Source organism: Hordeum vulgare, chromosome 1H, assembly GCF_904849725.1.
Source record: "Hordeum vulgare subsp. vulgare chromosome 1H, MorexV3_pseudomolecules_assembly, whole genome shotgun sequence".
NCBI classification, from domain to species: domain Eukaryota; kingdom Viridiplantae; phylum Streptophyta; class Magnoliopsida; order Poales; family Poaceae; genus Hordeum; species Hordeum vulgare.
The window spans coordinates 478102931-478175019 of NC_058518.1; the positions used below are offsets into that span (position 1 = coordinate 478102931).

The following is a 72089-nucleotide window of genomic DNA, read 5'->3' on the forward strand; positions in this document are numbered from 1 at the left end:
GCTATCACATAAAATATTCTCTTCATGATCCACATGCATAAAAGTCTTATAATCTTTCAAGGTAGTGGGATTAACATTAACCAAAGTCATAACCTCTCCAAACCCACTTTTGTCAAAAAAATCATGAGATAGATAATTCTACAAAATAGTGGGATTATTATTACCTAAAGTTGACACTCTTCCAATCGCACTTTAAATACTATTTCAAACATTATTATCTATACCATATTCATCATGGGGATTAAATAAATTTTCAAGATCATAGGAAGCATAACCCCAATCATGATCATTACAATGAGTCGTGGACATGACAAAATTGCCATCCCCAAGCTTGTGGTTTTGTATATTATTGGCACAATTGACACTAATAGAGTTTATAGTAATGTCATTACGACCATGCTTTTCATTCAAGGACATATCATGAATCACTTGATGAATATCTTCTTTAAACACTTCATCACAATATTCAGATTCACGATTTTCAAGCAAGATTTCACAAAAATAATCAAGAGCACTTGAGTCACTAGCAATTGGTTCAACATAATTAGATCGTTTGAAAAATTAGCAAGTGGATGAGGATCCATATGTATTTACTTTTCCTGTTTATTTTTCTATTTTCGAGTGTTGTCATGAAGGCAATAGAAGCAAGCAAGCAAGAAAAAGGCAAACAAAAAGAAGGCAAATAAGAAGGATTTTTTTTTGTGAAGTGGGGGATAGGAAAACGAGAGGCAAATGGCAAATAATGTAATTGCAAGGAAATGAGATTTGTGTGTAGGAACGTGATAGATCTTGACTTGATCTTCCCTGGCAACGGCGCCAGAAATCTTGACGGTCTTCGGAGGTGCGTTGGTTTCCCTCCAAGCTTAAAGTGTTATGTAGCACAACGACGACAAGTATTTCTCTGAGTTAAGAAACCAAGGTATCAATCCAGTAGGAAGATCCACAAGACTATGTAAGCATCACATGCACACAAATAACAAATCCTTGCACCCCAATGCATAGCGGGGTTGTCAATCCCTCGTGGGTAAAGAAGGATATATTGATAGATGCAAATAAAAGTGACAGCAAATAGAACGCAACGAGGTATTTTTGGGTTTTCTGATAATATAGATCTGAAAACAAAAGGGTAAATAAAGTAGAAACGCAAATAGCAAAGATGAGATTGCAAATAGATGATGTGAAGTAGACCCGAGGGCCATAGGTTTCACTAGTGGCTTCTCTCGAAAATAATTATGGTGATATTCAAGGAAATGATCATGTATATAGGCATCACGTCCAAGATAAGTAGACCGAGTTCTGCCTGCATCTACTTCTATTACTCCACACATCTTCTGCTATCCAACATGCATCTAGTGTATTGAGTTCATGGAGAAATGGATTAATGCCTTAAGAACGATGACATGATGTAGAAAAGATTTATTCATGTAGGAATATACCCCCATCATTTTATCCTTGTTAGCAACAATACATGCGTGTCATGTCTCTTTCTGTCATTGAGATTGAGCACCGCAAGACCGAACCCATCACAAAGCACCTCTTTCCATTGCAAGATAACAGATCAAGTTGGCAAGACAAAAACCAAATATCGGAGAATAAATATGAGGCTATAATAATCAAGCATGAATATGTTTTCATAGATCTTATCATAATCTCAAAATTCATCGGATCCTAACAAACACACCACAAAAGAAAGAGTTACATCATATAGATCTCCAAGAGAGCATTGTATTGAGAAACAAAACGAGGGAGAAAGCCATCGAGCTACTGCCTACGGACCCGTAGGTCTGATATGAACTACTCACGCATCATCGGAGGAGTACCAATGAGGATGGTGAACCTCTCCATGATCATGTTCCTCTATGGAACGGGCTCTAGATTGGATTTCGTGGATCGGGAACTTGCGATGGCTGAAACGGTTTTCGTCGACACCTCTAGGGTTTGATGAATATTGGGGTATTTATCGAGCTGAGAGGCGGTGGAGAAGGTTCCCGAGGGCCTCACTAGACACCAGGTCACGCAAGGGGCCTCTGGCACGCCCTGATGTCTAGTGGGCCCCTCGGCCTCGTCTACTGCTCATTCTTGGTTCCCAAGATTCCTTTTGGTCCAAAATCAATATCCATAAAGTTTTGTGGTTATTGGACCTCATCTCATATGGATTTTCTGCGAAGGAAAAAGCAGTAAAAAATACCAACTGGCACTAGGCACTATGTCAATATGTTAGTCCCAAAAAATGATATAAATTGCTATAAAATGATCACGAAACATCCAAGAATGATAACATAACAACATGAAATAATCAAAAAATATAGATACATTGGAGACGTATCAGTAGTGCAAGGCGATATACTTGGTATGGCTATGGAAGTGCTATAGTAGGTAGGTATGGTGGCTGTTTTGAGGAGATGGGGTATTTTATGTGTAGGAGAACAAGAGGAAGTCCTCCCACGGGGTTGTATGTACCTACGAAGTATGTGCCAACTCTTGTTGTGAGTGTGGGCAATGCACAGTACCGTAGAGGCTAGCAAAATTAGATGAAATGGAAGTGTAAAGGCTTCGAACTCGCATTAGTCATAAAGAACCCAAGCACTACACAAGAGGATCGTGGTGTCATATTGCATAAGACTCAAAAGCTAAGTACCCCGAGGGGATAGTTTGGTAGGGACAACTCCGTTACGTGTCCCGGATCAAACAAAGATGCAAGGTTCATCAGATAAAAGCCTCTACAATCATTCAATCACTACTCCAGTCACCACTAGAGTCCCTAAATCAAGGTATTAGGTGAAAGAAAGGCAACCGTTCAAAGGACTAATTTATTGGTTTTTGGTTAAAAAGAACATGACAATGCATTTAAGAGGGTTGCAATATTTCATCATGCTAGTGTTGGGGAACGTCGCATGGGAAACAAAAAATTTCCTACGCGCACGAAGACCTATCATGGTGATGTCCATCTACGAGAGGGGATGAGTGATCTACGTACCCTTGTAGATCGTACAGCAGAAGCGTTAGAGAACGCGGTTGATGTAGTGGAACGTCCTCACGTCCCTCGATCCGCCCCGCGAACAATCCCGCGATCAGTCCCACGATCTAGTACCGAACGGACGGCACCTCCGCGTTCAGCACACGTACAGCTCGACGATGATCTCGGCCTTCTTGATCCAGCAAGAGAGACGGAGAGGTAGAAGAGTTCTCCGGCAGCGTGACGACGCTCCGGAGGTTGGTGATGACCTTGTATCAGCAGGGCTCCGCCCGAGCTCCGCAGAAACGCGATCTAGAGGAAAAACCGTGGAGGTATGTGGTCGGGCTGCCGTGGAAAAGTCGTCTCAAATCAGCCCCAATACCTCCGTATATATAGGTGGGAGGGAGGGGACCTTGCCTTGGGGCTCAAGGAGCCCCAAGGGGGTCGGCCGAGTCCAAGGGGGGAAGGCTCCCCCCCCCAAACCGAGTTGGACTTGGTTTGGTGGGTGGTAGTCCTTCCCTTCCTTCCCACCTCCATTTTTTTATTTTCTCTTTGATTTTTATCTCTATGGCGCATAGGGCCCTTTTGGGCTGTCCCACCAGCCCACTAAGGGCTGGTGTGCCACCCTCAAGGCCTATGGGCTTCCCCGGGGTGGGTTGCCCCCCCGGTGAACTCCCGGAACCCATTCGTCATTCCCGGTACATTCCCGGTAACTCCGAAAACCTTCTGGTAATCAAATGAGGTCATCCTATATATCAATCTTCGTTTTCGGACTATTCCGGAAACCCTTGTGACGTCCGTGATCTCATCCGGGACTCCGAACAACATTCGGTAACCAACCATATAACTCAAATACGCATAAAACAACGTCGAACCTTAAGTGTGCAGACCCTGCGGGTTCGAGAACTATGTAGACATGACCCGAGAGACTCCTCGGTCAATATCCAATAGCGGGATCTGGATGCCCATATTGGATCCTACATATTCCACGAAGATCTTATCGTTTGAACCTCAGTGCCAAGGATTCATATAATCCCGTATGTCATTCCCTTTGTCCTTCGGTATGTTACTTGCCCGAGATTCGATCGTCAGTATCCGTATACCTATCTCAATCTCGTTTACCGGCAAGTCTCTTTACTCGTTCCGTAATACAAGATCCCGCAACTTACACTAAGTTACATTGCTTGCAAGGCTTGTGTGTGATGTTGTATTACCGAGTGGGCCCCGAGATACCTCTCCGTCACACGGAGTGACAAATCCCAGTCTCGATCCATACTAACTCAACTAACACCTTCGGAGATACCTGTAGAGTATCTTTATAGTCACCCAGTTACGTTGCGACGTTTGATACACACAAAGCATTCCTCCGGCGTCAGTGAGTTATATGATCTCATGGTCATAGGAATAAATACTTGACACGCAGAAAACAGTAGCAACAAAATGACACGATCAACATGCTACGTCTATTAGTTTGGGTCTAGTCCATCACGTGATTCTCCTAATGACGTGATCCAGTTATCAAGCAACAACACCTTGTTCATAATCAGAAGACACTGACTATCGTTGATCAACTGGCTAGCCAACTAGAGGCTTGCTAGGGATGGTGCTTTGTCTATGTATCCACACATGTAAATGAGTCTTCATTCAATACAATTATAGCATGGATAATAAACGATTATCTTGATACAGGAATTATAATAATAACTATATTTATTATTGCCTCTAGGGCATAATTCCAACAGTCTCCCACTTGCACTAGAGTCAATAATATAGCCCTCACATCATCATGTGAATTACATTGTAATAAATCTAACACCCATACAGTCCTGGTGTTGATCATGTTTTGGCCGTGGAAGAGGTTTAGTCAGCGGGTCTGCTACATTCAGATCCGTGTGCACTTTGCATATATTTACGTCCTCTCCCTCGACGTAGTCGCGGATGAGGTTGAAGCGTCGTTTGATGTGTGTGGTCTTCTTGTGAAATCGTGGTTCTTTTGCTAAGGCAATGGCACCCGTGTTATCACAGAACAAGGTTATTGGATTCAGTGCGCTTGGCACTACTCCAAGAGCCGTCATGAACTGCTTCATCCAGACACCCTCCTTAGCCGCCTCCGAGGCAGCCATGTACTCCGCTTCACATGTAGAATCTGCTACGACGCTTTGCTTGGAACTGCACCAGCTTACCGCACCCCCATTAAGAATAAATACGTATCCGGTTTGCGACTTAGAGTCGTCCGGATCTGTGTCAAAGCTTGCATCGACGTAACCTTTTACGGCGAGCTCTTCGTCACCTCCATACACGAGAAACATCTCCTTAGTCCTTTTCAGGTACTTCAGGATATTCTTGACCGCCGTCCAGTGATCCACTCCTGGATTACTCTGGAACCTACCTACCATACTTATGGCCAGGCTAACATCCGGTCTGGTGCACAGCATCGCATACATGATAGAACCTATGGCTGAAGCATAGGGGACGGAGCGCATATGCTCTCTATCTTCATCAGTTGCTGGGCATTGAGTCTTACTCAATCTCGTACCTTGTAGAACTGGCAAGAACCCTTTCTTGGACTGTTCCATTTTGAACCTCTTCAAAACTTTATCAAGGTATGTGCTTTGTGAAAGTCCTATCAGGCGTTTTGATCTATCCCTATAGATCTTAATGCCTAGAATGTAAGCAGCTTCTCCTAGGTCCTTCATAGAGAAACTTTTATTCAAGTAACCTTTTATGCTCTCCAAAAACTCTATGTTGTTTCCAATCAGTAATATGTCATCCACATATAATATTAGAAACGCCACAGAGCTCCCACTTACTTTCTTGTAAATACAAGATTCTCCAACCACTTGTATAAACCCAAATGCTTTGATCACCTCATCAAAGCGTTTGTTCCAACTCCGAGATGCTTGCACCAGTCCATAAATGGATCGCTGGAGCTTGCACACCTCGTTAGCATTCTTAGGATCGACAAAACCTTCGGGTTGTATCATATACAACTCTTCCTTAAGGAAACCGTTAAGGAACGCCGTTTTGACATCCATTTGCCAGATTTCATAATCGAAAAATGCAGCTATTGCTAACATTATTCTGACGGACTTAAGCATCGCTACGGGTGAGAAGGTCTCATCGTAGTCAACTCCTTGAACTTGTGAAAAACCCTTTGCCACAAGTCGAGCTTTATAAACGGTCACATTGCCGTCAGCATCCGTCTTCCTCTTAAAGATCCATTTGTTCTGAATAGCCTTGCGGCCCTCAGGTAGTACCTCCAAAGTCCACACTTTGTTCTCATACATGGATCCTATCTCGGATTTCATGGCTTCTAGCCATTTTTTTCGGAATCTGGGCCCACCATTGCTTCTTCATAATTTGCAGGTTCATTGTTGTCTAACAACATGATTGATAAGACGGGATTACCGTACCACTCTGGAGCAGCACGTGGTCTCGTCGACGTGCGTGGTTCGACAGAAACTTGAACTGGAGTTTCATGATCATCATCATTAACTTCCTCCTCAACCGGCGTCGCAATGACAGAGGTTTCCTCTTGCCCTGCGCCACCATCCAGAGGGATGAGAGGTTCGACAACCTCGTCAAGTTATATCTTCCTCCCACTCAATTCTCTCGAGAGAAACTCCTTCTCGAGAAAAGCTCCGTTTGTAGCAACAAACACTTTGCCCTCGGATTTGAGATAGAAGGTGTACCCAACTGTCTCTTTAGGGTAACCTATGAAGACGCACTTTTCTGCTTTGGGTTCCAGCTTTTCAGGCTGAAGCTTTTTGACATAAGCATCACATCCCCAAACTTTAAGAAACGACAACTTAGGCCTTTTGCCATGCCAGAGTTCGTATGGTGTCGTCTCAACGGATTTTGATGGTGCCCTATTTAAAGTGAATGCAGCTGTTTCTAATGCATAGCCCCAAAACGATAACGGCAAATCAGTAAGAGACATCATAGATCGCACCATCTCCAATAGAGTACGATTACGACGTTCGGACACACCATTACGCTGTGGTGTTCCAGGCGGTGTTAACTGTGAAACAATTCCACATTGTCTTAAGTGAGTACCAAACTCGAAACTCAGATATTCACCCCCACGATCAGACCGTAGGAACTTGATCTTCTTGTTACGATGATTTTCCACTTCACTGTGAAATTGCTTGAACTTTTCAAATGTTTCAGACTTGTGCTTCATCAAGTAGACATAACCATATCTACTTAAATCGTCAGTGAAGGTGAGAAAATAACGATATCCGCCGCGTGCCTCCACGCTCATCGGACCACACACATCGGTATGTATGATTTCCAACAAGTCACTTGCACGCTCCATTGTTCCGGAGAACGGAGTCTTTGTCATCTTGCCCATGAGGCATGGTTCGCACGTGTCAAGTGAATCAAAGTCAAGTGACTCCAAAAGTCCATCAGCATGGAGTTTCTTCATGCGCTTTACACCAATATGACCTAAACGGCAGTGCCACAAAAATATGGCGCTATCATTGTTAACTCGAACTCTTTTGGTCTCAGTGTTATGTATATGCGTATCGCTATCAAGATTCAATATGAACAATCCTCTCACATTCGGTGCATGACCATAAAAGATGTTACTCATAGAAATAGAACAACCATTATTCTCTGACTTAAAGGAGTAACCGTCTCGCAATAAACAAGATCCAGATATAATGTTCATGCTCAACGCAGGCACTAAATAACAATGATTTAAGTTCATCACTAATCCTGACGGTAACTGAAGTGACACTGTGCCGACGGTGATTGCATCAACCTTGGAACCATTTCCTACGCGCATCGTCACTTCATCTTTCGCCAGCCTTCGTCTATTCCGCAGTTCCTGTTTCGAGTTGCAAATATGAGCAACAGAACCGGTATCGAATACCCAGGCACTACTACGAGAGCCGGTTAAGTACACATCAATAACATGTATATCAAATATACCTGATTTTTCTTTAGCCGCCTTCTTATCTGCCAGATACTTGGGGCAATTGCGCTTCTAGTGACCCATACCCTTGCAATAGTAACACTCCGTTTCAGGCTTAGGTCCAGCCTTGGGTTTCTTCGTCGGATTGGCAACAGGCTTGCCGCTCTTCTTCGAATTGCCCTTCTTGCCTTTGCCGTTTCTCTTGAAACTAGTGGTCTTATTCACCATCAACACTTGATGCTCTTTACGGAGTTCAGACTCTGCGACTTTCAGCATCGCAAACAACTCGCCGGGAGACTTGTTCATCCCTTGCATGTTGTAGTTCAACACAAAGCCTTTATAGCTTGGCGGCAGTGATTGAAGGATTCTGTCAGTGATAGCTTCTTGCGGGAGTTCAATCCCCAGCTCAGCTAGACGGTTTGAGTACCTGTTCACTGACAGATGAGTTTTCCTCCATCTTGCAAGCATAGAATTTATCGGAGGTCTCATACCTCTCGATCCGGGTGTTCTTCTGAAAGATAAACTTCAACTCCTGGAACATCTCAAATGCTCCATGACGCTCAAAGCAACGTTGAAGTCCCGGTTCTAAGCCATACAAGACTGCACATTGAACTATCGAGTAGTCCTCCTTACGTGCTAACCAAGCGTTCTTAACATCCTGATCAGCCGTAGCGGATGGTTCATGTCCTAACGCAGCATTAAGGACATAATCCTTCTTCCCAGCTTGTAAGATTAGCTTAAGATTAGGAGCCCAGTCTACAAAGTTGCTTCCATCATCTTTCAACTTAGCTTTCTCTAGGAACGTATTAAAATTTAGGATGACTGTCGCGTGAGCCATGATCTACAACACAAATATATTCAAAGTGGACTTTAGACTATGTTCAAGATAATTAGAGTTTAACTTAATCAAATTATTTGCTAAACTCCCACTCAAAAAGTACATCTCTCTAGTCATTTGAGTGGTTCATGATCCACTTACACTAGCTCAAGTCCGATCATCACGTGAGTTGAGTATAGTTTCAGTGGTAAGCATCCCTATCCTAATCATATCATCTATATGATTCATGATCGACCTTTCGGTCTCATGTGTTCCGAGGCCATGTCTGCACATGCTAGGCTCGTCAAGCTTAACCCGAGTGTTCCGCGTGCGCAACTGTTTTGCACCCGTTGTGTGTGAACGTTGAGTCTATCACACCCGATCATCACGTGGTGTCTCGAAACGACGAACTGTAGCAACGGTGCACAGTCGGGGAGAACACAATTTCGTCTTGAAATTTTAGTGAGAGATCACCTCATAATGCTACCGTCGTTCTAAGCAAAATAAGGTGCATAAAAGGATTAACATCACATGCAATTCATAAGTGACATGATATGGCCATCATCACGTGCTTCTTGATCTTCATCACCAAAGCACCGGCACGATCTTCTTGTCACCGGCGCCACGCCATGATCTCCACCAACGTGTTGCCATCGGGGTTGTCGTGCTACTCATGCTATTACTACTAAAGCTACATCCTAGCAAAATAGTAAACGCATCTGCAAGCACAAACGTTAGTATAAAGACAACCCTATGGCTCCTGCCGGTTGCCGTACCATCGACGTGCAAGTCAATATTTCTATTACAACATGATCATCTCATACATCCAATATATCACATCACATCATTGGCCATATCACATCACAAGCATACCCTGCAAAAACAAGTTAGACGTCCTCTAATTGTTGTTGCATGTTTTACGTGGTGACCATGGGTATCTAGTAGGATCGCATCTTACTTACGCAAACACCACAACGGAGATATATGAATTGCTATTTAACCTCATCCAAGGACCTCCTCGGTCAAATCCGATTCAACTAAAGTTGGAGAAACCGACACTCGCCGGTCATCTTTGAGCAATGGAGTTACTCGTAGCGATGAAACCAGTCTCTCGTAAGCGTACGAGTAATGTCGGTCCGAGCCGCTTCAATCCAACAATACCGCGGAATCAAGAAAAGACTAAGGAGGGCAGCAAAACACACATCACCGCCCACAAAAACTTTTGTGTTCTACTCGAGAAGACATCTACGCATGAACCTAGCTCATGATGCCACTGTTGGGGAACGTCGCATGGGAAACAAAAAATTTCCTACGCGCACGAAGACCTATCATGGTGATGTCCATCTACGAGAGGGGATGAGTGATCTACGTACCCTTGTAGATCGTACAGCAGAAGCGTTAGAGAACGCGGTTGATGTAGTGGAACGTCCTCACGTCCCTCGATCCGCCCCGCGAACAATCCCGCGATCAGTCCCACGATCTAGTACCGAACGGACGGCACCTCCGCGTTCAGCACACGTACAGCTCGACGATGATCTCGGCCTTCTTGATCCAGCAAGAGAGACGGAGAGGTAGAAGAGTTCTACGGCAGCGTGACGGCGCTCCGGAGGTTGGTGATGACCTTGTCTCAACAGGGCTCCGCCCGAGCTCCGCAGAAACGCGATCTAGAGGAAAAACCGTGGAGGTATGTGGTCGGGCTGCCATGGAAAAGTCGTCTCAAATCAGCCCCAATACCTCCGTATATATAGGTGGGAGGGAGGGGACCTTGCCTTGGGGCTCCCCAAGGGGGTCGGCCGAGTCCAAGGGGGGAAGGCTCCCCCGCCCAAACCGAGTTGGACTTGGTTTGGTGGGTGGGAGTCCTTCCCTTCCTTCCCACCTCCCTTTTTTTCTTTTCCTTTGATTTTTATCTCTATGGCGCATAGGGCCCTTTTGGGCTGTCCCACCAGCCCACTAAGGGCTGGTGTGCCACCCTCAAGGCCTATGGGCTTCCCCGGGGTGGGTTGCCCCCTCCGGTGAACTCCCGGAACCCATTCGTCATTCCCGGTACATTCCCGGTAACTCCGAAAACCTTCCGGTAATCAAATGAGGTCGTCCTATATATCAATCTTCGTTTCCGGACTATTCCGGAAACCCTCGTGACGTCCGTGATCTCATCCGGGACTCCGAACAACATTCGGTAACCAACCATATAACTCAAATACGCATAAAACAACGTCGAACCTTAAGTGTGCAGACCCTGCGGGTTCGAGAACTATGTAGACATGACCCGAGAGACTCCTCGGTCAATATCCAATAGCGGGATCTGGATGCCCATATTGGATCCTACATATTCCACGAAGATCTTATCGTTTGAACCTCAGTGCCAAGGATTCATATAATCCCGTATGTCATTCCCTTTGTCCTTCGGTATGTTACTTGCCCGAGATTCGATCGTCAGTATCCGTATACCTATTTCAATCTCGTTTACCGGCAAGTCTCTTTACTCATTCCGTAATAAAAGATCCCGCAACTTACACTAAGTTACATTGCTTGCAAGGCTTGTGTGTGATGTTGTATTACCGAGTGGGCCCCGAGATACCTCTCCGTCACACGGAGTGACAAATCCCAGTCTTGATCCATACTAACTCAACTAACACCTTCGGAGATACCTGTAGAGCATCTTTATAGTCACCCAGTTACGTTGCGACGTTTGATACACACAAAGCATTCCTCCGGTGTCAGTGAGTTATATGATCTCATGGTCATAGGAATAAATACTTGACACGCAGAAAACAGTAGCAACAAAATGACACGATCAACATGCTACGTCTATTAGTTTGGGTCTAGTCCATCATGTGATTCTCCTAATGACGTGATCCATTTTTCAAGCAACAACACCTTGTTCATAATCAGAAGACACTGACTATCGTTGATCAACTGGCTAGCCAACTAGAGGCTTGCTAGGGACGGTGTTTTGTCTATGTATCCACACATGTAAATGAGTCTTCATTCAATACAATTATAGCATGGATAATAAACGATTATCTTGATATAGAAATTATAATAATAACTATATTTATTATTGCCTCTAGGGCATAATTCCAACACCTAGGTGAAACTAAAGCAAAGCAAGCATGTCAAAATAGCGGGATACATGATTGCACAAATACCCTATGATAATGCACACTGAATAAGACCCTACACATGCAAACATAACCTCCCCAAGCTTAGAACTTTGCAAAACTAAACTAGAGAAAAAAATATTAAATAAAAGAAAATTGTATTTTTTAATGGAGAGTGCGAGAATTGGTTACCTCCCCAAGCTTAAGTTAAAGTAAGGGTTAGACACTTTTACCGTTGAGGTTCAAATAACCTCTTCTTTACTAGACATGGACCTTGCTTCTATGATTTCCTTGTTATGGTCTGCTTGTTGCCCTCCAATAGAACCTAGAAAAAACAAAGTAAAACTAAAACAAAGTATTTTGTGCTTTGGGGTTTTAAAAAATATCTAACATAAAGGATTAGCAACACATGGGCTAAAAAGATATGCCTCACATTGATCAATTCATCAACCTAAGCACCTTGCTTAAGTCAACAAACTAAGTCTAGGAGTGGCCTTCACTAGGTTGGAATTAAGTGTATGAGAGATAAAATATGAAAACGAGTGTGCTGCACCTAAGTGCCTAATTTAAAAGAGAGTTCTTGCTTAAGGTGAGATACTTACTAGTAAACAACTTTCATTTGAGCAAGGTTCCAATTGGAAACATTATGGGACACTTGAAGTTGAATATTATTGAATGGAAGTGACCAAGTGGCTTGTGCGGATGTTCATACAGTTGGCACCATATCATACACATCACCGCGTAAGGTTCAAGTCCCTGAGAAAATAACACACAAAATAAAATCATCGATTCGGTATACGAATGAAGTTTGTATACCTAACCAGAAGTAAAAGAAAACATAGGTTGCTAAATATTTATTGGTCAATGAGCTTCACAGGTAATTGAATTAAATTAGAAAGCAAATAATTGGTTTATAATATACCCCACCAGCCTTAGATGTCAAAAATAAATCAAATGGGGTATTATTGCCTTCACACGAACGTACGTACGACCGGCTGCGGTCATTTAATACGCCGTCTTTTGGTGTGGAAGTCCATGCTCAGTATCACCCTCTTATATGAGCGTTGGGAAATTGCGTGGTCATCCTATTGGTTCGATAACCTTGATTCTCACTGAGGAAAATACTTACCTCTACTGTGCTTTATCATCGCCTCCTCTTCGGGGAAAACCCAACGGAGATCACAAGTATCACCTCCCTTGGCAGCGGGGTCCATAAGAAAACTCAATGATATTAAGGCCTCCTTTTAACAGAGAACCGGGACATAGCATTAACACATAGTGAATACATCAACTCCTCAAACTACGGCAATCACCGGAAATAATCCCAATTATTATCACCTTGGGCTATGTGGATAATGACACGTAATAGGCGTATACAACTTGCAAGATAGGATCTAAACACTTTCATATTCAAAGAAAACATAATAGGTTCATATGTGAAATCATGGCACTCAGGCCCTAGTGACAAGCATTAAGCATAGAAAAGTCATAGCAACATCAATCTCACAACATGGTGGATACTAGGGATCAAGCCCTATCAAAATAACTCAATTACATGATCAATCTCATACAATCACATCACGGTCTAGCAAGCCTACAAAGGAATTACTCACTCCCGGTGGTGAGCATAATGATGGTGTTGATGGATAAGGGTTGGTGATGACGATGGCAACGAATCCTCCTCTTCAAAGCCCCAAATGGACTCCAGATCAGCCCTCCTAAGGAAGAACAGTAGGTGGCGGAGGCTCCCTCTTGTAAAACGCGATGAAAACTTCTCTCCTATTTTTTTGTAATTGTGAATTTATAGGACTGGAATTAGGGTTGGAGGAGCCATGAGGTGGCCCCAAGCCATTAGAGCGCGCCAAGGAGGGTGCGCGCGCCCTGATAGCTTGGCACTAACAGGTGACCTCCTCTGGTGGGTCTTGGCTCCATTAATTTTTATATATTCTAGAAAGAATCCACAAAAGGTTTTGTCCAATTCCGAGAAATTTTATTTCTGCAAAAAACAACACCATGGTAGTTGTGCTAAAAAGAGTGTGAGTCTGGGTTTGTTTCATTCGAATCATGCAAATTAGAGTCCAAACCAAGGACAAAAGTGTTTGGAAAAGTAGATACGTTTGAGACATAGCAGTCTATTATCACCATAATGGATGGCAAGCTTCAAGCACGTGATCTCTTTATGATTATTCAATTGAACTTGCACAACGCAACCTTGATGATGATTACCACTTGATGCCATCCTCAATGGGTTATATCATTGTATGAGACCCTATTTTTGATGCAAGCCCATGGAAATATACCTAACCCCACATAGAACTGTCATATAGACCATGGTTAGTACACAAAGTGTAATGTACAATGCTTACCATACCATATGATCACTTGATCCTTCTTGGTACGTCTTCTATGCTTGTGTGTTGATCAACTTGAATCACTATTTGTACTTAGTCTTGATCAACCATGTGTCTTTCCAACCCCCGTCATTAAGATGGTGTCTTGAAGGTAAACATGAATGATCACACAATATTCTTATTCAAGACATGCATGCAATATGCTGAACACTCACATAACAAATCTTTGGATAACTCCTTGAATAACGCCTTGGTCAATACATAATATTCTTCTAATAACCTTGAAACCAACAGATGGTCTTGAAGCAATGCCTATGGACAAACCCTTCAAATATAACTCAAGGCGACCATTAGTCTGTAGGGATTGTCATCAATTACCAAAACCAAACATGAGGGCAGCATGCTCTTTCAGCCGAGGTGTATCCAAAGAGTTCACATGTCGTGCATCCAAGGAGCCACTTTAAGGTCTCGGCCTTTATCATGGCCTTGTTATTTTTATGACACACCTCGAGTTCAATTTTTTTCCAGTGCGGCAATGTCCTCTTGTAGCTGAGCTCCAACATCAGACTGCATCCAAGGTGTCTTTTCATAGTCGAGCTCCAACGCTGGTTTGTATTCGAGTTTCATAGATTACCACGGTCTTGAAAAAGTTGAAGGAGTTCAGCCGAGCTTGATGCCGTACAAGTCCTCTATTGAGCGAGCCAATCACGTTCAAGATTTACGCCACATTGCTTTCTGAGTGGTGCACCACCTCGGCCTTGATTTGATTCTTACTGAATTTTTTCCATTTGGTGCAATTTATTCTCTGACGAGATGTAAATCTAGTAGCCATGAAGGTGTGTGCCTGCCTAAAATACAAGATGCACCTAAAGGATAAGATAAAATCACTGATCCTAGTAGCCCCTGAGACTCATGTTGATTCACGAAATCAGCCTGAGGATCAAGTCCTTGCTCAGCATCGTACTTTAGGAACACAAACACAGTGTACAATAGCCCCCGAGCCTCACGCTGGGTGTGGCCTACGAACCTGAGGATCATAGTCCCCTTGGAAGCCGTATTGCACTTCTTAACTACATGGAATCTTCAATTGCTTGCATGAAATCGTCAATGTAGTAGCCCCAAGACTTGGGTTGGGAAAAATAGCGGACCCTAGGATCGTATCTCCTGGGAGCTAGTTCAACTATCGTGTGCATTTTGCCAGTGCCAAGGTGTAGCTTGGCAGGGAGGATCCCAAACTACGGGTTGGAAAATATTTCCTAAGCAAAATTACCATGTAAGACACCTCGAGCAAAAGTATGTCCTGCGTCATGAAAAAACATAAATTAGGTTAAGAGTGTCATAACCTCGATAAACCAAAAATATTGCAAAACATTTAAAATTAATTCAACTTTTTTCAAACTAAACTAAAATTTCTCTTAATATTTGTTTATGCCTCCATCGTGCTTTAACACGAACATGCAATCTCTAGACTTGAAGTGAGTCAGTATTCGGCTTTAACCTCCTTTTCCCGAAGGCCATGTGCTTCGCACACCAGTTTAGTGAACTAAACTCAAGCGACTTTAGAGAAAAACCAGTCTATCCTTCTATTTTTCCATACACTCAAGTCAAAAAAGGAGTAGGAGGAAAAGACTCGTCAACGACTACAAATAAAATACTTCAAAAATGACACATACAAGTTTATGAACCTCAATTTACTTGGGTAAACTAAGTTGTTTTTAACAAACAACATATTTACCAAACAATGTTTAAAAAACAACATTTTTTAACAAAAATATAATGCTCGGTTGAAATGAAAAAATATTTAAAATTGAGAAAAAAATTAAACATGGTGGTGACTTAGCTGGTTAGTGTGCTCGGTGTTGGTGACGTGCTCCGGGCTTGTAGCGGGAGGAGGTCGTGTATCGGTCTGTGAGAGATGTGGCACGGTGGATAGTCCTCGGCCTGACAGAGATCCAAGCCCATCCCGAGGTGGCCCCATGAGAAGCTCACCATGATGAAGTGGCAACGTAGCACGACCGTTGTGACTAGACGAAGCCCCCGGTCTAGCTGAGGTGACGGAGTAGTTTCACAAGGTGACGCCGAAGTCCCCAGGGTAGGTTGGAGGAGTGATGATGAAGCTCCCGGACTCGCCGAGGTGACGGAGCAGTTCATCCTAGTGGTCGTCGGCTCGATGAGGCGATGGCAAGGCGATACCGACGCATGTCAAAGTTTGTAACGTGGTCGATGTCGGTTGAGGAAATTGATGCAAGCGCGCCCGATCCATGCAATATGTTGGGCGACGATGTGGTCTTTGATATGTCTCCAACGTATCGATAATTTATGAAGTATTCATGCCATGTTTGCCTATGTTTACAATACTTTTATATGTTTTTGCTCCACTTTATATGATTTATCTAGAACTAACGCGAACCGACAATGTTTTTAGCAGAACTGTCATGGTGTTGTTTTTTGTGCAGAAATAGAAGTTCTCGGAATTGGACGAAACTTTTTGATGATTTTTTTGAAGAAAAGAGAAATCTGGCGCAAAGAACCACCAGAGGGGGGCCCTGGTGCGCACTAGACACCAGGGTGCGCGAGCCCCCCTAGCACAGCCTCATATCTAGTGGGTACCTCGTGGCCCATCTTGGCGTGATTCCAACGCCCAAAAATCCTATAAATATAGAAACCTCCAGAAATAACCCTAGACGAGAAGTTCTTCCACCGCAATCCTCTATAGCCACGAAAAACCAATCCAGAGCCCGTTCTGGCACCCTGCCAGAGGGGGAGATTATCTCCGGTGGCCATCTTCATCAACCCGGTGAAGGCCATGACGAGGAGGGAGTAGTCCACCCTCGAGGCTGAGGGTTTATACCTGTAGCTATGTATTTAATCTCTCTCTCTCTCTCTCTCTCTCTCTCTCCCTCCCTCTCTCGTTCTTGAGATTCATGATCTTGGTATATCACGGGCCTTGTTAATATAGTGGGTTCATATGGTGTTTGTCCCATGCTATTGTTGTGATGAATTGAGTCTTTCACTTTAAGATCTCGTTATGTTGCATTGAATACTCAGGTTTGAGAGAACATGATGTATGTATCGCGTGTGGATACCCGTAGTGACATTATGGTATTCAAGTGATTCACTTGATATATGTTGTGGCATTAACTCGCGGATTCCCGAGGTGAATTGGGGTAATCTAGGAATAGGGGCTGATTGCACATTTTCATACTATATTCTCCGATAGAAATCTTGGTGTTCTCCTTGAAGTAATTTGTGTTTGATTGAGTATTATGAATCTGAATTTGTTATGCTATTATTTTAGTACCAATCTTTATAGATCAATGGGAAAGGATATCTTGTTATCTTAGTACAAACTCTTGGAAATACTGATCGAAAAGAATAAGTTTGAGGTGGTTTCGTGCCCTACAAACAATTTCTTCTTATGTTCTCCACTAAATAGGGACTTTGGAGTGATTTTTCATCACACGTTGAGGGATTGTTATGTGATCCAATTATAATATCATTGTTGAGAGACTGCACTAGCGGAAGTACGGACCCTATGCCTCATGTTCAAGCACTACAATACCGTTTATTCTCACTTTTGTTACTTGCTACCTTGCTGTTTTTGTATTTCAGATTACAAATAACTATATCTACTATCATTACTACACTTGTATCACCATCTCTTCGCCAAACTAGTGCACCTATACAAATTACCATTGTATTTGGTGCGTTGGGGACACAAGAGACTTTTTATTATTTGGTTGCAGGGTTTTTTGAGAGATACCATCTACATCCTACACCTGCCACGGATTGATAAATCTAAGGCCATCCACTTGAGGGAAATTTGCTACTGTCCTACAAAACTCTGCGCTTGAAGGCCCAACACGAGTCTACAAGAACAAGTTGTGTAGTAGACATCAGTCTTGATGATGATTTGACCTTCGCGATGCTAAACTCTTTGTCGGCTTACCAATGCGATGATCCTTATGTGTTTATCATCGGCTCGATGGAGCGACGACACGGTCGATGTTTGCTCGGGTGAGCATCCGTGGAGCAACAAGGTCAGACTGGTTTGACATCGGCAAGATGATCAAATTACCTCGAAAAAGACTTCAAATTTGTGGGCATGTGTTCGAGACCAAAACACAATACCCTTCAAAAAATTCCTTCGAAAGGATGTCCTATATCCCATTAATGAAAAAGTTGAACTTGGGTTGGACTTGTTTTTGTGCAGAAAACATATCCGAAGAATACTCCACGGATTTCAACCTGATATATATTTTGACCGAAGCCATTTGAGTTCCCTTTGACTTCATTGAGGATGTTTCACTCTTGGAGGTTGGACATTCCTAGGTGGTTAAAAGGTCTCCAATGAGGAATCAACTTTTGATCTATCCCAGAAAGTTTGGAAGTTCAGAGATAGCCTCAAGGTCTACTAGTAGTGATTTGGAATCACCTTCATAGTGATATCTGATGGAGAATAGCGTGATCATTCGTGGTGTTAGTGTGGCTTTGTGGTAACACCCAACCCTCCAACGGTGATTAGTTTCCCTCCAAGGAAGCGAACATTAGAACACATCCTCATCTCCGTGTCTTCGGTTATCTCTAACCCTAGCCCCTTTACTTGTATTCTACTTTGGTCATTGACCTTGCATTCACCATTCATTATTGGAATCTTTATATTGTTACTGAACCATAGAAATTTCTTAGGCTTACCTTTAATATCCCCGTTACCTAAACTACTAGTAACCAAGTATTTTTATAATGGTACCTATTCACCCCTAGTTCCATCTCGATCTTTTCACTTGATGCCTGGGAGGACAAGGAAGTGTTAGACATCACCAAGAGAGCTACCAAGCAGAGAACCCTTGCATTTCCCTAGATAGGTGCCATTTTGATTGGAGTGGTCTCGTTGTTCCTTTCTTGGTTTATCTTACTCTTGTTGTCACTTATATAGAGGTATGGTCAATTATCCTGGGGTCAATTATTTCCTTCATTTTATTTCATGATCTATTTCTTTCCAAGTACACCATGTGGTAATTATTTCCTCATTAGTTTCTATAATGTATATGCATATTATGTATATTAACTAGTTAGTATCCTGGGTAAAACACATCCCATACCAAAAAGTTTGTATTGTTTAATTAGTTATCCAAATTTCACAATCAAAATTAATAACAAATTAAGTGAGATAAATTTTACATATTAACATGTGTGTATATTTGTTTTCCACGTGAAAACCCTGTATTACTCAATCACAATATTCTTACAGTCTACATGACCTAGCTCACTCACATACGAGGGACCCGAACTAAGCTCGTGCCATAGTCCTTCCCTCTATTATAGCAAAATTAGATAAGAAGTTTCTAATCTTATTCTGAGCACAGTGAACATGAGTAATACAAGTTTCACGAAGACTTCCAAGATATCTTATCTCCCTAACTAGCAAGGAATACTCAAATATATTAATCTCTCAACTCTAAATCAAAGAAACTATGAGGGAATCCATCTTAATGATGATGGGGATACCACTTCTCTCGATATCAAAGGATAGGCGTTGTCTGGATGCACATAACACCACTTCAGGAGCATGACTGCAAGACAAAAATGCCCTGCAGGCCAAGAAAATTATATTCCCTCGTTCATCACGCACTACCATACGTGCACGTGTCAAACCATCTGATGCAAAGGAGTTGTGAGAATTTAGTTTTACACAGACCCATTTAGGTGCACACCAAGCATGAAGAACTCTCATTGCACACTAGACCTTGGTCACTGGATCATACGATATAACCCACTTCCCTTTGCGTGGGTCTATATTTGGGTTAAAATGTATACCAATCAATGAGTCGAGGTAGCTCATGAAGAACCTTCTAAGTACATCATTGAAGGGGTGGGCTTATGATAAACAACTTCATTTCACACATACCAACACCTCCATAAGGCCATGAGCATCATACAATGACCGGTCTCAGGCAATGGTTCCAGCACATGCCATAATCACTCCTTGCCATTAGTAAACACCCTTTTTATTCCTAGGATTTCTCACACTTTGGCCATAGTCCTCCATAGCTAGCAATCTAGGTAACGACAACTAAAACAAATGGAAGTTGTCTTCAATTTCCATGGAACAGATCGGGCACAAACTATAAGCTTTGAGTATGATCCTTTCCTTGTTTTGCCATGTCGGGAGTGTGTTGGTGGCAACACACCAAGAAAAATGTAGCACCTTGGAAGGCATGTCGTAGATCGTATATACATTTCTATGTTCGTCGACCTTCCACTACAAGAAATATGCTCATACATGACATTTTTTAAGACGTCGTTGATGAATTCGTCATAAATCTATGACGATTTCATCTGAGATTGTCGTAAATCGTTTGAGGGGATCAAATCTACATATAAATTACGATGATGTGAGTCAAAAACGTCGTAACCGCATAAGATGAGATCGTCATAACTTTAACGACGATTATAAAAATGTCGTAACATGTTCTAACTATGTTGACATGTCACTCATGGGTCCATTCTATGTCACGCGCCAAACCCGCCTAGTTTGTGAAGCAACCTACTATTCTGTCATTCCAAAAATTCTCGAAAAATTCTCATAAATACTTTGGATCATAGGTTCCTCAAATATGTGAAAACCCTTCCTTCCATAGTTCAGAAATAATTCAGCAATATTCATTTTCCTATTCTGTTCAGAATAGTACTTTGTGAAGGAAGTGCTATTTCCATTTTTTTGATTGCCCTCAAAATTGTTGGGCACTCTTTCCTATCCAAATCATTGCCTCATGAAAACTTTTGTACTCATTTTCCTAGTAAATCTTTCTCAGCAAATTTCCAAAGTTTGTGTTCAGCTAACAGCTTTGTGAAGAAAGTACTAGCTAGGAATATCCTCATGAGTTGAATTTTTTCCACATCTTCTATATGCCAAAACCATAGCTCTCCACAAAATTTCAGCCACATGTAACAATCCATGTGAGCTCAGCATCCAATCTTTGTTTCTAGTAATATTTTTAGTTTGTGAAGCAACTACACTTTATATTGCTTTATAGTTGATGAAATTTTACCACGGAATAAAACTTACCATATAACATAACTCCACCAAATTTTAGCTCATTTAATTTGGCCAGTTTCCGTCAATATTTTTCCCAATATTCTGTTTAGTAGAGAGCATTGTGAAGGAAGTACAATTTTTGTTTATCCAAAATTTATGAAATTAATACAGTGCCTTAATGTGCTCAAGTTATCATCGTCCTCCAAATTTTAGCTCAATTCAATCATGTATGTGAGCCCAGTTTCAATTACCATTTTATGTCTGGATTAACACATTGTGAAGGAAGTGTCACTTTGGCATGTCCAAATGGTATAAAAAAATTACAGTGCCTTCATATGCCTAAATTAGCATCATACACCAAATTTCAGCTCAATACATTCATTCATTTGATCCCAGCTTCAACATCCATATTTCTGCACAGTGTAGTACTTTGCAAAGCAAGTGTCACCTAGGTTCATCCATTTGAGCTAAAAATTTGCCAAGAGAGTGTCCTTAGTAGATGATCATCCTCATCCAAAATTTAGGTCCATTGTCTTTGTGCATTTCCCGCACCGCTAATCAAACACTTGGCTGCTAATTCATGTTTGAGCTTAGTTCGGTCTCCTCGTGAGACTCTTCTATTGTATTCTTCTTCCTAACACCTATCGAGGGATTTTCCAACCCACCACACATGCCTATTGCACCCCGAACGTGTGGCAACACAACGGTCAGGCGGTGACCACGTGGTTGGCATGCAAGTTTACGCGCTCTGGAGTTGGGGCCCTCGACCACCTTCCAAACCTCGACGTCAAGACACCACACCATGATTTATGACTAAATAGATTCTTATGTACCTACAAATGATTTTTGGGGAAAATAAAGATCAAACTATAATGCAACTGTAGTTCAAATTTGACCCGCTTCGAGCTGATTCGATGAAAATTTGACTTTTTGACGAGAGGTGGATAAAAACTTTTAACACCCAATGATTTTGTCCATTGTTAATTAAGGTTTCCTAGTATTTTAGAAAAATGATTTGGTACAATTTTGAAACAAATATATGATAGGTCCTTCACAAAAAAACTCATTTTGAAAACTTGAAAAATGGAAAATGATTTTTACATACAAGAAAAATGAAAACTTCCTTAACCAACGTTGTTTGCCATTCCAATACGCACCCTTGTGCATAATATTAGATCATTTTAACAAACTATGCAATGAATGTGGCCATAAGATTGATCATTTGGCCTGAAAACCGTGAATCTTCACACATGATAGCCCATTTCTCAAAAGACTTCTTAAAAATAATTGCGGTATTACAAGTTTATTATTTTCCCTGGTAAATTTGTCAATTATATAATGACACAATGCAAAGGTTTTCCATTTTTTTGATTTTTTTTAATTTTTCATGGCCATTTCAAAATGCGGTCAAAACGGCGGGTATGACCGTTCCTAGCTAGTGGTTGAATCTTGGAAAACTTTTGATGTTTCTATGATTAAATAGATACTTTTGTACCGATAAAATATTTTTGGGAAAAATAAAAAGCAAACTATAAGGCAGCTGCAGTTCAAATTTGACCCGCTTCCAACTAATTCGACGAAAATTTGTCTTTTTCACGAGAGGTGGATAAAAGCTATTGACACCCAACCATTTGGTTAATTGTGCATTTAATATGGCCTAGTATTTTAGAAAAATGATCTGGTCCAATTTTTCAATAAATGGTAGGTGCTTCACAAAACAAGTCATTTTGGGTCCTCAAAAAATGGAAAATGAATTTTTCGTCCAAAGAAAATGCATAGAAGTTGGTTAGTATCCATAAAATGTGGTATACCTTGAGTGAAAATTTTAGTGGTGGCATTTTCCAAAATATTATTGGTAGTTTCTTCGTAAATCTTCATTGTTCTTAGCACTTAGAGATTATTTTAAGTGACACATGTCTCGACCAATCAGAATAGAGTCCACGGATCACCCTATTGAAAACGGTCTGAGCCGTCCAAGTCGTACAAATCCAACGGCCCACACCCCCTCACCATCTCAGCCACCCAGCTCCTCTCTCTCCCCCGCGCAGGGAACCCTAGCCCATCTAGTTTGAACACCCCTCCTCCTCCCTTCCAGATCGCAGCCGCCACCTCCTCCAGATCGCAGCCGACGACCTCCTCTCCTATCCCCACCACACCGGCGATCTCCTCTGCTCCATCCCCACCGTCGACATCCCGCCTCCGCTCCAGCCCCAACTCCCCCCACCTTCTCCTTCTCCTTGTCTTCCTAGGAGGAAGGCCCGAGATCCAACCCCAAATCTCCCTCTGCAGCTCCAGCGGCGGAGGGCGGGGCGACCTATAGGGGGCTAACCAGGTCTCCTTGTCTTCCTACTGACCGGTCGCGGGAGGACCTGCAGGGGGCTACCCAGGCGCTGTTCGACGGGTTCGGGTCCGGCTCAATGCCACCTCCAGCAGCGCAGGGCGGGGCGACGGCGCCCGCGCCACCACGGCAGCGGCAGCGGGCGAGGAGGGGGCAGGCCACCGACCCGCACAGCATCGCCGAGCGTGTAATCCATCACGTGTTCAGCGGTTAAGGAGGATGCTCATGGGTGCCAAGGTGTGGCACCGCGCGGCCGTCTACCGCAACTGCAAGGGCGACTACACCGTCGTGCCTAATGACCCATGCCTGGCCAAGATCCTCTCCAAGAAAGGTGTCGTCCCTCTCTTTCTGCATCATTGATTATTTCCGAGAAGTATACTCCGAGTGTGGTCATATTTGAGATCGACTGATTGGGTTTGTGGTAGTCTTCTGAAATGAATCTGGTGCGTTCGGTAGTCTCTATATGAATGTACACGGACTTGAATGGTCAAATCACACCATGGATTGTCTCAACTCGGCGAGTTTAGCCCTGGTACTCGAGCGATTGGATCACACAATGCACTCGTGCTTATTTAAGAAATAGAGTATCTGAACTCTGAACTGCATCGCAGGCCTGGACCATCTGCACAGCCTCGCGCCTCCATTGATCCATAAGGGCTTCAAGACGAGCAACTTGTTGGTGGACGAGAACTTCATCGCCAAGGTGTCCGACGCTGGAGTCGACCCGCTGCTCAGAGGGCTCGAGGACCCCGGCTCGCCTCTCAACGGGTTGCATTACGGCGTCTACCAGGATCCAAAGTAAGATTGTCTGAAGCTCTGAAGTCTGATCCCTGAGCAACATATTCTGTAGTTCATTTCTGTTGCGTCAACTCCGCTCTTATATATCTGACCATTACCCATGTGTCCTCAGGGCACATTCCTTGGCACAGCTCTCAGCGAGCAGCGACTTGTACAACTTTGGGGTTTTTCTTCTCGAGCTCATCACTGGTAGGGAGGCCGCCAGCTTGGTTTGTCCAGAATCAACTGAATCTTTCGCTCATTGGGTAATTACAATCAGTGATGGCACTAATTTTCAGTATATTTTCATTGCAACTAAATATAGTACTCTGAAATTATTTATTTGTAGCTTTTTTATAAAAGTAATATCATAGATTTCTTCTGGCAAAAGTATTATTAGCTGAAGTTTCATCCAAAACTAGAAGGGCTTGGCACACTTTGTTGTTGCAGGTTCCGATGTCGTGACCTATAGAGAGAAACACCAGGCCCCATCACTCCTGACAATCGATCCCATTGATTGCAATCTCTGGCGATGGCGAGACGAATGCTGATGACAACAAACCTTCCCCTGCAACGGCACCAGAAGAATGCTGCTAGCACTCCCCGGCAACGAAACTAGAAGAATGTTGTTGATGGCCACCAGCGCGTGGGTTCGCGGCAGTTTTCGAGGGTAGAGTATTCGACCCAAATTTGTTGATTCGCCTATAGGAGGTGAGAGGATACTCTCAAGTATTAGCAGCTGAATATGTCAGATTCAACCACACCTGAAAGATTAGTATCTGCAAGCAAAAGTAGCAAAGTAGTATGATAACAACGGTGTCAGAAACGATTTGTTGATGGCACACTATACCTAACGATTGTATCAATGGCGCCAAGTTGCCTCGTTGACGGAAATTGTCAGTTCCCGTCAACGATCAGCGAATCAAGATAGTAGCAGGTACATCAGTATAACGAGCAATAGCAGCGGCAAGGAACAGCAGTAGTGATAGCAGTAGCAAGTAGCAACAGTAGAAAGCGACAGTAATAGCAGCAGCAGAGCAAAACAAGTAACAACAGTAGCAACAGTAGTAGCAGCAGCAGTAGAGGAAGACAAGTAACAACAGTCGGTGATTTGTTTGGATGATATTCATCATGCAATAGCTAAAACATGGAGAGATATGTAGCTAGCTCTCGTTCGTCAATGTGATGTAGGCATGCATTCCGTGTGTCGTCATACGTGCTTAGGGAAAAGAACTTGCATGGCATCTATTGTCCATCCCTCCCGTGGCAGCGGGGTCCAAAAGGAAACTACAGGATTTTAAGGTTCTCCTTTTAATAAAGAACTGGACCAACGCATTAGCACTTGGTGAACACATGAACTCCTCAAACTATGGTCATCACCGGGAGTGGTTCCGGTTATTGTCACTCCGGGGTTGCCGCATCATAAGACATATTAGGTAACTACACCTTGCAAGATCGGATCTAAAACACACATATATTGGTGACAACATAATAATTTCAGATCTGAAATCATGGCACTCGGGCCCTAGTGACAAGCATTAAGCATGGCAAAGTAGTAGCAACATCAATCTCAGAACATAGTGGATACTAGGGATCAATCCCCATCATAACTAACTCGATTACATGATAGATCTCATCCTACTCATCACCGCCCAGCGAGCCTACGAATAGATTACTCATGAACGACGAAGAGCTTCATGGAATTGGAGAGGGAAGAAGGTTGATGATGACGATGGCGACGATTTCCCCTCTCCGGAGCCCAAGACGGACTCCAGATCTGCCCTCCAGATGAAGAACAGGTGGTGGCGGCGCCTCCGTATCGAAAACGCGACCAAAACTTCTCTTTTTTTCTGGGACGAAAGGGATCTTATAGAGCTGGAATTGGGGACAGCAGAGCCGTGTGGGCCCCACAAGCCTTCCCACCGCCACCAGGGTGTGGTGGCGGAGCCAGGGCTTCTGGCCCACTGGCCCACCCCCTGAGGTGGAACTTGGCGCAGATATTTTTCCTATTTTCCAAAACTGCTCCCCGTAAATTTTCAGGACGTTTGGAGAAATTTGATTTCTGCACAAAAATAACACCAAGGCAATTCTGCTGAAAACAACGTCAGTCCACGTTAGTTCCATTCAAATCATGCAAAATAGAGTCCAAAACAAGGGCAAAAGAGTTTGGAAAAGTAGATAGGATGGAGACGTATCAACTCCCCCAAGCTTAAAACCTTGCTTGTCCTCAAGCAACTCAGTTGACAAACTGAGAGAGAAAGAAAAACTTTGACAAACTCTGTTTGATCTTGTTGTTGCAACTATGTCTAACTCATAACCAGAATTTCAGCAAGATCACAAGTTAACCACATAAGCAAATGACATAAAGGTCTCACGGTAAACTAATATCAATGGCATAATCAGCTAACGAGCAAATAATAATGAGTTTCAAATACAAACACTTCAATCAAAACAAGCATGAAGCAATATGAATAGCTGGTATCTCGCTAGCTCTTTCTGAGACCGCAAAACATAAATGCATAGCACTTTCAAAGATCAAGGGCTGACTAAACATTGTAATTCATAGCAACGAAGATCGAGTCATAGTCATACTCAATATCAATCAAAAGCAAAGCATAATAATGATAGAGGTGCTCTCTAATTGGTTCTTATATAAGAGGAGGATGACTCGACAGCAAAATAAATAGACAGGCCCTTCGCAAAGGGAAGCATTGATTTGCAGAGGTGCCAGAGCTCAAGCTTTGAAAACAGAGATAATAATTTTGGGTGGCATGCTTTCATTGTCAACGCAATGACCAAGAGTTCTCAATATCTTCCATGATACTCATGCTATAGGCGGTTCCCAAACAGAAAAGTAAAGTTTTAATTCCCCCACCACCAATCAATCACACTCCATGGCTAGCCGAATCCTCGGGTACCGGCCATACTAACATCAATCCGGGGGGAGTCTTGTTTTACAGTTATGTTTTCGATTTAAGCGTGGAACTAGGCATTCCAATTACCGGCCCCTTTCTCGTGAATGACTGTGAATAAACACATGTCGAGTATAACACTCCTAGCATGGAAGATACCAATAGCCCTCTGTCACCACATGAGCGGTTTGGGCATGCAAAACAAATTATTTCTTGAAGGTTTAGAGAATGGCACATGCAAATTTACTCGGAACGGCAGGTAGATACCGCAAATAGGTAGGTATGGTGGACTCTCATGGAAAAACTTTTGGGTTTATGGAAGTGGATGCACAAGCAGTATTGCGCTTAGTACAAGTGAAGACTAGCAAAAGACTGGGAAGCGACCAACTAGAGAGCGACAACAGTCATCAAGATGCAATGAGTTTGACTAACATTGAATGCAAGCATGAACAGGATATAAGTCACCATGAACACGAACATCATAGAGGCTATGTTGATTTTGTTTCAACTACATGCATGAACATGCGCCAAGTCAAGCCACTTGAAACATTCAAAGGAGAATACCATCCTATCATACTACATCATAGTCATCTCAAAATCTATGTTGGCATTCAAGACAAACCATTATAAGCTCTCAGCTAAATAAGCATGGCATCAAAAACTATGATCTCTGAGTTGTCATTGCAAACATGGTTCTCTCACAACAAAGCTAAATCTAGGTCGACAAGCTTGTCATATTTACAAAAACAAAATAGATAGAGTTCATACCAGCTTTTCAGTCTCGGTCACTTCATCATATATCATCATTGTTGCCTTTCATTTGCACGATCGAACGATGATAACGATAATAAGCGCATTGGACTAACCTGAATCTGCAGGCAAACACAAAGGAGAAGACAAGATAATATGGCTCTTTGAAAGCTAAACAGGTAAGCACGTAAGAACCACTAAACATTATAACCAATATCTTCTACCTTGACACAAAGAAAAAGAAAACTATTTACACGGGAAAGCTCCCAACAAGCAAAAGAAGAAAGAAAAATCTTTTTGGGTTTTCTCAAAAGGACACTGAACAAGAAAACAAGAAAACGAAAAGAAACTAGCATGGATAATACAGTGGCAAAGTGTAAACACCGGCTAACAAAGTGAAAGCATAAGCATGAATGTAAAGTCGGTGAGAACACGTACTCCCCCAAGCTTAGGATTTTGGCCTAGCTTGGTCTACTCCCAAGGTGGGAAATAACCAGCTCTAGGATACTTCTGAGCAGACGGTGGATGCCACTGTTGTGTGAGCTCCTCTGGCTCCCAATGATAAGCTGGCATGTGGTACTCGACTGGTGGCTCGGGCACGGGCGTCTGTGGTTCGGCCAACCCCAATATGCGTAGATGTCCGCGGGCATAATAGTGTACCTGCCTGCATGAAGATCAAACAAATAAGGAGCAGGCAAAGTAATAGTCTCTCGAGTACCCTGACTAAACACCAGGTTATAAATCATCCGTCTACTAGCATCTCTATCTAGAAAATCATGGCGAACCATGCTGTCATAATCCAGATATCTCTCAGGGAGAAGCATCTCTCCTTCCTCTCCCAGTCTAATGGGTATCTCAAAGTGTCTGGCAAGACGGGTAGCATAGATACCTCCATAGACAACACCTTTAGAACGGTTCAGGTTCAACAGTTGAGCTACTATAGCGCCCAGGCTATAACTCTTATCGTTATAAAGGCCTTCGTGCAAAACCGCAAGGTCTGGAGAACTAAGTGATCCAGCCTCCCCACGGCCAATCAAACATTTTCCCACAAATAGTGAGAAGTACCGAAGCACAGGAAAATGTATGCTAGCAATTCTAGCGCGAGACACTCCTCTCTCCTCTCCAACAGCAATAGAACCAATGAAATCCTCCAAGTCCCGTGGACGAGGGTTACAGATATCCCCAACATAAGGTAATTTGCATACATTGCAAAAGTCCTGCAGCGTCATGCACTAGGGGACATCGTAAATCATGAACTCAACCATGGGAGGATTCTTCCTCGGATAAAAGTTGAAGCTTTGAACGAAAATATTGGTGAGGAGGAGGTATTGTGGGCACTTAACTTCAATGAACGCAGTAAGACCTGCGTTCTCCACCAAGTAATAAAAGTCTTCATAAAGTCCGGCGGTGCGCAAAAATTCATCACTTGGCCACTCGCACGCTCGAATTTCTGTGACTCTAGGGACTACGTACTTGGGGTGGTTCTTCTCATCCTCCTTGGGGTTACGGCTTGAAGAGCCTCTCAAGAACCTCCTCATCTTTTCCTTTTTCTATCTCTGAAAAATTCTGAAATTTTTAGAGACTTTGAAAGAAAATCGAATAAAGATTAACCCAACTTGTAGCAACTACTCCTACTAGTGCCTAGAGACCGTATCACACGCTAAAACTACTTGGGACCAGCTAAAATCAACATTTCTAGCTCAAGAACAGGGTCACCAAGGTAGCAAGAATACGCGAAGGACAAAGCACTAGAGCAAAAACTAATTGGGCCAATGGAGGAGTCACTTACCAAGGGGTAATTTCCCCAAAACGGTTCAGAGAATGGTGCTTTGAGCAAGGAGATCGAAAATCACAGCCAAATGAGCAAGAACACGGGTTTGAGCTGCGAAACAATTTTTTCTAGAGGTGGAAGAAGAGGCTGGGAGCTGGAATGAGTGGAGGGGGTGCCTGTGGGCCCCACAAGCTTGCACCCCGCCACCAGGGGGGTAGGTGGCGGTAGCAGGGCTTGTGGCCCACTGGTCTGGCCCCTAGGCCAGCTCTCAGGCCCAGAAATTTTCTAAAATTCCAAAAAAAAGCATACTAAATATTCAGGACCATCGGAGAACTTTTATTTTCGAGGTATTTTTCTCCGGGACGCTAAAAGAGAAAACAGGAAAAACTAAACTAATTCTATCATTTTTCTTCTAAGCAACAGAAAAAGAAAGCTTAAAATAGAGGTATGTGACTCCTTGATTCATCTGTTTCATGGTCATCGAAAGAAATCCGTCAATGGGATTGATCAAGTCCTTATGACAAAACCTTCTCGAATCGTAAGAGAGAACGGAGAATTTTCGAATAGCCACTAAGTCACCTCAATGGGGATATGTATCTCCCCAACAAGCAAATCATACTTCATCTTGACACGAGGAATAGGGCATTCAAAGCTCCCAATGAGAATCGATGAAGTCTTTTCGATAGCATTGATGCAATGTACTAGATATCGTTTCTTCGGAAAGTGCACTGTGTGCTCATTACCGTTGACATGGAAAGTGACATTGCCTTTGTTGCAATCTATAACAGCCCCTGCAGTGTTTAAAAAGGGTCTTCCGAGGATGACAGCCATGGCATTGTCCTCAGGAATATCCAAGATAACCAAGTCTGTTAAGATAGTGGTGTTAGCAACCACAACAGGCACATCCTCGCAAATGCCGATAGGGAAAGCAGTTGATTAGTCGGCCATTTGCAGAGAAATTTCAGTGGATGTCAACTTATCCAATTCAAGTCTACGATAAAGTGAAAGCGGCATAACACTAACACCGGCTCCAAGGTCACATAAGGCAGTTCCTACGTAGTTTCCTTTAATTGAGCAAGGTATAGTGGGCACTCCGGGATCACCAAGTTTCTTAGGAGTTCCACCTTTAAAAGTGTAATTGGCAAGCATGGTGGAGATCTCAAGATCTGGTATCTTCCGTTTATTAGTCACGATATCTATCATGTACTTGGCATACAGAGACATCTTGAGCATATCAGTTAACCGCATCTGCAGAAAGACGGGTCTTATCATCTCAACGAAGCGCTCAAAATCCTCATCATCCTTTTTCTTCGATGGCTTAGGAGGAAAGGGCAAAGGTCTCTGAACCCATGGCTCTCTTTCTTTACCATGCTTCCTAGAAGTGAAGTCATTCTTATCGTACTTCTTAGGTCGTGGATTATCAGGATTAACCGTAGGTTCAATCTCCACATCCTCATCATTGCTAGGTTGAGCATTATTATGAACATCACTGTCCATATTGTCACCAGGTTCATGTTCATCACCAGATTGTCTTTCTGCATCAGACGCAGAGATATCATTAGGTTCTTCAGGTGTGACAGTATTTGGTGAACTGGCGTGTAGGCTCCTATCATCCTTCTTCTTCTCCCTAGGATGACTAGGTGTATCAGCATTGATTCCTTGAGAGTCTTGATCAATTCTCTTAGGATGACTTTCAGGATACAAAGGTTCCTGAGTCATTTTGCCTCCTCTAGTAATGACTCTGACAAAGTTGTCATTTAATTCATTGAGCAGGTCATTCTGAGTTTTAAGTACTTGTTCTACCTGAGTAGTAATCATAGAGGCATGTTTACTCAGAAGCTTCAAATCATTGACATTTCTGTCTACACAAGCACTTAAATGGCTAAGCATACGAGTACTTTGTTCCAAATGTCTGCTAACATAATCATTGAAACTCTGTTGTGTGGCAAAAAAGTTGTCGAATTCATCAAAGCATAGGCTAGCAGGTTTATCAAAAGGAATATCACTCTCATCAAACCTACGCAGAGAATTCACTTCCACTACCTGTATCGGGTTATCGAGACCATGGATCTCTTCGATAGATGGTAGATTTTTGACATCTTCAGATCTAATGCCTTTCTCTTGCATAGATTTCTTGGTTTCTTGCATATCTTCGAGACTGGGGAATAGAGTACCTCTTTTCTTAGGAGTTGGCTTAGGAGGTGGTTCGGGAGTAGTCCAAGCATTATCGTTGATCAAGAGGTTATTCAGTAGGGTCTCAGCTTGTTCTACAGTTCGTTCCCTAAAAACACAACCGACACAACTATCTAGGTGGTCTCTAGAGGCATCGGTAAGTCCGTTATAGAGGATATCAAGTATCTCATTCTTCTTAAGAGGGTGATCAGGCAAAGCATTCTGTAGCTGGACGAGCCTCCCCCAAGCTTGTGGAAGACTCTCTTCTTGGAGTTGAGCAAAGTTGTATATTTCCTACAAGGCAGCTTGCTTCTTATGGGCAGGGAAATATTTCTCACAGAAGTAATAGACCATCTCCTGGGGACTACGCACACATCCAGAAGCAAGAGAGGTGAACCAGGCTTTAGCGTCATCCTTTAGAGAGAAAGGAAATAGCTTAAGGATATAGTAGTGGCGGATCTTCTCCTCATTAGTGAAAAGGTTGGCTATTTCGGATAGTTTGGCAAGACGGGCTATGACCGTCTCAGACTCATAACCGTGAAAAGGATCAGATTCGACTAGAGAGATTATCTTAGGGTCGACAGAGAATTCATAATCCTTATCGGTGACAAAGATAGGCGAAGTGGCAAACTTCGGGCCATTTTTCATCCTAGCTTCCCGAGATTTTTCCTTCCACTTGAGAAGTAATTTCTCAGCATCATAGGCATCTTTACACGCAAGAAAATCCTCAGCTATCTCTCCCTCCATAACATAACCCTCAGGTATATCACGCAATTCATATCTTGGAGAGCTAGATCTAGCAGGAGCAAAAGCAGGTTCTATCTCAATAGTATCGGCAGTTTCAGAAGCATCACGAGCATTGGCAGTAACTCTAGCAATATGATAATCAAGGAACACTCCTAGTGGAACATCAGGCAAAGGAGTATCTCTAGCACTGTCACGCATAGCATCATCAGGAAAAATAGCATCTCTAGCATCATCAGGCAAAATAGCATCTCTAGCATCATCAGGCAAAGCAGTATCAGGCATAGCATCTCTAGCAGTATCAAGCATAGCATCTCTAGCAGTATCAAGCATAGTATCATCAGGCATAGTATCAAGCATAGCATCTCTAGTAGTAGCAGGCATAGTATCAAGCATAGCATCTCTAGCAGTAGTATCACAAACATCATCAAGCACAGGCGACATATCAAGATTTCTAGCAGGAGGTGATGTCGCAAACTTACTCATCACTGAAGGTGAATCAAGTGCAGAGCTAGATGGCAATTCCTTACCTCCCCTCATAGTTGAGGGCAAGACTTTGGTCTTTGGATCCTTCAGATTCTTCATAGTGATCAGCAGATATAAATCCCAAGTAACTCAGAGAATATAGCAATACCTCCCCGGCAACGGCGCCAGAAAAATGCTGATTGCAATCTCTGGCGATGGCTAGACGAATGCTGATGACAACAAACCTTCCCCTGCAACGGCACGAGAAGAATGCTGCTAGCACTCCCCGACAACGAAACTAGAAGAATGTTGTTGATGGCCCACCAGCGCGTGGGTTCGTAGCAGTTTTCGAGGGTAGAGTATTCGACCCAAATTTGTTGATTCGCCTATAGGAGGTGATAGGATACTCTCAAGTATTAGCAGCTGAATATGCCAGATTCAACCACACCTGAAAGATTAGTATCTGCAAGCAAAGTATCAGTAGCAAAGTAGTATGATAACAACGTTGTCAGAAACGATCTCTTGATGGCCGACTATTCCTAACGATTGTATCAATGGCGCCAAGTTTCCTCGTTGACGGAAATTGTCAGTTCCCGTCAACGATCAGCGAATCAAGATTGTAGCAGGTAGCAGCAGTGTAACGAGCAATAGCAGCGGCAAGGAACAGTAGTAGTGACAGCAGTAGCAAGTAGCAACAGTAGCAAGCGACAGTAATAGCAACAGTAGTAGCAGCAGCAGAGCAAAACAAGTAACAACCGTAGCAACAGTAGTAGTAGCTGCAGCAGAGCAAGACAAGTAACAGCAGTAGGACAAACTCGTAGGCAATGGATCGGTGATTTGTTTGGATGATATTCATCATGCAACAGCTATAACACGGATAGATATGTAGCTAGCTCCCGTTCGTCAATGTGATGTAGGCATGCATTCCGTGTGTCGTCATACGTGCTTAGGGAAAAGAACTTGCATGACATATATTGTCCATCCCTCCCGTGGCAGCTGTTGGAATTATGCCCTAGAGGCAATAATAAATATAGTTATTATTATAATTCCTGTATCAAGATAATCGTTTATTATCCATGCTATAATTGTATTGAATGAAGACTCATTTACATGTGTGGATACATAGACAAAACACTGTCCCTAGCAAGCCTCTAGTTGGCTAGCCAGTTGATCAAAGATAGTCAGTGTCTTCTGATTATGAACAAGGTGTTGTTGCTTGATAACTGGATCACGTCATTAGGAGAATCACGTGATGGACTAGACCCAAACTAATAGACGTAGCATGTTGATTGTGTCATTTTGTTGCTACTGTTTTCTGCGTGTCAAGTATTTATTCCTATGACCATGAGATCATATAACTCACTGACACCGGAGGAATGCTTTGTGTGTATCAAACGTCGCAACGTAACTAGGTGACTATAAAGATACTCTACAGGTATCTCCGAAGGTGTTAGTTGAGTTAGTATGGATCGAGACTGGGATTTGTCACTCCGTGTGACGGAGAGGTATCTCGGGGCCCACTTGGTAATACAACATCACACACAAGCCTTGCAAGCAATGTAACTTAGTGTAAGTTGCGGGATCTTGTATTACGGAACGAGTAAAGAGACTTGCCGGTAAACGAGATTGAAATAGGTATATGGATACTGACGATCGAATCTCGGGCAAGTAACATACCGAAGGACAAAGGGAATGACATACGGGATTATATGAATCCTTGGCACTGAGGTTCAAACGATAAGATCTTCGTAGAATATGTAGGATCCAATATGGGCATCCAGGTCCCGCTATTGGATATTGACCGAGGAGTCTCTCGGGTCATGTCTACATAGTTCTCGAACCCGCAGGGTCTGCACACTTAAGGTTCGACGTTGTTTTATGCGTATTTGAGTTATATGGTTGGTTACCGAATGTTGTTCAGAGTCCCGGATGAGATCACGGACGTCACGAGGGTTTCCGGAATGGTCCGGAAACGAAGATTGATATATAGGATGACCTCATTTGATTACCGGAAGGTTTTCGGAGTTACCGGGAATGTACCGGGAATGACGAATGGGTTCCGGGAGTTCACCGGGGGGGCAACCCACCCCGGGGAAGCCCATAGGCCTTGATGGTGGCACACCAGCCCTTAGTGGGCTGGTGGGACAGCCCAAAAGGGCTCTATGTGCCAAGAAGAGAAAATCAAGAGAGAAAAAAAAAGGAGGAGGTGGGAAGGAAGGGGGACTCCCTCCCACCAAACCAAGTCCAACTCGGTTTGGGGGGGGGGGAGTCCTCCCCCCTTGGACTCGGCCGACCCACATGGGGCTCCTTGAGCCCCAAGGCAAGGTCCCCTCCCTCCCACCTATATATACGGAGGTTTTAGGGCTGATTTGAGACGACTTTTCCACGGCAGCCCGACCACATACCTCCACGGTTTTTCCTCTAGATCGCGTTTCTGCGGAGCTCGGGCGGAGCCCTGCTGAGACAAGGTCATCACCAACCTCCGGAGCACCGTCACGATGCCGGAGAACTCTTCTACCTCTCCGTCTCTCTTGCTGGATCAAGAAGGCCGAGATCATCGTCGAGCTGTACGTGTGCTGAACGCGGAGGTGCCGTCCGTTCGGTACTAGATCGTGGGACTGATCGCGGGATTGTTCGCGGGGCGGATCGAGGGACGTGAGGACGTTCCACTACATCAACCGCGTTCACTAACGCTTCTGCTGTACGATCTACAAGGGTACGTAGATCACTCATCCCCTCTCGTAGATGGACATCACCATGATAGGTCTTCGTGCGCGTAGGAAATTTTTTGTTTCCCATGCGACGTTCCCCAATAGTGGCATCATGAGCTAGGTTCATGCGTAGATGTCTTCTCGAGTAGAACACAAAAGTTTTTGTGGGCGGTGATGTGCGTTTTGCTGCCCTCCTTAGTCATTTCTTGATTCCGCGGTATTGTTGGATTGAAGCGGCTTGGACCGACATTACTCGTACGCTTACGAGAGACTGGTTTCATCGTTACGAGTAACTCCGTTGCTCAAAGATGACTGGCAAGTGTCGGTTTCTCCAACTTTAGTTGAATCAGATTTGACCGAGGAGGTCCTTGGATGAGGTTAAATAGCAACTCATAAATCTCCGTTGTGGTGTTTGCGTAAGTAAGATGCGATCCTACTAGATACCCATGGTCACCACGTAAAACATGCAACAAAAAATTAGAGGACGTCTAACTTGTTTTTGCAGGGTATGCTTGTGATGTGATATGGCCAATGATGTGATGTGATATATTGGATGTATGAGATGATCATGTTGTAATAGAAATATCGACTTGCACGTCGATGGTACGGCAACCGGCAGGAGCCATAGGGTTGTCTTTATACTAACGTGTGTGCTTGCAGATCCGTTTACTATTTTGCTAGGATGTAGCTTTAGTAGTAATAGCATGAGTAGCACGACAACCCCGATGGCAACACGTTGATGGAGATCATGGTGTGGCGCCGGTGACAAGAAGATCGTGTCGGTGCTTTGGTGATGGAGATCAAGAAGCACGTGATGATGGCCATATCATGTCACTTATGAATTGCATGTGATGTTAATCCTTTTATGCACCTTATTTTGCTTAGAACGACGGTAGCATTATGAGGTGATCTCTCACTAAAATTTCAAGACAAAATTGTGTTCTCCCCGACTGTGCACCGTTGCTACAGTTCATCGTTTCGAGACACCACGTGATGATCGGGTGTGATAGACTCAACGTTCACATACAACGGGTGCAAAACAGTTGCGCGCGCGGAACACTCGGGTTAAGCTTGACGAGCCTAGCATGTGCAGACATGGCCTCGGAACACATGAGACCGAAAGGTCGATCATGAATCATATGGATGATATGATTAGCATAGGGATGCTTACCACTGAAACTATACTCAACTCACGTGATGATCGGACTTGAGCTAGTGTAAGTGGATCATGAACCACTCAAATGACTAGAGAGATGTACTTTTTGAGTGGGAGTTTAGCGAATAATTTGATTAAGTTAAACTCTAATTATCTTGAACATAGTCTAAGTCCACTTTGAATATATTTGTGTTGTAGATCATGGCTCACGCGACAGTCATCCTGAATTTTAATACGTTCCTAGAGAAAGCTAAGTTGAAAGATGATGGAAGCAACTTTGTAGACTGGGCTCGTAATCTTAAGCTAATCTTACAAGCTGGGAAGAAGGATTATATCCTTAATGCTGCGTTAGGAGATGAACCACCCGCTACGGCTGATCAGGATGTCAAGAACGCTTGGTTAGCACGTAAGGAGGACTACTCAATAGTTCAATGTGCAGTCTTGTATGGCTTAGAACCAGGACTTCAACGTCGCTTTGAGCGTCATGGAGCATTTGAGATGTTCCAGGAGTTGGAGTTTATCTTTCAGAAGAACGCCCGGATCGATAGGTATGAGACCTCCGATAAATTCTATGCTTGCAAGATGGAGGAAAACTCATCTGTCAGTGAACATGTGCTCAAAATGTCTGGGTACTCAAACCGTCTAGCTGAGCTGGGGATTGAACTCCCGCAAGAAGCTATCACTGACAGAATCCTTCAATCACTGCCGCCAAGCTATAAAGGCTTTGTGTTGAACTACAACATGCAAGGGATGAACAAGTCTCCCGGCGAGTTGTTTGCGATGCTGAAAGTCGCAGAGTCTGAACTCCGTAAAGAGCATCAAGTGTTGATGGTGAATAAGACCACTAGTTTCAAGAGAAACGGCAAAGGCAAGAAGGGCAATTCGAAGAAGACCGGCAAGCCTGTTGCCAATCCAACGAAGAAACCCAAAGCTGGACCTAAGCCAGAAACGGAGTGTTACTATTGCAAGGGTATGGGTCACTGGAAGCGCAATTGCCCCAAGTATCTGGCAGATAAGAAGGCGGGCAAAGAAAAATCAGGTATATTTGATATACATGTTATTGATGTGTACTTAACCGGCTCTCGTAGTAGTGCCTGGGTATTCGATACCGGTTCTGTTGCTCATATTTGCAACTCGAAACAGGAACTGCGGAATAGGCGAAGGCTGGCGAAAGATGAAGTGACGATGCGCGTAGGAAATGGTTCCAAGGTTGATGCAATCGCCGTCGGCACAGTGTCACTTCAGTTACCGTCAGGATTAGTGATGAACATAAATCATTGTTATTTAGTGCCTGCGTTGAGCATGAACATTATATCTGGATCTTGTTTATTGCGAGACGGTTACTCTTTTAAGTCACAGAATAATGGTTGTTCTATTTCTATGAGTAACATCTTTTATGGTCATGCACCGAATGTGAGAGGATTGTTCATATTGAATCTTGATAGCGATACACATATATATAACATTGAGACCAAAAGAGTTAGAGTTAACAATGATAGCGCCATATTTTTGTGGCACTGCCGCTTAGGTCATATTGGTGTAAAGCGCATGAAGAAACTCCATGCTGATGGACTTTTGGAGTCACTTGACTTTGATTCACTTGACACGTGCGAACCATGCCTCATGGGCAAGATGACTAAGACTCCGTTCTCAGGAACAATGGAGCGTGCAAGTGACTTGTTGGAAATCATACATACCGATGTGTGTGGTCCGATGAGCGTGGAGGCACGCGGCGGATATCGTTATTTTCTCACCTTCACTGACGATTTATGTAGATATGGTTATGTCTACTTGATGAAGCACAAGTCTGAAACATTTGAAAAGTTCAAGCAATTTCAGAGTGAAGTGGAAAATCATCGTAACAAGAAGATCAAGTTCCTACGGTCTAATCGTGGGGGTGAATATCTGAGTTTCGAGTTTGGTGCTCACTTAAGACAATGTGGAATTGTTTCACAGTTAACACCGCCTGGAACACCACAGCGTAATGGTGTGTCCGAACGTCGTAATCGTACTCTATTAGAGATGGTGCGATCTATGATGTCTCTTACTGATTTGCCGTTATCATTTTGGGGCTATGCATTAGAAACAGCTGCATTCACTTTAAATAGGGCACCATCAAAATCCGTTGAGACGACACCATACGAACTGTGGTATGGCAAAAGGCCAAAGTTGTCGTTTCTTAAAGTTTGGGGATGTGATACTTATGTCAAAAAGCTTCAGCCTGAAAAGCTGGAACCCAAAGCGGAAAGGTGCGTCTTCATAGGTTACCCAAAAGAGACAGTTGGGTACACCTTCTATCTCAAATCCGAGGGCAAAGTGTTTGTTGCTAAAAACGGAGCTTTTCTCGAGAAGGAGTTTCTCTCGAGAGAATTGAGTGGGAGGAAGATAGAACTTGACGAGGTTGTCGAACCTCTCATCCCTCTCGATGGTGGCGCAGGGCAAGGGGAAACCTGTGTCATTGCAACGCCGGTTGAGGAGGAAGTTAATGATGATGATCATGAAACTCCAGTTCAAGTTTCTGTCGAACCACGCAGGTCGAAGAGACCACGTGCTGCTCCAGAGTGGTACGGTAATCCCGTCTTATCAATCATGTTGTTAGACAACAATGAACCTGCGAATTATGAAGAAGCAATGGTGGGCCCAGATTCCAACAAATGGCTGGAAGCCATGAAGTCCGAGATAGGATCCACGTATGAGAACAAAGTGTGGACTTTGGAGGTACTGCCTGAGGGCCGCAAGGCCATTCAGAACAAATGGATCTTTAAGAGGAAGACGGACGCTGACGGTAATGTGACCGTTTATAAAGCTCGACTTGTGGCAAAGGGTTTTTCACAAGTTCAAGGAGTTGACTACGATGAGACTTTCTCACCCATAGCGATGCTTAAGTCCATCAGAATCATCTTAGCAATAGCTGCATTTTTCGATTATGAAATCTGGAAGATGGATGTCAAAACGGCGTTCCTTAACGGTTTCCTTAAGGAAGAGTTGTATATGATACAACCCGAAGGTTTTGTCGATCCTAAGAATGCTAACAAGGTGTGCAAGCTCCAGCGATCCATTTATGGATTGGTGCAAGCATCTCGGAGTTGGAACAAACGCTTTGATGAGGTGATCAAAGCATTTGGGTTTATACAAGTGGTTGGAGAATCTTGTATTTACAAGAAAGTGAGTGGGAGCTCTGTGGCGTTTCTAATATTATATGTGGATGTCATATTACTGATTGGAAACAACGTAGAGTTTTTATAGAGCATAAAGGATTACTTGAATAAAAGTTTCTCTATGAAGGACCTAGGAGAAGCTGCTTACATTCTAGGCATTAAGATCTATAGGGATAGATCAAAACGCCTGATAGGACTTTCACAAAGCACATACCTTGATAAAGTTTTGAAGAGGTTCAAAATGGAACAGTCCAAGAAAGGGTTCTTGCCAGTTCTACAAGGTACGAGATTGAGTAAGACTCAGTGCCCAGCAACTGATGAAGATAGAGAGCATATGCGCTCCGTCCCCTATGCTTCAGCCATAGGTTCTATCATGTATGTGATGTTGTGCACTAGACCAGATGTTAGCCTGGCCATAAGTATGGCAGGTAGGTTCCAGAGTAATCCAGGAGTGGATCACTGGACAACGGTCAAGAATATCCTGAAGTACCTGAAAAGGACTAAGGAGATGTTTCTCGTGTATGGAGGTGACGAAGAGCTCGCCGTAAAAGGTTACGTCGATGCAAGCTTTGACACAGATCCGGACGACTCTAAGTCGCAAACCGGATACGTATTTATTCTTAATGGGGGTGCAGTAAGCTGGTGCAGTTCCAAACAAAGCGTCGTAGCAGATTCTACATGTGAAGCGGAGTACATGGCTGCCTCGGAGGCGGCTAAGGAGGGTGTCTGGATGAAGCAGTTCACGACGGATCTTGGAGTGGTGCCAAGCGCACTGAATCCAATAACCTTGTTCTGTGACAACACTGGTGCCATTGCCTTAGCAAAGGAACCACGGTTTCACAAGAAGACCAGACACATCAAACGACGCTTCAACCTCATCCGCGACTACGTCGAGGGAGAGGACGTGAATATATGCAAAGTGCACACGGATCTGAATGTAGCGGACCCGCTGACTAAACCTCTTCCACGACCAAAGCATGATCAACACCAGAACTGTATGGGTGTTAGATTTATTACAATGTAATTCACATGGTGATGTGAGGGCTAGATTATTGACTCTAGTGCAAGTGGGAGACTTTTGGAATTATGCCCTAGAGGCAATAATAAATATAGTTATTATTATAATTCCTGTATCAAGATAATCGTTTATTATCCATGCTATAATTGTATTGAATGAAGACTCATTTACATGTGTGGATACATAGACAAAACAATGTCCCTAGCAAGCCTCTAGTTGGCTAGCCAGTTGATCAAAGATAGTCAGTGTCTTCTGATTATGAACAAGGTGTTGTTGCTTGATAACTGGATCACGTCATTAGGAGAATCACGTGATGGACTAGACCCAAACTAATAGACGTAGCATGTTGATCGTGTCATTTTGTTGCTACTGTTTTCTGCGTGTCAAGTATTTATTCCTATGACCATGAGATCATATAACTCACTGACGCCGGAGGAATGCTTTGTGTGTATCAAACGTCGCAACGTAACTGGGTGACTATAAAGATACTCTACAGGTATCTCCGAAGGTGTTAGTTGAGTTAGTATGGATCGAGACTGGGATTTGTCACTCCGTGTGACGGAGAGGTATCTCGGGGCCCACTCGGTAATACAACATCACACACAAGCCTTGCAAGCAATGTAACTTAGTGTAAGTTGCGGGATCTTGTATTACGGAACGAGTAAAGAGACTTGCCGGTAAACGAGATTGAGATAGGTATACGGATACTGACGATCGAATCTCGGGCAAGTAACATACCGAAGGACAAAGGGAATGACATACGGGATTATATGAATCCTTGGCACTGAGGTTCAAAAGATAAGCTCTTCGTAGAATATGTAGGATCCAATATGGGCATCCAGGTCCTGCTATTGGATATTGACCGAGGAGTCTCTCGGGTCATGTCTACATAGTTCTCGAACCCGCAGGGTCTGCACACTTAAGGTTCGACGTTGTTTTATGCGTATTTGAGTTATATGGTTGGTTACCGAATGTTGTTCGGAGTCCCGGATGAGATCACGGACGTCACGAGGGTTTCCGGAATAGTCCGGAAACGAAGATTGATATATAGGATGACCTCATTTGATTACCGGAAGGTTTTCGGAGTTACCGGGAATGTACCGGGAATGACGAATGGGTTCCGGGAGTTCACCGGGGGGGCAACCCACCCCGGGGATGCCCATAGGCCTTGAGGGTGGCACACCAGCCCTTAGTGGGCTGGTGGGACAGCCCAAAAGGGCTCTATGCGCCAAGAAGAGAAAATCAAGAGAGAAAAGAAAAAAAAAGGAGGAGGTGGGAAGGAAGGGGGACTCCCTCCCACCAAACCAAGTCCAACTCGGTTTGGGGGGGGGAGTCCTCCCCCCTTGGACTCGGCCGACCCCCTTGGGGCTCCTTGAGCCCCAAGGCAAGGTCCCCTCCCTCCCACCTATATATACGGAGGTTTTAGGGCTGATTTGAGACGACTTTTCCACGGCAGCCCGACCACATACCTCCACGGTTTTTCCTCTAGATCGCGTTTCTGCGGAGCTCGGGCGGAGCCCTGCTGAGACAAGGTCATCACCAACCTCCGGAGCGCCATCACGCTGCCGGAGAACTCTTCTACCTCTCCGTCTCTCTTGCTGGATCAAGAAGGCCGAGATTATCGTCGAGCTGTACGTGTGCTGAACGCGGAGGTGCCGTCCGTTCGGTACTAGATCATGGGACTGGTCGCGGGATTGTTCGCGGGGCGGATCGAGGGACGTGAGGACGTTCCACTACATCAACCGCGTTCACTAACGCTTCTGTTGTATGATCTACAAGGGTACGTAGATCACTCATCCCCTCTCGTAGATGGACATCACCATGATAGGTCTTCGTGCGCGTAGGAAAATTTTTGTTTCCCATGCGACGTTCCCCAACAGCAGCGGGGTCCAAAAGGAAACTACAGGATATTAAGGTTCTCCTTTTAATAAAGAACCGGATCAACGCATTAGCACTTGCTGAACCTATTAACTCCTCAAACTATGGTCATCATCGGGAGTGGTTCCGGTTATTGTCACTCCGGGGTCGCCGGATCATAACACATAGTAGGTAACTACAACTTGCAAGATCGGATCTAAAATACACATATATTGGTGACAACATAATAATTTCAGATCTGAAATCATGGCACTCGGGCCCTAGTACCAAGCATTAAGCATGGCAAAGTAGTAGCAACATCAATCTTAGAACATAGTGGATATTCGGGATCAATCCCCATCAAAACTAACTTGATTACATGATAGATCTTATCCTACTCATCACCGCCCAGCGAACCTACGAATCGATTACTCACGAACGACGAAGAGCTTCATGGGATTGGAGAGGGAAGAAGGTTGATGATGACGATGGCGACGATTTCCCCTCTCCGGAGCCCAAGACGGACTCCAGATCTGCCTCCATATGAAGAACACGTGGTGGCGGCGGCTCCGTATCGTAAACGCGACGAAAACTTCTCTTTTTATTTTTTCTGGGACGAAAGGGAACTTATAGACATGAGGTTGGCGGCGGCAGAGCCGTGTGGGCCCCACAAGCCTGCCGACCGCCACCAGGGGGGTGGTGGCGGAGCCAGGGCTTGTGGCCCACTGGCCCACCCCCTCAGGTGGAACTTGGTGCAGATATTTTTCTTATTTTCCAAAACTGCTCCCCGTAGATTTTTAGGACGTTTGGAGAACTTTGATTTCTGCACAAAAATAACACCAAGGCAATTCTGCTGAAAACAGCGTTAGTCCAGGTCAGTTCCATTCAAATCCTGCAAAATAGAGTCCAAAACAAGGGCAAAAGAGTTTGGAAAAGTAGATACGATGGAGACGTATCACCCATCAAGCAACAAAAAAGCCATTAAATGTCAAACAACAAAAGGTAGTTCACTGCCATTTTGTGTATACTGAAATCAGCCTAGTGCGACCCTCCATACGTGTGTCATTTAGTTACTAGATTTTGTGCTTAGAATTGAAGTAACTGGACAACAAAGCATCATCCGTTGCAGTTCAGATCATGGTAGAGTTACAACTCACTGCAAGGGAAATAGTTGCTATAGATACAACAAAAGATGAGATTCTTGCCGAATCCGACTCAATCAGTATGTCTACTAAGGATGGCGGCCTGTATCCAGAGTTTCCCTGGGGCGACCCTCCAGGTATGTGTCATTTAGTCACTAGATTTTGTGCTTACAATTGGCTGGCTTAGTTGTAGCTGTTGAGGTATAAATGCATAGCCCACCATTCCTCTTTAGCTTGAGTTTTTTTGGTGAACTGGCTCGTGCGTGCAGTCTACATGGCATCTAATTAACTGTAAAACAAACTACTAGTTCCAGTTTAGTCTGTCACAGTTCTAAACTACAGAATATATGTACAAGTTTTCCTGTAGAATGTGCACCTGCATTTTATTTGAATTTCATGGAGGATACTAATGTAGCTCTTACTAATTTGCTGGCATCTGCACCAGCAAAAACCCTAAACGCGGTGGGCAGAGGATTCTCGGTCTAGGAAGAAGAAGGCGGTGCACAAGACGGCGACCACAGACGACAAGCGGCTGCAGAGCACGCTCAAGAGGGTGGGCGTCAACACCATCTAGGCACACGTTTTTTTGTCGGAGCAGGACACTAGTTTTATCAATCGTTTTAATGCACAACTAACCTGCATTTACATCCTTTAGAGATCCATTTACTATGATATCTTACTAGTCCTAGTCAATTTGAACAAGTTTATAACATGCTCATTTTAACTTTGGCCATCCTACACATGTCTGTGTGCACCTGATTACTCTTTGTAATATGAAGCTATCTACTTTGGTTTGCCCTTCCTCACATGTCTGCTACAAAAATCCATGTGTATCCTAATATGTTGTTGTCTTCGTGATTACTTATTATATTCATGATTTGACTTGACAGAGCTACAAAATGTTCTTCCTTCTATCATCAACCAATTGGGTATGCTACTCTTTGACTTACTGAGGCCATCCAATAAATTGTTTAGTTTAATAATCTTTTAAGGTGATTTATAAGCCTGTGAAGGCACTTGGGCTTCAAGTATTTGACTTCCATTTTATTATTTGTCCAGTGAGTATGCTACTCTGTGTGACTTGGTGAGACTAGCCAATAAATAGTTTAGGTTGATAATCTTAAAGTTGATCTATAATTGTGTACTCGCAATTGGGCTTGAAATTTATGATCTCTGTTTTATGAATAGGTAGTATTAATTGACGAATGTTTCGTTTTATTAAATGTTGAGTGACTGACATTACCAGTTGTCTTTCATGTATGAAAATTAATATCAAGCCACATTCTTACATTATACTTCTCCTTCCTTTGCTCAGCTCAGTTTACATGAGCTGACGGTTAGTGTTTTTATGCTCGTCAATTGGCAATTGATAGTCATCCTATTTATTACCTCTCTGGTGTTGTTCTTTCTCTAGCTTTGACACATAGATGCTTGTTTAGTTCCTGTTATGTACTGTATGCAGCATAAAAGAAACACCAGCATGGTTCTAAAATCTGTCTATTTGTTGCAGGTCCTAACAACATGGAGCACCTGAAGAGGATCGCCGAGGAGATGCAGAAGCAGGTGGCTGTTGCAGGCGCCATCCGGCCCAAGGAGGAGATCGACTTGGAGTTTGGATGTATTATGCAAACCTGGGAGATGTATTATGTGAACCTGGGAGATGTATTATGTGAACCTGGGAGATGTATTGTGTTATGTAAACCTGGGAGATGTATTATGTGATGTTATATGATGGATGATTTTAATTCGACTTGGATTTTCATGATTTGAATATGAAATAGTGTTGGATTTAATATTGAACAAATAATTGGGTTGAAAAGGCCCAACAAATAGAAATGAAACCAAGTTTGGAACAAAAAGTTGCTGAATTCAAAAATGAAAAAAGGCAAAAACTAAAACTGGACCAAATGTATTTGGGCACTAAAAGGCCAGGGACCAAATTATAATGATACAAAAAAATTAAAAAATATATTAGAAGTGGCTGTAAATAGGCTAAGGCACAAAAAGAAGCCCAAATAAATAAAAACAGCCCATGTGATCAATTGAAATGGGTTGGGCTGATTTCAATCATGATGTTTTGATTTCGTCGTAATTTTGCCACGTAGGACTGCGACGAAGGACTAGGTTGATTGCCAACGACGATTTAGGATCGTCGTAAAGGTTACGACGATCCAGCAATCGTCGTAGAAGTTACGACGATTTCAATCAAAACGTCGCTGCTGTCAGTTTTTTGACGCTTCGTTTTTCGTTGTGGGATCGTCGTAAATTAAAAACCATGACGATGTAGCGACGAAAATATAGCGTCGTGTATTAGCATATTTCTTGTAGTGTTCATGGGTAAATGAAGAAGAAAGTAGTAGATGTAACCATAACACCTGCCAATCACCTTGTTCTATTTTTCTTGATGAGTTCCGTGTGTATGTATATAGAATGATTACATCATTATTTTTCTCTTGTTGTCCTTGTTCAGGATTGACCTTAAGCTATGTATGTTACCTATGTTACAGAAATAATTTGCTACCCATGATGGTAGCTACACATGACCCCAATTTTTATCTCTAATTATTTCGGTAAATTATTTTTGCGCTATGAAAATTAACTCTATAATGGAAATATAGTGAGTTTGGACTAGACAGGCAAGCAAACAGGAAATTATTGCAAAAGGCAAGCAAGAAGATTGAGAGAAATGATAAAATGCCTATTCTAGACATTGAAAAGGCACTAGTGACAAAACGATAATAAAAAGACAAAGAAAAGTTAGAAAAAGTCATTTCTGTACAGAAGAATGAACTTCTGCCAATACTATTAGAAACTTGATACCTCATATATCAAAAAAGCACTTATGCCAAAGGGTGTGTAGCTTCCACCATGCATAGGAAATCGCCTCTCACTTATGTTATTACTTTACAACGGGATGTTGAATTCTTCTAGGGGTATTTTTTCCTGCATCTACCTTTTCTATTTATGTGTGGAGTAGGTGAACTAAATAGTATCCATGTATAGCACACACGTCACATACCAAGAAGGTGCATCTTACTATTAATTAGTTCCTTGAGTTTGACAATGGAATTAAGTTAAATAACACAAAATTTCACATTAATAAAATTTACATATCAAATGTACATTGTAGGTAGCTTATTTTGTTTTATTTGAATGGAGGATAACCTGAGTAGCTATATTTGGTACCAAGAACTGATTAGCATTCCTAAATGCCCTCTATTTCATGAAAGCTCATTGTCTTTCTATGTGTGCTCATGTTTGGGTGTTCATCGATGTCATCACAAAAATGATCAATCCCTCGGTTCAAAAATGCATGGAGAATTTCAACTCCCTGAATGTGAACTTTAATTGCAAATATATAAAATGGTATGTTGATAATAACAAAACACAATCACCAAATGGTGTTTTTAACATCAATACTATGACTATTGTGTAAAAAAAATGTGTTACTAGACTAATGTTTGGCAACTTGAATTTTGAGTTGTAAACCTACATCGTACATCTTGCAATGTTTGAGCAGTTTCTTGAAAATTTAATGGACTTTAGGCCCATAAAACAAATAATCCCAGAAAATCCCAAATGCTAAACCGCACACCCACATTGTCATTTCCAACTAACTACAATGTGCTTTCCTGCCTTAATTTGCGAGTAAAAGGAGGACTTTTTAGTGCCAAGATTGGTGAGTAAAAATTGCTACGGGGATCGTAAAATGGAGTTCTACAATAGAAGTCTGTAAGTTATATTGTTTAGTGATGCAACCAGATGTCGCAAATGTTCCTATTTTATGTGAAAACCTATTATAGTTTTTAAAAACTGTAGATCAAATGAGAGTTTCAGAAGATGAAAAATAGATCATTTTGGCCCCAAGTTCATTGTTGTCTCTTGCAACTTCTAAATCAAATATCTATGGCACTCTGAGCCATTTTGGTTCATTGTTGACAAAAATATATTTTGGTGCATGATATCCTTGAACATTCAATCCATCAACAACTAACAGCCACATTAATCATCCCATGAATAATAATTTTGACAAGCAGACTTTATTGAATTCCTTGTATTATTTACCAAATCTTGGGTTATTCAGCCTAGCTTAGATGCAACTTTTCCCATAGTATAACATGGCATTCACTTTATGCAGCAACATGCACCACCATTGTGCTTATTGCAGTAGCTTTTGTACAAGTCATAACCATGCTTTACACATCGGTTTTGGCAATCATCCCACGCATACTGCCATGGGTCCACGCATTCTTCAAATGGGAAACACAGTTTTCCACCATCATCCCTAGTACCTGCGTTCATAGAGAGGAAGTGCCATGTGTTGTGTGTACGAAGTATATAAAACTTGAATATCCAAATAACAAATGAGTCCAAAATTAAACTACCTATGTCCCTCGTTGCTGTAGTAGAAGGCAAGGAGGTAGATATAACAAGAAGAGCTACAAAGCAGAGAACATGTGTGATGTTCCTGGTAGGTAGTGCCATGAGGAGTGGATAGTTTGTTGGTCTTTTCACATATGGTTTCTTATATAGAGGCATGGTCAATGCTCTAAGGGTCAAATATTTCATGCATTAATGCTCTATTCCTATTTTTATGCGCATGCATTTATTTCGTTAAATAACTTGTGCCAGAAAAGTGTATCTTCGCACTAATTATTTTCCCAAACTTTACATTCAAAGATATATAGTGGTAAATTGTACATAAGAAAATCTTCTAAATAACTTATTCACGAGATCCTATTTTCGTACCTAGAGTGAGCAGCACTAAATACTCTCTTTTGTGTCAAGAAGATGTCCTTCTAGTCTTACCATTTTTGTAATCCTAGTCTTTATTTGTTTATGGAGTAACTATGGTCAAGTTGCTCATGTTCTTATTTGACACTCATCATAGTCATAAAAAGGTGAGCTACTCCCTGATTTACAAAATCTCCATCTCCATCTATACTACTTAAAAAATACATGAGGTTCCTTTTCATGACAATGAGCCTTTTCTCAATCCTTCGTAAAGTCGTCCACCTCTCACCCCCCTTACGTAAGGCCATCCCACGAGGCCCATTTTTTTGCTTTATTTGGGACCCCACCAATGTATATGCTTTGACCTGTGCCTATTAAATCACGTAAACATTGGATATCGACATGGCCGATTATGTCACCATAATTTACTTTTCTTCTTTCAACCTACCAATTAGCATCATTTCTGTTATCAAACTTTGACAAAATGGTATCTTCCATGGATACCTTCTGTTCAACTCATATATTCACATGATCTTGGGTAGTAAATATGTGTGGAAAATCCTAAGCGTGCTAATAATTAATGTGATATCACCTTCCGAACCTTTCAAAAATAAAACAAGTTCCCCCCATAACAAATTGCGAATCACACTCACATATGTGATATCTTTCCTAAAAAATGGCACACGCACACTACACTATTGATTTTGGTTAAAACACAATCAATTCGTCTACACCATCCTCCCTTGCATGTTCATCCTCCTCCGCCTCATATCCAGACAACTCCTCGAACACCGTGATGTATGCAAATACCTACAACAACTTTTTGAGAAGCCAATCGACATACAAAAATTAGTCTCAGGTAAGTTTAATGAATTATATTCATGTTTATCATCTCTACTACTTCAAAAATACATAAGGTTCCTTTTCCTATCAATGACATTTGGCTTAATCCTTTCTCAGTTCACCCTTCGCTACCCTTATGTAAGGCTATCCCACCAGGGTCTGGACTCCACCAACGTTTCTGATTTCACAGGTGCCGATTAAATAATGTAAACATTGAATACCCACATGACTGATTAAATCACCATGATTTACCTTCTTTCTTTGAGCCTACCAAATAACATCATTTCTGTTATCCAACTTTGACACGATAGTATCTTCCATGAAAACCTTCATACCAATTACTATACACACATGATCTCGAGTAGCAAATATGTGTGGAAAATCCTACACCTATTAATAATTAATCTGAGACCACTTTCCTAACCTTTCCAAAACAAAAGCAAATTCCTTTATTTCTATCGAATTGCAAGTCATGCGCACACCTATGATATATTTCCTAAAAAAATCACATGGACACACTATGCCATTGATTTTGGTTTAAAGAGAATCAATTAGTGTGCACCATCCTCCATTGCCCTTCATCCTCCTACACCTCCTAGCCAGCAAGCACATCAAACAGCATGACGCGTGCAAATACCTACAACATCGACTTTTGGAGGAGCCAATCGACATATCAAAATTGGTCTCGGGTAAATTTAATTAATTATATTCATGTTTACCATCTAATTAGCTTCACGCAATGTGCAATCAGGTCGGGAGATCTGAAATTGTACCAAATTGGCTTTAGAACTTGAGGACAATGATGCCTCCTTGACGTTAGTATAAAAAGGTTATCCATAATTACTTAGGAAATGCAATTTGATATAGCCTAGAAAATAATATGCTAAAGCGTTAGAATATCCATGCTCCCATTGCAACACACATCCATTTACCTAGTCTATCCTATATTTACACTTCCAAAATGCGAGTGTTGCTCATAATTGCTTTGTAAAATGTTCTTCTCATGATTACAAAACATCTCTCAAAAAGTTTATCGTCTTGAGGAGGAACAATCCTTAGAGATGCTGAAGTAATATGTGAACAACTAATTGTGTGGGAATTTATTACAATGCTTGGCAGCCCTTGATGTTTGAAATAGTGGGTGATGGAGGAAACTGCGGGGTCATAGAGGTAACTCTCCTTTTGGCCATATGTTAATTATTGGTGGGTTCATCTTGTAACAATGGTAAACTCTTTTTTCTTTCAATGAAAATATGGATAAAACCTCTCCACCTCTGCTATGGTGGTGGAACTACATTTTTTCTTGCAATTGTACCGTGGTAACACTACTACTCCTCTATTATTCGAAATAAAACATCACTTTCACTATATGAAGCACTAGTGCAGTTAGGACATGCAATGTGCTGCCATTCTGAGACTGAGAGAGAGCACACAAGAGAAAACGCAACATGTGTGAGAGAGGAAGAAGAAGAAGTGGAGGTTCTATCCAGATTTGGTGCATCTGACTAGACAATGTTCAAGCTAGTGACTGGAGGCTCAAACGTGCTTGGATTGACCCCAAACTTGGTGAGCTCGTTCCTAACTTTGAGTACTTCGATCTGGTTAGCTGGTTTGAGGATTGGGTCTATGGAGCATCATATTTGAGAGTGCTTTTGTCAGCTCTGACTGCTGCAGTTTCAGAACACAGTAGTTTTGGGAGACAAACAGTTTGGGTAGGCAAACAGTATCCAGTTGAGCTGAAATTTTGAGGGAATCTCAGGAACTTGTGTGTCTAAGTTTCTGCAAAATTTGGTGTCGTTTTCTTCTGTGGTTTAAGAACAGTTTGCAATATACTTAAGGGTACATAAGCTGTGTGTACTTTTCTTTGCTCAAATCTTGCCTCTTGTGGTTGTTGTTGTTGTTGCCGGTTGGCGGTGTTTAGAGTGTGTTGTAAATATCTGTAAAGGTTCTAGAGAATATTTGTACTCATCATTCTCACAGTGAAGTTGTGTGTACCGATCGGTCCACAACAATGGTTTTTTACTCCTCAACTTGAGGAGGTTTTTCCACGTTAAATGATGTGTCACATGTGCATGTTGTTTGTGTTATTCCGCTGCTTACTTGTTGGTTGAAGGTGTCCTCAAAGTTCATCTCAAGTAAAGGGGGTTGTGTAGTGTGCATATTTGCCATGTAGGTGAATTTGTGCAACTCATTGTTGTTGTCCAGCCCCAACAAAGTGGCATCACAGCCTTGGTTTGCTTGTGCAAATTGGTGAATTTCTTGTGGTGAAAGATGGAAGTGAATACGAGCAGGATGATATCTTTGGATGTTAATAATTACCAAGCATGGAAGGGTAAGATGGAGGACATGTTATATGTGAAAGAATAGTGGAAGCCAGTGTTCTCCACTAAGATGCCATAGGGCATTGAGGAAGGTCAGTGGAAGGTACTTCATCGTCAAGCTTGTGGGTTTATTTGACAATGGGTCGATGACAATGTTCTAAACCCGAAAGTAAGAGGTACAGACAAGATGTTCTTGATCAAACAATTTATGTGTTTGAGGTACAAAGATGGAACTCTAATTGCAAATCATGTGAATACATTCCAAGGCATTATAAATCAGCATTATTCAATGTGAATAACATTTGAAAGGGAAGTAAAAGCCTTGCTGCTACTATGCTCATTACCGGACAGTTGGGAGACCTTTAAGGTCACGCGGTTTGCAATTCAGCACCTAATGGAGTTGTCACTTGGAATCTTGTGAAAACCAGGGTACTAAATGAAGAATCTAGAAAGGTGGCTGAAGCTAGTTCTTCCTCACATTCGGAGGTACTAGTCACTCAGCCCAGGGGGAGAAGCAAGAGCAGAGGTCTAGGTAAAGGGGCAGAAAGAGGTAGGAGCAAATCAAGAGGCAAGTATGCTGATTATGAGTGCCATCACTGCCATCAAAAGGGCCACATTAAGTGGCAATGTGACAAGTGGAAGAAAGGCAAAAATAAAAAGAAGAAACAAGATTAGAAGCAAGCACACATTGATGGTGACACAGAGGGCAACCGAGTTATTGCAGTAGAAGAGGACATCATGCTTGTTATGCATGAAGAAATTGAGGGCAGATTTGGTGCCACTGTTGAGGAGAGGATCATTGTTGTTTCTGATGAAACCGTCAACCTTGTGGATGGTGATGAGATAATTTGGATACCGGACAACGGTCCTACCATTCATGCTACATTTTGGAGAGAGCTCTTCGCAAACTATATATCCGGTGATTTAGGTGTTGTGAAAATGGGGAACAATGATAGGGCAACCATCATTGGAAAAGGAGATGTGCATTTGGAGACCGCAAATGGTACAAGGTTAGTCCTCAAGTCTGTGAGGCATGATGAGACACTTCGTCTCAATATTATCACAGTTGGTTTGCTTGATGGAGATGATTATTTGAGAAGTTTTGGAAATGGTCCCAGTTTTGTATCATGTTCATATTAAGCTCTTTAGTGCTTCTATCAATGCACTAGAGAAGGATGGTCATTGTGCTCTATGGCACAAGAGACTTGCACATGAATGAGAAGGGGATGACAGTGCTAGTGAAGAAAAAATTGTTAATGGATGTGAAAGGAATTCACATCAAGAAATGTTCACATTGTCTAGTAGGGAAGAAACACAGAGTTGCCTTGAGGACTCTAACCCCTCACAAGAAACCTCAGAAGCTGGACTTGATACATTCCGATGTTTGTGAAATGTTGGTAGGATCTCTTGGTGGTGCAAAGTACTTTGTGACTTTTATTGATGACTTCTACAAGAAAGTTTGGGCCTTCACTTTGAGGACCAAAGATCAAGTACTAGGTGTATTCAAGCAATTTCAAGCCTCGGTTGAGAGAGAAACTGAGAAGAAGCTCAAGTACATTCGCACTGATAATGGAGGAGAGTATATTGGGCCATTTGATGCATATTGCAAGAAGCATGGTATTAGGCATCAATTTACTCCCTCGAAGACACCACAGCTGAATGGTCTTCCGAGACGATGAACATGACAGTTGTGGAGAGAGTTAGATGTTTGCTGTCAAGTGCAAAGCTACGTAAATACTTTTGGGTGAGGCTTTGATGACTACAGTTTATCTTATTAATCTCTCACCAAGTTATCCTTTGCAGGGAGATGTTCCTAACAGGGTTTGGTGTGACAAGGACGTCTCATATCGCTACCTAAAAGTTTTTGGGTAAAAGCCCTTTGTTTATATTCCTCAAGATGAAAGGTCAAAGCTTGATTCGAAGACATGAAAGTGTATCTTTCTTGGCTATGGAGGTGATGATTTTGGCTACGAGTTGTTTGACCCTATAGCAAGGAAAGTTGTGAGAAGTCGTGAGTATGTGTTTGTAGAAGACCAAACTATTGAGGACATTGTGAAGACAAAGGGGCAGGTTCTCCCTCAGCAGCAGGAAGACATGATTGATTCCAACCCAGTTCCTGCAGCTCCAACTCTTGTGCAAGTTTGAGCAGATGTGGAAGATGTACAAGTTGATGTACATGGTGGTGCAGGTGAAGAAGATGCTCCCCAAGAGCAACAAGAGTATGATGTTGTAGTTAATGATCCGGATCAGCAGGAAGCACCAACACCAGAAAGTCCACTAGGCGCTCCACTCAGAAGATCCAACAGGGGTCGAATTCCTTCCAACATGTATCCCTTAGATCAATACGTGGCATTATTATCTGATAGTTAAGAACCGGGATACTTTGCAGATGCAATGGAAGATTAGCACAAAGAGGAGTGGAAAAATGCTATGCAAGAAGAGATAGATTCCTTGCATAAGAATCATACTTATGAGTTGGTGAAGTTGCCCAAAGGCAAGAAAATTTTGAAGAAAAAGTGGGTCTACAGAATCAAGCAAGAAGAGAACACATCACATCCAAGGTACAAGGCCAGGCTAGTTGTAAAAGGTTTTGGTCAGAGAAAAGGCATTGACTATCATGAGATTTTTTCTCCGGTTGTGAAGATGACATCGATTAGAGTAATTCAGGCATGGCAGCAAGCTTCAACTTGGAGGTTGAGCAAATGGATGTGAAGACTGCATTCCTTCATGGTGAGTTGGAGGAAGAAATATACATGGAACAACCTGAGGTGTTTCTTGTGAAAGGCAAAAGAAGACTATGTGTGCAAGATGAAGAAAAGTCTCTATGGCGTGAAACAAGCACCAAGACAATGGTACATGAAATTTGAAAATGTGATGGGGGAGCAAGGCTACAAGAAGTGTATCTCAGACCATTGTGTGTTCATTCCGAGGTTCTCAGGTGATGATTTTATCATATTATTGCTCTATATTGATGATATCCTGATTGTTCGCAAGAATATCTCTAGGATTGCTAAGTTGAAGAAGGAGTTGAGCGAATGTTTTGCCATGAAAGACTTAGGTCCAGTAAAGAACATTGTCGGAATGAGAATTGAGCGGGACAAAAATTCCAACAAGTTGTACTTGTCTCAAGAGAAGTATATTGAGAAGGTACTTCGGAAGTTTAGCATGGAGAATGCTAAAGTTGTGAGTTGTCCATTAGCAGCCCATTTCAAGTTGAGCAAAAAGCAATGTCCTACGATTGCTGAGAAGAAAAAAGGAAACACAAAATATTCCTTATGCTTCAGCGGTTAGGAGTTTGATGTATGCTATGGTGTGTACAAGGCCTCACGTTGCTCACGCGGTTAGTACTGTGAGCAGATTTATGTCTAATCTAGGAAGACCTCATTGGGAAGCCGTAAAGTGGATTTTGAGATACCTCTGGGCAGCACAAGAAGCTTTGCTTTCGTGGTGGTGAGGCCAAGCTGACTGCTTTTTCAGATTCTGACATGGCCGGAGATGTTGACAGAAGGAAGCCTACTTCAGGTACTTGGTTACCTATGCAGGGGGAGCAATGTCAAGGCAAAGCAAGCTACAAAAGTGTGTGGCACTGAATACAACTGAAGCTGAATTCACTGCAGTAAAGGAGGCGAGCAAAGAGCTATTGTGGCTGAAACGGTTGGCTTGTGAGCTTGGTTTTAAGCAAGACAAGTATGTGTTGTTTTCTGACAACCAAAGTGCTATCTACTTGAGTAAGAATGAAAGTTTGCATTAAGGTCTAAGAATATAGAAGTTCGCTGTCATTGGATTCGTGATGTGTTGTATTCCAAGAAAATGCAACTTGAAAAGGTTCACACCGATGACAATGCGGATGATATGTTAAATATAGTGGTGGCTAGGAAGAAGCTCGAAGTATGGCGCCGGCTCGCTGGCATGGCTGTCGGAAGGAAGTGACACCCTCCATGATGTTCGGAGGGGGGGTTTGTTGGGCTAAGTCCCTCCACATGGAGGTGTGTTGGGAGGACAACATTAGCCCATAAGTTCAATACATGTGAGCCGTTGATCGTCGGTGCATCCAACGGTTAAGAGTGCTTCCAAGGGAAGGGAAGCAAGAAGAAAACCGTAGCCACTCCACTCCTGCCTGTGGTGACTGCCATTCTGAGAGTAAGAGAGGGCACACAAGAGAAAACACAACATGTGTGAGAGAGAAAGAAGAAGAAGTGGAGGTTATGTCCAGATTTGGTGCATCTGACTAGACAGTGTTCAAGCTAGTGACCGGAGCATCAAACATGCTTGGATAGACCCCAAACTTTGTGAGCTCGTTCCTTATTTTGAGTACTTCGATTTCGTTAGTTGGTTTGGGGATTGGGTCAATGGAGCATCAGATTTGAGAGTTGTTTTGTCAGCTCTGACTGCTGCAGTTTCATAACAGAATAGTTTTGGGAGACGAACACTTTGGATAGACAAACGGTGTCCGATTGAGCTAAAATTTTAAGGGGATCTCGGGACTCGTGTGTCTACTTGTGCGCCAAATTTGGTGTTGTTTTGTTCAACGGTTTAGGAGCAATTTGCAATATACTTAAGGGGACACAAGCTGTGTGTACTCTGCTTTTGCTGGAATCTTGCCTCTTGTGGTTGTTGTTGCTGTTGCCGGTTGAAAATGTGGAGAGTGTGTTATAAATCTCTCACATGTTCTAGAGAAGACTTTCGTACTTATCATTCTCATAGTAAAGTTGTATGGACCGGTCGATCCACAGTCGTGGTTTTTTACTTCTCAACTTAAGAAGGTTTTTTCACGTTAAATTCTGTGTCACATGTGCATGTTATTTATGTTATTCCGCTGCTTACTTGTTGATTAAAGCTATCATCAAAGTTCATCACAAGTAAAAAAGACTATGTAGTGTGTATATTAACGTGTAGGTGAATTAGTGCAACTCATTGTTGTTGTCCTGCTCCAACAAGACATGTATTTCAAGAGTCTGTTTCACCAGACGGATCGTTGTCCAATCGGAAAAGAAATCCTACATCATTTGATTAGTCCCTCCGTGCACGAAGCAAAACTACGTACAGACAGCCATGAGTACAAATGTCTACATTCTGCCGTTGAGCAGGGCGGCGGAGATGGAGTGGACGGCCCGGACGAGCTCGGCGGAGACGAGGAGCACCGAGGCCGGCACGCTGAGCAGCACCAGCGTCACGACCCCAACGCCGAGCCCCGGCCGCGCGCGCACCAGCAACGCGAACAGGATGCCCAGCGCCTCGCGCACGCCCGCGACGTACAGCCCGTGGTGCCGCCGCTCCAGCTCCGTCCACTCGCAGGGGGGCACGAAGACGCCGGCGCCGCCCTCCTCCTCCTCCCCCTCCGGCTCTTCCTCTTCGTCGCCGTCCTCGCCGTCCTCCACCTCGCGGATGCGCCGCCGCAGCGTGGCCATGCCCTCGTCGACCATCCGGCCGTCCCACGGCGAGCCCGCGGGCTCCCACTCGCCGCTGTCCCGCGGGTGGCCGCCGCCTCCCGACGCGAGGCAGAGGATCACTCTGCTCCCGCCGGCGCGACGAGCGCCGAACCGAACCATCGCCGTCGCGGCGACGTTGTGAGGCGATGACAGGAGGCCGCGCCGACCGGAGAGCCCGCGTGGTGCACTCCAAGGGCCATGGGCTCTTCCTGCCGCCGCCGCGGCCATGCGCATTGCTGTACTAGGATTGGTGGGTGACACGTCCGGTCCGGAGCAGGCTACGGCGACAATGATCAAGAGCGTAGGCGCGCGCGGGAGGCTCGACTCCGAAAGGTGAAAGTACCGGCGTGTTTACGTCGCTGATGGCTGATGCGTGTTGGCTTATATACCGGCGAAGCAAGGCAGCAGAGCAGAGGGTGGCGTGGCGTGGCTGGGGAGGCCGAGTTTCCCGTAGGGCCCTAGAGCCTGGCCGTAGGACGAGGGGAAAACAAAACGTGCGGGGAATGGTTTGCTTGGCTTGGGCGGGAAGAGCACGGCGGCGTCGCGTCGGCAATGGTTTGCTCTTCCTTTTTCTTGCGGCCGCGCGCGGGGTCGGCTGTGGGCATGGCCGTGTGCGGGCCGCGTCAGGGGCTGTTGCCGCTGCCCGGCATCTGCCTGCTGCGGTCCATCCGTCCATGTCAAATCGTCAATGTCAAACGAAAGAAAAGAAAAATAAAGGCACCTGCCCTCCTATGCTGCGGTGTCCGTTCCCGCCGCCTGGCCGAACGAAGCTTCCACCCGACCAGTCCCCCGGGCCTTTTTCTCCACGGCGCAACGGACGACGGGATCATCCGCAAGGTGGTGGTATTGCCGAGCAATTCCACCGTAACTCGCCCCGTCTGAAATTCGGGAAGGATGTCTCGATGAAATGGATGGCAAATTCGTGACACGTTTTGGAGGGAACAAAACGTGTTCGCTGTTTACAGCAACGCTTCCTGTACGGCATGTATCTTTCACACGAGAAAAATAAAGGTTTCAAGACACAAAAAATGTGTTGTGTACATAATGTGCTCGAGAAAATACGTAGCAATAGGTCGTCGTCGCCGCGACCGCATAGCGATGCTCTTATGGATAGTTCGGACAGTTATGATATTCGTGATTAGGATTTAGGCGTGTTTATTTTCCGTGGAACTCCGCCTGGATTTTCCAGATGAAGGGACACGTGATGAATTTTCAACACGTCTTGGACAAAACGAATGTGTTTACTATTTACAAACAACATGGATGCTCTGCAAACGAAAATGTATGTCTTACTTAAGGCTACGTAACTTTTCATCTCTAACTAATCTGCCCCTTGATTTCAATTGGGGTAGGGCCCCATCCACTAATCCTGATCTAATTAATTACATGCACATCAACCTTTACGTAAAGTGCTTAAGTAAATTTGCATGGGTGTAACATTGCTCATCTGCAAATGTACAATTGTTTGCGCCGCCCATTTTTATCACACGAACGGAAATCCATCCAGTAAAAATATGTGGTTTATTATACAAAAAACTTACTTCAATGGACTTTTTCTCTTCTTCAAATGGAGGCGTAATACTTATATCAGATATTTGTTAAGAGTGAGTTTTATAGTCGGGGCAAAGAAACAAGAGTTCACACTCTAATCTCATGTTGTTTGTTACATCAAGGAGGTGTTTGGTTCAGCAACTTGTAACGTATAAACCGATAACTAGGGGATCCGATTAGGGAATAATGAGTTCTCATGTAATCAGATAGTGTTGTTATTCGAAACTGATTACGCCCAGTGAGGACATTCCTAGCCAATTCCTTAAAAGTCAGTGGGGTAAAAGTTGAAGTAAAGTTGGGCCATGTTTGGAACCATTCAAATTATATAATTCAGTTTTTATAATCTATTCTCTCTTCAAACATGACAGATTATGGTGTAGGTTATAAAAACTAGATGGACAAATTATTAAAAACTCATAATCTACTTTACCCCGGCTAAAATCAGATTATAGATTGCTAATGACCCATTACCCTTGTAAAGTTGAAGATAATTACATTCCCGCCATCGTCACCATCCTCCTTTAAAAAAACAGAGGGCAGAAAGGTCATTATGCAATGTAAAATCTGGATTACAGTTTATATAATCCGACCTCCAAACATGTCCACCTAGATTATTTTTATAAACCAGATTATATAATCTATCTTCATAATCCAGATTATCATAATCTATTGTAGTTCTAAACAGGGCCTTAATGGAGTAAAAATTTACTTCACTAACGATGGCTGCACCTAGCCGATCCCCTATAGTTAACGGAGTAAAATCAAATTTGTGTACGTTTTACATACCCACAAACACAATCTCTACATAACACATATCTTAAAATCATTCAAATGAAAGTATGGATAGCAATAATCGCCATAACACAAAGTTTCATCACCACATTTTTTAAATTTAAACATGCGAAGTTCACCCAAAAGACATCACTTCCAACACAATGTTTGATTCAAAATCACCACAAACATAGCATGTATATGTTGTGGATTGAGCCAACCTTTGGCATGCGCCACCACCCTCTCGCCCACCACCACTCAAACGAGGTCATCGGCAAAGAAATCAGCGTCGACATGCTCTAGGCCACCATCACCCCCACCACCACCCTCTTGGCCACCATCCTCTTGGCTGCCATCACCATCACCATGACCATCATAACCACCCCCTCGGTCACTACCAACATTCCGGAGAGAGGCCAATATTTATCCATGAGTGAGCCTTGTGTACGACTTGATCGGACGTCCACGGAGGGGTTGTAGTAGTCGGTGATCCTCTCCCGAAACATGGTCTTGGTTTGATCCGTTCTTATCGATGCATCCATGGAGATGGCACACCAAGCATCGCAAAGCGCAATGTCTTCCTTTTGGTTCTAGTTTTGGGTGCGGATCCTTTAGGCCTTGATGCTTGCTTCGGTCACCTCCACAAACTCCTCCTTGACCACCACCTCCACCACCTCCTCCTCGGCCACCTCCATGTCTTGGGTGGCCGAATGATCCCAAGAAGAGTCATCATAGTTGATATCATCAAGGCCAACGGTGGCCAAGGACTCCGACGATGCAAGGAATTCGATCGTGTTTATCTCCGCTATACAATGTGAAAGCAAGCACTATAAACCATCACTATCGGTCACGAACAATCGCTATCGAATTTCAATGGGACACGAGGTTTTTACCTTGTTGGCATTTGATCGAGAACTTGGCGGCCATGTTTTTTGTTGTCGGTTTTGGCCGTCGCTCGTGCGGCAGCATTCGTCGTAGGGGCAGTCAGAGTTTCCACACAAGGCGTAGTCCTTGGACGAGGCGGCGTTGTGGTCTTCTTCATCTTCTTCTTGGTGGCCGCCTCGGTGAGCGTCGTCGCCATCGTTGTTGGATTTCGAGCTTGTTTGCCTCCGGTAGGTGCGGCGGGAAGGTGGCGTGTCGTCGCTGAAGACGCAGTGGCCACGCCGGACACCATTGGAGTGGTTTGAGGCAACGCTTGGACGGGTGGTTCTTTGTCATCCCCAAGCTTTTTTCGACACCGGCAGCGGTGTGTGCGTGGATTCTGACGATGATTTGTCGGTGCCAGCGGCCAGCGGGGTGAGCAGGGCGTGTTGGGTATCCATCCTGATCGGCTCAAAGGTCATCGGTGGGGGTGGCGGCGGTAGGGGCGGGAGGCAATGCGACGCTGGAGGGGGTGGGTTTTACTAGGTCGCCGAAAGTTGGAGTATATATAGGTACTTTTGGGGGGATAGGGAGTGGGAGTAAAAGTTTTACTCCCTTAACGGTTTTAGGGGATCGGCTAGGTCCGTCGTAAGGGAGTAAACCCAAAAGTTTACTCCCTTGTGGCCTTTTTAGGGGATCGTTAGAAATGCCCTAACTGTTGGAAATATGCCCTAGAGGCAATGATAAAATAGTTATTATTATATTTCCTGTTTCAAGATAATCGTTTATTATCCATGCTATAATTGTATTGTATGAAAACATAAATGCATGTGTGGATATATAGACAAAACAATGTCCCTAGTAAGCCTCTACTTGACTAGCTAGGTAATCAAGGATGGTTAAGGTTTTCTGACCATATGCAAGTGTTGTCACTTGATGACTGGATCACATCATTAGGAGAATGACGTGATGGACAAGACCCAAACTATAAACATAGCATGTGATCTTGTCATTTTGTTGCTATTGTTTTCTGCGTGTCAAGTATTCATTCCTATGACCATGAGATCATGTAACTCACTGACACCGGAGGAATACCTTGTGTGTATCAAATGTCGCAACATTACTGGGTGACTAGAAAGGTGCTCTACAGGTATCTTCGAAGGTGTCCATTGAGTTAGCATGGATCAAGACTGGGATTTGTCACTCCATGTGACGGAGAGGTATCTCGGGGCCCACTCAATAATACAACATCACATATAAGCCTTGCAAGCAATGTGGCTAATGTGTTAGTCACGGGATCTTGTATTACGGAACGATTAAAGAGACTTGCCGGTATCGAGATTGAAATAGGTATAGGGATACCGACGATCAAATCTCGGGCAAGTAACATACCGAAGGACAAAGGGAATGGTATACGGGATTATATGAATCCTTGGCACAGAAGTTCAACCGATAAGAACTTCGTATAATATGTAGGATCCAATATGGACATCCAGGTCCCGTTGTTGTATATTGACCGGGGAGTGTCTCAGGTCATGTCTGCATTGTTCTCGAACCCGCGGGGTCTGCACACTTAAAGTTCGGTGACGTTTCGGTATAGTTGAGTTATAGGTGTTGGTGACCGAAGGTTGTTCGGAGTCCCGGATGAGATCACGGACATCACGAGGGTTTCTGGAATTGTCCGGAGACGAAGATTGATATATAGGATTGTTCCATTTGGTCTCCGGAAAGATTTCGGGCATTACCGGCACTGTACCGGGAGTGACGAATGGAATCCGAGTTTTTACCGGGAGGGGCCCACCCACCCGGGAGTGAGCCTAATAGCCCAAGGGTGGCGCACCATCCCTTAGTGGGCTGGTGAGGCCAGCCCAAGTGGGCTATGTCGGCTAAGGAAAAAACCAAAGGAAAAAAAGAGGGGGTGGGAAGGAAGGAGGGGACTCCTCCTCCCCAAACAGAATTGGAGTTGGAGTCCTCCTCCTCCTCTCTCGGTCGGTGCCCTTGCAGCTCTCTTGAGCCCCAAGGATAGCCCTCCCCTCCTCCTATATATACTAGAGGTTTTAGGGTTTTTGAGACACAACTTTAGCCACGTGCAATCCTAAACCTCTACTTCGTAGTTCTTCCTATAGATCGGTTTTCTACGGAGCTCGGACGGAGCCCTGCAGGAATAGATCATCACCATCACCGGCGTGCCGTCAGGCTTCCGGAGAACTCATCTACTTCCCTGTCTCTCTTACTGGATCAAGAAGGCGGAGATCGTCATCGAGCTATACGTGTGCTGAACGCGGAGGTGTCGTCCGTTCGGTGCTAGATCGGAACGGATCGTGGGACGACGATGATTTGAATCACGAAGCTGTACAACTACATCAACCGCGTTTCTTAACGCTTCCCGCTTAGCGATCTACAAGGGTATGTGGATTCGATCTCCCTCTCGTAGATGAACATCACCAAGATAGGTCTTCGTGTGCGTAGGAAATTTTTTGTTTCCCATGCAACGTTTTCCAACAGTGGCATCATGAGCTAGGTTCATGCGTAGATGTAATCTCGAGTAGAACACAAAAGTTTTTGTGGGCGTTGATGTTTGATTTTCTGCCCTCCTTAGTCTTTTCTCGATTCGGCGGATTGTTGGATTGAAGCGGCCCGGACCAACATTACTTGTACGCTTACGAGAGACCGGTTTCATCGACTAACATGAAACTTGTTGCATAAAGATGACTGGCAGGTGCCTGTTTCTTCAACTTTAGTTGAATTGGATTTGGCCGAGGTGGTCCTTAGAGAGAGGTTAAATAGCAATTTGCACATCTCCGTTGTGGTTTTGCATAAGTAAGATGCGATCATACAAGATACCCATAGCAGCCACGTAAAACATACAACAACAAATTAGAGGACGTCTAACTTGTTTTTGCATGGTATGCATGTGATATGATATGGCCAAAGACATGATGTGATATATTGGATGTATGCGATGATCATGTTGTAATAGTTAAATATCGACTTGCACGTCGATGCTGCGGCAACCGGCAGGAGCCTTAGGGTTTTCTTTAAACTAACGTTTGTGTTTGCAGATGCGTCTACTATATTGCTAGGTTGTGGCTTTAGTAGTAATAGCATAGATAGCACGACAACCTCGATGGCGGCACGATGATGGAGAACATGATGATGGAGATCATGGTGTGGCGCCGGTGACGATGAAGATCATGCTCGTGCTTTGATGATGGAGATCAAGAAGCACAAGATCATGGCCATATCATGTCACTTTATGAATTGTATGTGATGTTAATCCTTTTATGCACCTTATCTTGCTTAGAACGACGGTAGCATTATAAGGTGATCCCTCACTAAAATTTCAAGATAAAATTGTGTACTCCCCGACTGTGCACCGTTGCGACAGTTCGTCATTTCGAGACACCACATGATGATCGGGTGTGATAGACTCAACGTTCACATTCTACGGGTGCAAAACAGTTGCACACGCGGAACACTCGGGTTAAACTTGACGAGCATAGGATGTGCAGACATGGCCTCGAAACACATGAGACCGAAAGGTCGAGCATGAATTGTATAGTTGGTATGATTAACATAGAGATGTTTACCATTGAAACTGCACTCAACTCACGTGATGATCGGACTTGAGTTAGTGAATTTGGATCATGCCACACTCAAGTAACTAGACGGATGTCTATTTGAGTCGGAGTTTATTAGTAATTTGATTAGCTAAACTCTAATTGTCTTGAACATAGTCTAAGTCCACTTTGCAATATTTTGTGTTGTAGATCAATGGCTCACGCAGTAGCAACCCTGAATTTCAATACGTTCCTAGAGAAAGCTAAGCTGAAAGAGGATGGTAGCAACTTTGTAGACTGGGCTCGTAATCTTAGGCTCATCCTACAAGCTGGGAAAAATAATTATGTCCTTGATGCTGCGCTAGGAGATGAACCACCCTCTACGTCTGATCAAGATGTTTTGAACGCTTGGCAAGCACGTAAGGAGGACTACTCAGTAGTTCAATGTGCAGTCTTGTATGGCTTAGAACCGGGACTTCAACGACGCTTTGAATGTCATGGAGCATATGAGATGTTCCAGGAGTCTTTCAGAAGAATGCCCCGATCGAGAGGTATGCGACCTTTGATAAATTCTATGCTTGCAAAATGGAGGAGAATTCGTTTGTTAGTGAACATGTGCTCAAAATGTGTGGGTACTCAAACCGTCTAGCTGAGCTAGGAGTTGAACTTCCGCAAGAGGCTATCACTGACAGAATTCTTCAATCACTGCCACCTAGATACAAGAGCTTTGTGTTGAATTATAACATGCAAGGGATGAACTAGTCACCCGGCGAGTTATTCGTGATGTTGAAAGTCATAGAGTCAGAACTCCGGAAAGACCATCAACTGTTGATGGTCAATAAGACCACTGATTTCAAGAGAAGTGGCAAAGGCGAGAAGGGTAACTCCAAGAAGAGCGGCAAAACTGTTGCCAATCCGATGAAGAAACCCAAGGCTGGACCTAAGCCGAAAATAGATTGTTGTTATTGCAAGGGGATGGGTCACTCGAAGCGCAACTGCCCCAAGTATTTGGCTGATAAGAAGGCAGCCAACGCCAAACCAGGTACATGTGATATACATGTTATTGATGTGTACTTAACCAACTCTCGTAGTAGTGCCTGGGTATTTGATACCGGTTCTGTTGCTCATATTTGCAACTCGAAGCAGGAACTGCGGAATAAACGAAGGCTGGCAAAGGATGAAGTGACGATGCGCGTGGGAAATGGTTCCAAGGTTGATGCAATCACCGTCGGCACAGTCTCACTTCAGTTACCATCAGGATTAGTTATGAACTTAAATAATTGTTATTTAGAGCCTGCGTTAAGCATGAACATTATATTTGGATCTTGTTTATTGCAAGACGGTTACTCATTTAAGTCAGAGAATAATGGTTTTTCTATTTTTATGAGTAATATCTTTTATGGTCATGCACCCAATGTGAGGGGTTTGTTCATATTGAATCTTGATTGTGATGACACACATATACATAACATTGAGACCAAAAGATGTAGAGTTAACAATGATAGCGTCACCTTTTTAGGGCACTGCCGCTTAGGTCATATTGGTGTAAAGCGCTTGAAGAAACTCCATGCTGATGGGCTTTTGGAGTCACTTGATTTCGAATCACTTGACACGTGTGAACCATGCCTCATGGCCAAGATGAGTAAGACTCCATTCTCCGAAACAATGGAGCATGCAAGTGACTTGTTGGAGATCATACATACTGATGTGTGCGGTCCAATGAGTGTGGAGGCGCGCGGCAGATATCGTTATTTTCTCACCTTCACTAATGATTTGAGTAGGTATGGATATATCTACTTGATGAAGCACAAGTCTGAAACGTTTGAAAAGTTCAAGCAATTTCAGAGTGAAGTTAAAAATCAGCGTAACAAGAAGATCAAGTTCCTACGATCTGATCGAGGGGGCGAATATCTGACTTTCGAGTTTGGTGCTCACTTAAGACAATGTGGAATCGTTTCACAGTTGACACCGCCTAGAACACCACAGCGTAATGGTGTGTTCGAACGTCGTAATCGTACTTTGTTAGATGTGGTGCGATCTATGATGTCTCTTACCGATTTGCCATTATCGTTTTGGGGTTATGCATTAGAGATAGTTGCATTCACTTTAAATAGGGCACCATGATCGATCTACAAGGGTATGTGGATCCAATCTCCCTCTCGTAGATGAACATCACCATGATAGGTCTTCGTGTGCGTAGAATTTTTTTTGTTTCCCATGCAACGTTTCCCAACACTAACATGTTTCCTTTATCTCTTCATAGTCATTGATCTCTCTCTTCCGACACTATCCAACATGGACATCACACTCATCGCAGTTGCTTTCAGCCATGGTTGCTCGCAGCAAAGTCATGGATGTCAGCTTCTCGTCGTCGTCATCGCCTAGTAGAAGCCCCGGAGTTGGAGGATTTTGGGGTGCCTGAATTAGGCGACGACATGCACCTATTCCTCGAAGTTATTGAGCTTATCGGCACTGCCTCTCTCGCCATGCACCGGCGTGATGCTGTCGGCGAGCAAGAACTTGTACACGATACTCGAACTGGTGGCCCTGACGATGTAGGCGCGACGATGCCTCGAGCAATATCTTTAGCTCTTCATCACCGTCATCGTTTCCTACAATGACCTGCATCACGGGCACCTGTTCTTATTGCAGCTAATGCAGCACCTCCTTGACCTGGTGTGCCTAGTGCCATCTGCTGATACCCTTGTGTTGCAACGTTGTTGAGCTTTTTTTCTTGCCGACGACCATTGCAACATGGGCAACATACGACGGCCATCATTGTGATTCTATTCCTCAGATGAACCAAACACGTTTCTGATTTACCTCATTCCCTTTACATTACCAGCATGAATTGATATCGATTACATTTACATTTACAGCATTGAACCAAACACCTCCCTAGTGTTTTGTGTCCGTGTTTGCTTAGTTTTGATGATGGGGGAGGTAGTATTCTATGTTGAGCGGTTGAGAAGATTGGTCGATAAGAAGAATATAGAAATTGAAGCATCGAGGGTCATCGGATACAAGTGTAGGGAGAGGAAGGGCATGTGCTAGTGTGTGATTTATGCACAGCCATGTTTGTGTTCAGTTGATCTTGAAAGTACAACCGAGTCCTTGTAATTGACTTATTGCAACAAGGTGTTGTTGCAATGTTAACTGTTGACAATTTTATGATATGTGTACTTTGAAGCTTTACTGAAGTTTCTCGTTGTACCTCTCGAAGCATACCATGCAAGCATTATCTAACAATAAAAACTCTACTTATTCATACGTGCACAACCTCTGAAGATCACAATCATACTAAAAAGACGCCTAAATAACTTATGGAGCTGCCTATATATAGTCATGCACTACGAGTGCGGTTACTATGGATACTAAACTGCATAATCAATACACTATTAATATATCGAGCATCATATCTCGAAATAGGCTCTCGCTCTGTTTTATAAATAAAGCAACAAAATCCATTTAACACAACAAAACGATACAATATGTCCACGTTGGGTTATTGCCTCTTCTGATCATTCTATAATACAAATTGCATCACCATTTACATCTCCTACTTACTCACTAGTAACATAACTTCTAACTCGCTACTTACGCCATAGGCACAACTAGGCCATCTAGTACTCTATAGAAATATATCATCATCGCAGCTTCCATACATTCCGTTTCTGGAATGAACATAAAGAGCCACACTCAAAAGCAAGACATGTAAAAGATGAAACCTAAGGTTCACTAGTTGCATCAACATTTTTCAAGGCAACATCGTCAGTTTATACTAGTCATACAACATCTTATTTCTTCTAACAGTTTGTAGTTGTAACTTCCAATGAGGCCACTTCATTCTTGTGGGAAAATTACAACCCATCGACAAACTGACAATATAGTCTCACAAGATGAGGTATACCTTCCAACGCACTCTGCAAACCTTTTTTTCACTTTCACTAGAACAATATTGAGTGATCATTACCATGTGTCAAAATGTTCAAAAGTAAGTAGGCATGAAACGAAAACGTACACCATGTAATAAAAGGAATTAATACTACAAGCAGCCACAGATTCTTCAATAGAGATTATCTTTTAATATGCTTCCATATGAAAAGTCAAATGAGGCCAACGTCCATGGATGACACAACTCAGCCCCCCCCCCCCCGCACATCACGTGGGCCCTAGCTCTGCCGCCGGTGCCACCTTCCCCTTCTTCCTCTCCTCCCCCTCGTTGTCGCTGGATAGCGTCCGTTGGGAAGCCCGTGCGACGCCGGCGATGGTAGGGCCTATCTGTAAGATCGGGAAGGGGCGTCTAGAGGGGGGGGGGGAGTGAATAGACTACTTGGAAAATTAAAAACCTAACCTTTTCCCCAATTTTATTGGTTGGTAACTTTTACCAATTCTATCAAGTCTAGTACACCTTACACATGCAAGTCAACGAGTATGGCAACGGAAAGTAAAGACATGCACATGAAAGTAAACAGTAGAGATAAGATGCTCAAACGCAAAGATGACACAGAGATTTTTGGGGTGGTTCCAATAGGTGGTGCTATCGTACGTCCACATTGATGGATCTTCAACCCACGGAGGGTAACAGCTATGTGAGTCCACAAAAGGCTCCACTCACAAGGGGTCCACGAAGAATCAACCTTGTTTATTCTACCATGGCTTACGTCCGTGAAGGACTAGCCTCGCTCGGAGTAGATCTTCACGAAGTAGGCGGTTCCCTTGCCCTTACAAACTTCTTGGTTCAACTCCACACGAAGTCCGAGGCTCCCAAGTGACACCAAACCAATCTTGGATAAACCACTCTCCAAAAGGTAATAGATGTGGTATGGATGATGTACTCCTAGCTCTTGTACTTCAAAATATAGTCTCCTCAATACTCAATCACTCTCTCACGGATTTGGCTTGGTAGAAGAGATTTATTTGGTGGAAAGCAACTTGGGGAGGCTAGAAATCAAGATTCATATGGTTGCACTGGAATATCTTGATCTCAACACATGAGTAGGTGGTTCTCTCTCAGAAAATTAATGGTGCAAGTGTTGGCTTATTCTGAGTGCTCTCTCTGTGAATGAGAGGGAGGTGGATGGGTATATATAAGCATCTCCAAAAATCCAACCGTTACAACATTATTGCCCAACTTGATGGAACCGAAGTAAAAAAACTCGGTTGCACCGAGTAGTGCAAAGTGTGGGAACTTTTGGCGTTTCGGTGAGACCGATATATAAAACTCGGTGAGTCTGATTTTTGTTGGCCTATGCAGTTATACAGACTCGGTGGCACCGTTTGTAAAACTCGAGATTCCGACTTTTAGCAAATGGATACCAGGGAGTTGGTCACTGATTTTCGGTTGCCCCAAAATAGGAGTTGGTCATTGATTTTTGGTTGCACCAAAATGGGAGCTAGTCCTCGTAATTATCTACCCATAGTGTTGCTTCATCTTGTGATGAATTACTTTCCTTGCCTTGTTACTCTAACAATGAAGCTTATACTTTCTCTAGTACTTGTGTTGATACTAACCATGTAGAGGAAATCGAAGAGCTCAAGGCCCAAGTCACTTCTTTGAAGAAAGACTTGGAAAATAGTCATGAAGGGATGTCCACACTCAACAATGTCTTGTGTGGGCAAAAATCCCCAAATGAAAAAGGTGGACTTGGATTCAACTCCAACAAGAAGAAGTCCAAAATCTTCAAGAAGAAGGGCAAGGAACAAGTCAAGAATTCATCCAAGATTGTTTGCTTCAAGTGAAAAATTGAAGGGCGCCATGTAAGATCTTGCCCATTAAAGAATAAGCCCCGAAATCACAAGAAACAAGGGAAGCAGCCACAAGTTCAATCACATACTCATCTACAAGTTGAAGAAAGGAATCTTCCCAATAAAACCCAAGCCAACGCTCCTCAAGTTGAGAAATCAATTGGGAAGAAAGGAAAGGATAGATGTTGCTACTTATGTCGTGAGAAGGGTCACTTCGCTTCTTCTTGACATGAAAGGTATCTTATCCAACCCAATAATTATTGATGATATCTATTCTCTTGGGAAGGATAAGGTTGGCAATGTGTTTGCCAAGTTTGTTGGTACTCAAAGTGGTGTCAAGAAAAGTACCATTTGGGTTGCCAAGCCTAATGTCACTAACCTCTTAGGACCCAACTTGGTTGGGGACCAACAAGTTCAAACTTGATCAATAGGTGATGATGGAGGGCATTGGAGACTTGGCTATATCATGAATTATTAAGGGATCTTCATCATTCATATTATCTCAAGCCAAGTCATTTGGATTATCGAGCTTCTATCTTATATCCAATGTGCCTCCTTACGGTAACTTGTACTTAAATTATTTACATTGTTAGTTACTTGCCCCTTTGCATGGTGTGGTTTTGCACCTTGCATGTATTTGTATATGGTGTGCTTCCAACTTGCTTATCTTAAGTAATCAAGTATGTGTATATTGGTTTGCATATCATATACATGTGAGTCTTGTGTTGAGCCTTTTTACATCTTGTTTGTATCTTTGTTGGCTCTTTTGAGAAATTAATGGATTATCCCATTTTGGGGGAGTGATGCGCTTTGCGCACCTCACAATCCTATAAATGTGTATACATGAGTAATACCACTTAGTATATATATTACAAGTTTATCTAGTCTCTATGTGGTATGTCCTACTCATGAGAAATTCAAATTCTAAATGGTTCATTAATTATGTCTTGTTGGTTTTCATTTGTCACTTGTTAATAAATGTTGAGTTTATGAGATTATTAGGGAGGGGGGGGGGGGTAATATGCTATGTGCATATTACAAGCCTAGAAAATGTGTATATTTAAGGTACTGCCACTTAGTGTTGATATTATAAATTATCTTGTTCCTAGGTGGCATGTTAGCTCGACAAGTGTCATTTGCTTGTGTTTTTGGTGTGAAGATGATGTTGAATATCTTTGCAATTTACCAATGAATTTTCTTCCAAATACTTATTGTCCTTGACATGTGGTATTCTTTTATCTGGTAGAAATTGCTAATCATCTTTACGTTGGATTTTGTGTATCGTTTGTCTTCCTTGCCTCTCGTGGATCTTTTTGAACATGTCTTGTGTTTCTATAGATATAGACAAAGTGATGATCCCATCTTGTGCATTTTGTTTTTAAATGCAAATTCTATAATGCACATCTCTTTGGGAAGCTATCATATTTTCTTTAAAACACTCTCTTTATGGGTTTATCGTAAATCTTTTTATCCCCATAAAGAGTGTGTTGATGGGAGGCAAATCTTGCTCTTTATGATGCTTTGTGCCATCATGAAAATTTTGTCGAGGGTTTGGTTTGTTTGGAACCTTATCTCTTTTGGGAACTAAGTACCTCATGTTTGTTTCCCTTCAATTAGTATCTTATTTCTTTTTATTTGGAAGGTGTCAATGGATATCACATTCCTTGATGTATCTTTTAATTGGTATTTTTCAGGTGATAATTTTTTGTTTGGTATTTTATTCTCACTTGATACCTTGTATTTTGGTGTCTTATCAACTCGATTCGGTATACATCCAACCCAAATAAATAAAAGTGCAGCTCCACTATTTCACCTCACCGAGCGCATGCGTCGCGCCCATCCGATAGCGCGGATCCATCTCCGATTCCACGTGCATGCATTTATTTGGGGCTTCAAAATTTTCTAAAATCCATAACTTCTGGCGTCGAATTTCAAATCCGTTTTCACCATTGTGTTTGTCGCGATGAGTACTTCAAAACTAGATCCCATATGGATAGGTTCTGACAAACTTTTTTTGAGCAACTTTGGGGTGACATTGAGACAACTTTAGTGCTAAAAAGCTACTTCTTATTAGTGTGGGTAGTATGATCGTCTATCAACGAAAATTCCTTCAAA

The 72089-nt window shown here is 43.1% G+C and overlaps 1 protein-coding gene and 1 long non-coding RNA gene across 2 annotated transcripts; both read right to left on the reverse strand.

Moving 5' to 3' along the window:
- Nucleotides 1-48130: 48130 nt before the first annotated feature.
- On the reverse strand, nt 48131-48641 carry LOC123416205. Its single transcript, XR_006615884.1, has 2 exons — nt 48542-48641; nt 48131-48448 (listed from the first exon to the last, which is right to left on the reverse strand). It is a non-coding gene; the product is annotated as an uncharacterized LOC123416205 (long non-coding RNA).
- Nucleotides 48642-56947: 8306 nt separating this feature from the next.
- On the reverse strand, nt 56948-58023 carry LOC123447133. Its single transcript, XM_045123712.1, has one exon. The coding sequence runs from the start codon at nt 57715-57717 to the stop codon at nt 57121-57123; it is 597 nt and encodes a 198-aa protein (XP_044979647.1). The 5' UTR covers nt 57718-58023; the 3' UTR covers nt 56948-57120.
- Between the last annotated feature and the right edge of the window lie 14066 nt (nt 58024-72089).

Coding starts and splice junctions, on each gene's coding strand:
- LOC123447133 (XM_045123712.1), bottom strand. CDS start 57,717: ATGCGCATGGCCGCGGCGGCGGCAGGAAGAGCCCATGGCCCTTGGAGT.